Genomic DNA, 56,591 nt, shown 5'->3' on the forward strand with positions numbered 1-56,591 from the left:
CCATTTGTAAATCCTTCCTTCTGCCATATTTCCTCTTCCCTTCACCTCCACTGTTGATTTTTTTTTTTTTCCTGAGTACTGTGCAGATGAGATCCTTTTCCAGTTTTTCCTTGTAACTCTGTCTTCAAGCAAATACTCAGAGACACTTTTCAGTTTAACTACTGACTTGTATCTCAATTGGAGGCAATGGTCTCACTTATTTTGTTACCCACATAGCTAGATTTCTTATTCCTGTGGAATTGTGGTTTCACTATCATATTTATTCCAGAGCTGAATGCTTGGACATTGGATAATTTTATCCGATATACTACCACCAGCAGTGCTGAGCTCTGCTCTGTATGACAGTGACAGGGCCTGAGGGAACGGCATGGATCTGTGCCAGGGGAGAGGCAGCTGGGGGTAAAGGAAAGGGTCTGCACCAGAGGGAGGTGGGTATGGAATGGGACCCAAGTGCAGATGTTCAACAAGTGTTTAAACAGCACTCGCAGACACAGAGTTTGGATTTTGGGCTGTCCTGTTGTGGGGCCAGGAGTTGGATTCAAGATCTCTGTGAATGCCTTCCAACTCAGGATAGTCTATAGTTCCATGAATATCAGCTAGGTGGAAGAACTAAGCATAGATGGAGCTACTACAAGCCATTGTAGTTACCATTAATAATTTCACCTTCTCTGTAACTCTCTGTAATACTGGTCTGTGTGAGGAGCCTGTGTCACAAGCCCCATCATGTGGTGTTGGACTAGTTACAGACTGTGCCTAGACTCTGATGCTCACTGACATAGGCAGCTGTGACCAAAATGTCTTTTCCCCATCCTGTGACCAAAAGAAAGTGCTGGCCGCCCACTGAGGTCCTCACCCCTGCTGCGAGGGCTGTATTGTGACTTGGCATAGCCCCAGAGCAGCTTTGCTTATTCAACTGTAGGGACAGCTGAAGCTGGAGGGAAGGTCCGCAAAGGGTGGATCTGCTGAAGGATCCCAGAGGCTTGTGATGATCTGACTTGAGCAGAAACAACAGCTCCACCTCAATCCCTGTGACACCTCCCTGTCCATGAGCTGGTAGGATGGATAGCCCCTTTCCTCCCCAGCACCCCTCTTCTCCTCCCACTGAGAGGTCACCTTCAGCCTAGGGCAGTGTGCCCCTGGACCAGAGGCTGAAGAAGGGGCGGAGCGTCACGCTCAGCCCTGTAATGCCTGGCAGCCCCTCCGGCTGCTCCACACAGCCTGGTCCCAGCCCAGAGGCAGCGGAGGGGGAGGCAAGGCTGCCCACGGTTGTCTGCCCTGCACTGCTGGAGAAGGTGAGAGGCCTGGGGGAAATGGAGAGGGTGTGTGAGAAGACAGGCTGCAGTCATAGTAGGATGAAGGGGACTGGGCAGGCAGATAAAGGGGCACAGCTGGGCAGCCCTCACAGACCAGTCTCTGGCTTCGTGCGCTGCCATAACATGGAGCGCACTCATTTCCAACATTTGGCACTCAAGGTGGTCTGGTTGGTGGTGTAAGCTTCTTGGGGCAGCTGTGCCCCAAAATGTTTCTGTATTTATGGGAGATTGCTCAGCGGTCGTGTCCGGTGCGACAGTGCTGCGGTACCGGAGTGTTGGTTGGGAAGTGAAGTGGGATGTGGCGTGGTCCCAGCGAGATCACTGGTGATTTCTGACCAAGGTGGTTGTGGTTTAGGGCATCCCAGAGCTGTCTGTGGGGAGGCTGGTGGGGGTCTGTGCCTGGGGAGAGCATTGCACAGTGCTGAGAAGGAGGCAGACAGCAGTTCTCCTTAGTGAGATTAATCACCAGCTTGCTGACCTGTTTTAGAAAGCAGCTCGTAAATCTATCAATAAAAAGGCCAGAAACAACCACTGCGATAATATCTTCTGGTATCTTGCCTGTATGCATGGTTTGCACTTCAGGGTAGCTTTTAGGGGAAATAATAATAATAATAATAAAAAAATAAATAAAAGGAAATATTCTTGAGTTAGAAGTCCTGAACGTATAGGGATATTCTTGCACAATGCTTGATGAGGTTTTTAGGGTTAAATGACCTTCTTCATAAAATGTGCATCACACCTGAGGTCTAAAACAACCTCATTTCAGCTTCAGCTATTGGTTCTTATTGTAATGCCTTGAATTAGTGGGAGAGACTCTCCAGTGAATTTCTAGTACCGATGAAGGTACGTGCAGAAGACAAAGTCGCTTTCTTGCTATCTATTTAATAAGTCAAAAAAAACCAAAAACTACTGCTCTGGAAATTTCCCCTGCAACTGTCAGCATTTTCAGAATTCTTATGGTTCTTCCCACGATTCTTCTCTGATCCTTTTTCCATCAAACTGTGGTCAACAGTGGTAGTTTGCTGAATTGTGGTCTCATTAATAGCATTGAAAAGATAGCATCCAATCACTAATGCTGTTGTCCTTTAGACATCATCCATCCTCCAGAATTGTTTGGGAAATTTATCCTAGGGAAACCAGGCTTTCACATTACTGGATTTTTGACATTCCAAAGAACACCATAAAAAAAAAGGAGATGAATATTAATGCAAAGCAGAGCGAACTGGAGGAATGCATTTCTAATGAAAACACAAGTCTGGTGGTGCACAATATTCTCAATTTCAGCGCAGAAGTCACTAGCAGGTGGCCAGCTCTTTAGAAATACAGCTTTCCTAACTCAGCTTATTTTCAGAGATTAAATTTCAGACTGTCTCAAGCAGTATACACGAGGAAACCTTGTGAAAACAGAGTTCAGAGTAAGAGGCGTATTATCTCACAACAGATATCTTCTTTTATTAGAAGCAATACAAGTAAAGTTGAGTGGCAATATCTGGTTTTGGTTGGATTTTGTTTATTTGGTTGATCGGTTGGTTGGTTTTGCTTTTTGTTGTCATGTAGAGTGAAGCTTAATTTTTAAATTAGCATCTGGCAAATTCTAGTTTATCACTCACTGCTGACATTTTATGCTTCTGATGCTCTCTGGACATTCGCTTCAGCAAATTGAATGCAAAGACTCAATCTGTAACATCAGTAGCTCTCTTAAGCTTGTCCCTGTATCATTCAGGTGTATATCTCTAGCACTGCAGCCTACTTTTAAGGCAGTTCTGTATCTTCCAACACATTAAGGCTTACAAAGGAAGATGAGGGCATACCAGGACTATACTTCTAAGTTAACACAACATTCACTTTTTTGAAAAAGTGGCACAGAGAGCTTAGATTAATCTGACTACCATGACATTTAACTTTTTCTTTGTCCCTCAATATCAGACTGAACTTCTGTCTTCTCTGGTAATTTGTAACACTTTTTGTATGTGCGTGCACGTGCTTTTTATCAAGCAACACATTATTTATCTAGTTTCATTTTTGTGTTATTAGCAAACATCTGATGATCATTTCAATGCTTTTTCAAGATCACTGACAAAGGTGACATTAACATAATGAAGTCAAAATTTAATGAAATGTGTAACGTGAGGACAACAATAAAACATGACAGTTTCTACTATACTGACTCTTGCAAGTTTGCTTGTTCTTAAATCCATTGAAAACTGTGTGGCTTGTTGATTTTGGTCAATACCAGAATGAATTTGTATGGATATATTTTAGAGAACAGTCACTAGGTGGGATATTCATAGCAGGTGCCATACAAAAAAGCCACAAGGCTGAGAATGGCTCAGGACATCCACCAAGGAATTAGTGGTTAATGGAAAAATCCTTGAAGGTCAGTTCCTCACACAACCCTGAAACAGAAATTAATGTGATGGTTTGATACTAGAGACAACAAGTGATACGAATTACTTGATAACTGAGTTCAGTTAGGCAAAACGTGCTTCACTGTGGGCAGGGGAGGGTGCTCAGGTAGAAACAAAGAAGGCAATGCTCTGAAAGGGATGTGAAGAGGAAGCGGAGCTATTCCCCTGAAAGAGAGTAATGTGGAAAAGCACTGGAGTCATAACAGATGTATAAGATAGTGCAACTCTGAGTGCATTATTCCTGCTGAAATATGTCCAGGGGTCACAAAAAAAGGCAGAAGGTAATTATGGCTCAGAGTCTCACAGGAAGCATTCCCACAGAAGCAGTCTGTGTTATAAGATGGGGCAGCAAATCTGGTGACGTTTCAGAAAAGAGTTGTAAAATGGATCTGGGAGCTGGAGAAAAGGTCTCATTTTGAGAGCTGGACAGAAGGTTGCTGGAAGATGGTAAACGAATAAAAAGACTTAAAAGTGTCTTGATCTAATCTGCTTACTCAAAGATCAGTGCGACTACGAGTTCAGGAAACATTCTCCCTGTTTTTAAAGTAACTGTCGTAGACATTGCAGAAGCACAGTGTGCCAGAAGGTTTGTAAGCCTGTGTAAGGTGTTGGTTAAATACACAGGCTGAATTTCAGGCTGTGCCCTGCTGCTTTCACTCAACCTATGTAGATTAAATATATGTAATATAATATATAAATAAATATATCTCTGAGTACAATGTCTCTAAACCCTGCAACGGACAGAAGGAAGGATGCTAGAAAACTTTTCTCTAGATAGCAGCATCGGGCGAGTAAATATCATATAAGTAAGTAAATATCATATAAGTATCATATAAGTACATAACTTGACAGTTTGCCTTTGGATCAAGCATGCACAGTGGAGGTGCCCCAAGTGCTGTTGTTTATTTGGTTTGGATTGATGCTCTGTAGAAGGTTGGACTAGAAAATGATCCCAACATGCCAGATGCTCAGGTAAATTTATAATGAAGGATTTTTTATATGAGGATAAACTGAGAAAGCTGTGACTCTTCTGATCAGAGAAGTCTTAGAGTTATACAAATACCTAATGGGAAACAGTAATGAAGATGGGTCCAGGATCTTCTCATCAGCCCATTTACAGGACAAGAGATGATACGCACAAATTAAAACAAGGAATTCCACCTGAACACAGTAAAACAGATTTGATGTATGGGAAGGATAGTGGAGGAAAGAACAGTTTTGAAAAGGGCTCTGCCTGCTGCCTTCAACATACCCCAGCCAAATGGTGAGTGTATCTTGGCTAGTGCCCTGAAGGCCTCCTGTTCAAATCTGATCACTCAGCAAAGGGCAAACAGCACTTTAGAAGGTAACAGCGGTATATGCAAAGCATCCAGGCACACTGTACTCATTGGTGGCCCAAATGTAGCCCACACTTAACTTTCTAGTGAAATGTCAAACACACATCAGCAGTACCTCAAGGATAGCAATGGCCAAATCCTGCAAACTGTTCTGTAATGACTGCAGTTGGTGCTTCCTTTATAAGGAATCCTGATCAGAGATATAGGTTTGTCATTGTCCTTAATTCAGTTTTAGGCATGTTGTGTATCTGATCTGCTTTTCCATGCTGGCTACTTCACTGATTCTTTGCTTTGCATCTGAAGAGTTTACAAACTGAAATATGTTGACTTTGACAGCTGGAGTGAGAACGAAGAATATACAGAGAAGCATATCCTCTCACTCACAAGAGCAAGATATAGCATGGGGAATATGAGAAAAATACATAATTAATAGAATAGATGAATCATACATTAAATAATTTGACGCTAATAAAAGCTGATTAATTAATATATAGATGCTTGAAAATTATATCACTATTGAATGATTCATTAAGTGGATGCAACGATAAGATTCCAGCCTTTGGATTAGATAGTGCTAACAGGTGGCCAGCCTACAGGGGAAGAAATTTTATCTAAGTCAAGTTTGAGAAATTAAGTTATCTGAGAAGATTGTGAACCATTTGCTGACAAGAAGTTGTATAAGACCATGAATTTGATATAGGAGAAATACTATCATCAGAAGAAATCTTGTTATGCTTTATCAGAAATATAAATCTAACAAGGTAAGCTGATATCTTTCCTGTGTCTCCATTCCCCAGTTAGTGTGACATTAGCTTATCTAATATCACAGGGAGGGCTATATGCTTTAAAGGTTTATTACATTTTAATTTCTTTTTTCTATGTATTCCAACATAGGACTCTTTAAAAAGGCTTTCTCAGATATTCCTTTTAATGCCTAAATATGACAACACCAGTTTGAAAGTGTCAGCATCAAGGTGGATACATGGACAGGTTCTGCAATGCCTTTTCTGTATGCAGTTTTGCAGGCTATGGTGACTGAACAGCAAACAGGAGGACATCAAAGCAAAATCTCTAAAATACTTTCCAGAATGACTTTCACTGTGTATCCCCAAGCTTCATTTATCCCCTCCCATGCACACACTTGTGCAATGTTGAATTCCCTACGGACTGTGCTAACTTTGGTTGCTGCTGGCTCTCTCACCAAGTCAAAGCCTTTTCAGAAATGTGGGGCCCATTACTTGGTACTTATAAGTTGCATTTAACAATACAATCTAGGTGAGAAGGGAAGGGAAATGAAGGGGAACTCTCCCACAGGCAGTCCTATGCTCCTGTAAAAATCTGGCCTTTTTGCTTAAAAAGTTCTGTTGCTACATAGCTGGACTCTACAGATGAACAGATTTAGCAGCACTGGGGGCTGGAAGTTGAAGGGACTCTAATAAGCTCTGGTTGCAGGTAGAGCAATGTATAACCTAAGAGAAAATGCTGCATTCTTCCTACTCCCATTCATACTTCCAGGATGCCATCAGCTTGTGTAACAACTTGAGATCCTACACCCTTCCTTAAAGATTTCATGTCAGACAGAATATTGCATGGAAAGAGATTTTGTGTTTATGGTTTTTACACCACATTTTTGTCCTGCTGCACAGTAAGAGGTCCAAAAATGCTGCAACCTTGAGGCTCTGTGTTGCAGTCTGGGCTGCAGTAGGCAGAGTGTTACCTGCAGCTCCAGAGGGGTGATCCTTCGCAGGGGATGTTGAGGTTGGATATCATGAAAAATTTCTTTACAGAAATGCTGGTCAAGCACTGGAATAGACTCCCCAGGGAGGTGGTTGAGTCACCATCCCTGGATGTGTTTAAATACGATTTGGATATGGTGCTCAGGGACATGATTTAGTGGAGGGTTGTTAGGGTTAGGGTAGTATGATTAGGTTGTGGTTGGACTTGATGCCTTTTAAGCTCTTTTCCAACCTGAGCAATTCTATGATTCTGATTCCCCTCAGTGCAGCACTGATGAGGCCACATCAGCAGGTTAGGTCCAATTCTGGGCTCCCCTTCAAAAAAAGGGGCATGGATGTACTGGAGAAAATCTGTCCAAGGGCCACAAAGATTATTAAGGAACTGGAGCATCTTTCATACAAAGAGATACTCGGGGAGTTGGAATGGTTTATCTTTGAAGGGATCTTCTAATCTGACAGACGGGTATGAAAAGATACATCTGGAGTCTTATCAGTGGTACTGCGTGACAGGACAAGACGAAGTGGGCACTAACAAACTCAGAATTCCTATTTAAGCATAAGGAGAAACTTTTTAACCATAAAAGTGACTGAACACTGGAACACATTGCCCACATCAGTTGGGAGATCTCCACCTTTGTAGAGATTCAAAACCCACCTGAACACAGCCCAGATGAACCTGCTCTTATTGACCTTGATCTACGCAGAAGGTTGCACTCAATGATCTCCAGAGGTCCCTTCTGACATCAGACATCCTGTGGTTCTGTGGACCTTCTGTATGATGACAGCCTTTGCCTAGAAATGCACTCTAAAAAAACACCAACTCAACCCTAGCGCAGCCAAGAGAGCACTAAGAATCCATGTAGTAGAAATATTCTTTCCCAGTTTGTGGTATGTCTGATCCATTTTTGCACTGTGCATGTTGCTCTGTTTCTGACTCAGGCTTTGATGTTTCTGCAGGGCTCAGCAATGGCTGAGAACTCAGCTGTGGCAGTGGCACCAACAACAGCACCAACCATGCTAGAGGAGCTCCTGGAGATCACGGCTCAGAGCCTGGTGCGCACTGAGGTGGCTGAGCACTATGAGGTTATTCGGGAGCTGGGCAGGGGCAAGTATGGCCATGTGATGCTAGTGACCCACAGGCAGAGAGGTAAGGACCTGGCTGCACCCTGTGAGCTATTGTGCTTGGTGTGGGCTGATGGGGATTGCGTGTTTGGTGCTAGGAGTGTCAGGAGATTCCCAAGGGAACCAGCAGGAGAAGGGCATTCCAGCCAGGGACCTTCTCATTGCACCCAGCCAGGAGGGAGGTAACAATGCAGGGACAGCCCAGAGCAACAGGCAAGACTGTGATGATGAAGTAGGTCCAAGGTCAAGCTGTGAAGTCAGTCCACCAGTCACGACCAGCAGGACTTATGACCATGCATAGGCATGGATATCATACAGCTGGAAACCAGCATCCCAGCAACACAGTGTAGGCAAGGAGTGAAGTCCTGGGCTTGAGCTTAAGTCAGTCTTCTGGGCCCATGGACTGCCATGGTGTGGGCGGATGTCTAAGACTGGCCAAGGCCATTAAGACCTATGAGAGCACTGCTCTCCAGGAGTCTCAGGTCAAACACATGTAGCCTGAATTTCTCTTCCCCTACCCAGTGCTACCCAGTGTTCCTATGGAATGAACTGAATAGCTCAAAACTCACATGAGCAGCAGTTTATGTTTTCATTTCTGATCCCAGTATGACATACCTCCATATAAAACTTTTGGCCAGAGACTCCTGTGGCCCCCATGAGTTTCCAGACCCATTTCTGTCCAGCGATCTCTCTGTCTGGTTTTGGTGTGAGTGACTTTCAGGAGGAATCTAACTCATTCTTCCCATCCCAGGTACTCCTATGGCCCTCAAGCTGCTGCCCAAAGCCAGTACTAAGCTGCACACCTTCCTGTATGAGTACTGTGTGGCACTCTCCCTTGCCACCCACCCTGCTATCATTGGCATGTTTGGAATTGCAATTGAATCCAGTCAATACTATGGTTTTCTCTATGAAGCAGCAATGCACAAAGACCTCATATCTATCATCAAACCCAAGGTGAGTGCTGCTACAAAGGCATGAGAATTGGGACTGAAGTGTTTGGCTTCTACAGACTGGCTGGGGCAGAGGAAGAAAGTCAATGGGATGTGGGTCTTCCACTTCTGAGATCTACAGCTTTGAACAAGATTAGAGCTTGCAATAATAGCAACTCAAAGATATTCCCTGCTCGAGAGCAAAAATAAAAGCCCACCGTGTTGGTAGGACTGACTTGGTGCCATACAAATGCAACGTTGTTTATCTTTCTCCCTCTGCAGGATGGGATCCCTGAACCAGCTGCCAAGCATTGTGCCAAGCAGCTCGTGAGTGCTCTGGAGTTCATCCACAGCCGGGGGCTTGTGTACCGTGATGTCAAGCCTGAGAATGTGCTGCTTTTTGACCCTGAGTGCCGGCGCATCAAACTGACTGATTTCGGGCTTACACGGCCCAAGGGTACTAAGCTCAAACTGGTGGCTGGGGTAATCCCCTACACTGCCCCTGAACTAAGCAACACCACTAATGCCCAGGGGGTGCCCATAGATGCTAGCATGGATGCCTGGGCCTTTGGTGTGCTGTTGTTCTGCTTGCTGACTGGATATTTCCCTTGGGAGCAAAGCCTGCCCAATGACCCTTTCTTTGAGGATTTCATGCTGTGGCAGGAAACGGGCCTGGAAGAGAACCTGCCTCGCCACTGGAAGCGCTTGACAGCTGAGGCTGCTCTCATGTTGCGGAGCCTGCTGGCGCTGGATCCTGCCAAGCGTGGTCCTGTTGGTGGGGCTCTACGCTATGTCAATTGCCCTTGGCGACAAGATGAGGGGCACAGTGAGGAGGCTGCTGTGAAACCTTAGAGCCTGCTCCCCACTGGGGAGGGAAGTTGGTTCTTACCCTGCAAGGAGCTTTGGGGCTAAGGGCATCATAATGGGCCTCCAGCAGTGTGGCTGTGATATGCCATGGTAACACAGAGATCAGCTTCTTCACAGCACTATCCCTACCATCATGGAACTAAGCTCCTTCCCCGAGATGGTCCTCACTCTAGGCTAAGCATTGCTCATTGCCACTTCCTTGTGCTTCCTTGGGATTTGAAAATACCTCCTTTTTCTCACAGATGACAGTTCATGTATGAAGCAACAACTTGTGTCCTGGCCACTGGCCACTCCAAGGGAGTTTCTAGGGATGCAACACCTGCCTTACCCTTGAAATAGAGCAGATATCTACTTCTTTGTTTCCACGGGTGGCTCTTCTTCCCTTGTGATAAAATGTCTGCAGGGGGTATGCTGTGGGAGAGCATAGGTACGACAATGCCAGTGGCCAATTAAGGACAGCCTGCCAGAGGCATGGGCCATCTGATTCCACCAGAGCTCTAGAGGGGTGGCTTCATGTAAGCAAGGTGGAGGTGGTGGGAGCTCTTAGCATATCACTGCGGATGATATCTAAGGACTGATGATGATGCTGAGAACATGGTGGGAGCCACTGCAGTGGGGTGTTGGGAGGACTGGCTGAAGGACTGCTAGTAGTGAGTAGACATAGAAAGATGTTCACAAGGTGCTTCATGGAAATGAGCAGATGAAAAGGATGGATAGAATCTCGGCATGATTGAGGACTGTAAGACTACAGATCTGTGCCTTGCCACTATCATGTATTCTTGTAATAACTGTTTGGGGATTTTCCTGTCAAAAGAGTAGGACATACATTTTATCTCTACTGTGTTTCTTTGCTGCCTACTCTTTTCCCTGTTTCTGAAGACGCTTGTTCTGTTAATTCTACAGTGTTTGCAACTGCTTGTAAATCTCTTTTCTACTTTATTTTCTTCTTGTAAGGTTTCTTAATACCAAACACATAGGTTGCTCTGTAGGATTTTCACTCTGAAAGACCTCCCTTATGAACAAGAGAGAGATACAGGAACCACAAGCCACATCTTTATGTATTTCTTCCCATTTCCTTCTGCTGAGGAACAGGTGACAGTGGGTTGTTAACAGCTGAAGTCACAGTTTTAGTTCATGAGTCTCTTCCTCTAGTTTCTTTTATTCAGGAAAACATCCTTTTTCAAACACTGTCACCCTTGATGAAGAATGATTCACTCTCTCCTTCCATGACTGGCCTAAGTGCAATTGGAAAGGGAAGCTCACTGCCATGAACATCCTGATTTGTGATTCAGCTGAGAAAACAGTAGTGCTATGAGGATGGTTGGTCTGGGTTTCGCTGGGAAAGGATAACAGAGGAGCTTATCAGGGTACATTATCCATAAGAACAATCCTGAAGATACCTCCCAACTCTTTTCACTGCTGCCTTGCTCTCAATCCCAGCCCTCCTTCACTTGGATCACTCCTTCCTCACAAAGCCAGACTCCCTCTGTACCAGCATCTTCTACCGCTTCATCCTTCCTCCTGTCCTAAGTCCTTCAGACCCAAGGAACAACTTCCAATGTTATCCCAAAAGTTCCTCCCTTTTTTGGCTTTCAGGTCGTAAGACAACATTGTCTATGATCTTCTGATGCTTGCCTTTCCTTCCAGAAGACCATTCTTTTCCCATTTCTTACAGTCTCTTCAACCACCCCCTATCCCCATCAACACCCCTCTCCCAGTCTGCAAATGTATTTGTAGGTATGCATTTTAATCTTGGAAAAAGATAGCAAGAAGAGAATTAGGAGTTAGCAGCTCTTCTTAGTTTCCTACCTCTTTCCTCAGGCAATTGTTGATGGTAATCCTTTCCAGCTCAAATCACAATGTTGTTGTTGGAAATGTCTTCACCTCAGTTTTCATTTTCAATGATTATTTAAGTTTTAAAGATGAATTACCTAGCATCCCACCCTTTCTAAGACCGAGGGATCTACAGGCCAGGCAGCTGATGTCTATCCAGTGAAAAAAACAATGCAAAATCTAGAAGAGGTGCTTACTGACAGGGAATTAAAGATCAGGAACATCATTTTGTGGACTGCAACCCTCAGTGTTCTATCTGAAAATCGTGTTTGATAAAGTCATGATTGATGAAGTAAATCCATAACCTTATGGTACAAAATTTTGTGAGGCGTGACTTATTGATAGAACTAAAATTATAGTACATTGTATTTGTTAAAACAATACACTATGCAAAGTCAATAAAGTATATTAAAAGAATTGAGAACTTGCAATTTAGAGAAGAAATAGTTAGGAAAGATCTTTGATTATTTTGGTTGGTTTCTGCAGGGATCAGTAGTAGAATGAAAAGTATCAATACTTCCACCAGTGATTTGAAGTTATATACACAACCACTTCAAATAAAAACCTACAAATAACACAAAACTGAATAGGCTGACAAACAATGACAGAAAGAGGCCACTTGAAGAGTTCTGTATAAATTTGTGAGATGAGTATATTCAAACAAAGTGCATTATTTTGCAGATAGAAGAAATATATTCAGGTAGAAGTACATAGGGATAAAAATCACTCTTGTACAAGGATTTCTGAAAAGCATAAAAACTTTGCAATACATAGAGGAAACATAAGATTGGGTGAGTTCTCATAGTGGTACTCTGACAAAAACACTGATGGATCCCTTGCAGGGCTGAGTGGGGTGCAGACACACAAGGTGGTCAAATCTCCAGCAAAGATTCGTGTTCAAACACAATGTTGTAGTGGTGAGGAGTCTTACCTATTGGAAAAAATTGCCATGAAAGGACACACCAAGAGAACTGGGAATGTTCAGCTTGGAGAAGGGAAGGTCCAGATCCAGTATAGATTTTATCAGTATGTAGAGATGTCCAATAAGAGGGTGTAGGAAAGACATTGTCAGAATCTTTCTGGAGGTACTGTGTGACAAGATATGAAGTAATGTGCAAAAATTGAGATATGGGAAAATCTATTTAAACAGAAACAAAAATGGCTTGATAGTGAGAGTAGTCAAGCTGGAACAGACATTCAGAAGCAGATTGGACAATGTTCTGGTCAGCCTAGCTGGTCCTATTTGAACAGGAGGCAATCTCCAGAGGTTCTGTCCAGTGTCATTCACTCTGTGACTCTGCAACATTTTTCATGACAAGAACGGTCAGTGTTGTGTCTGTACATATGTGGGGCTTCCAATGTCTCTGCTTTGGATTTGCATGGCATTTTAGGCAGAAGTCTCAGCAGAGCTGGGTGCAAGTTGAAAAACTGCCTTGGTGTAAAATGATGAGCAAAAAGAGTGAGTATATTGCACAGAGGTGTAAAGTTCATTGCAAGTTAAAGAAAACTTGAACTGATGAAACACTGACATCTTTGGGCAACAGGTCAAGCTGCCAAGTTCCATCAGCACCAAGGCTGTTTGTTGCAGGAGCCCATTATGTTGATGAGGATCAAAGTCTTGGATCTGCCTGACGGACAGTCTGACAAATGCTGTTGGCAGTGACCAGTGGCAGTGACCAGGACTGTATGCCTGTCTCCTTTGTTACAGTGGAAGGTGTTTCTGCTGCCAGAAAATTGTGTGATATACAACTTAGTGATGAAATCAGTGTGGCAGCTGCACCAAGCTCTTGATGGTGGTGCAGACAGAGTTACAATGAAGCAAGAGAAGCAGCCAGCACTGTGGCCAAAGACATGCCTGAATCCAAGTGCCCAACCCAGGTGTTTTTGTCAGTGGCTCACCCATAATTGCAGCTGGATTTCTTAAATCAATGAACAAGCAGACCTGTTAAGGCCTATCCACAGGGGGTCTGAAAAAAGATCTGCTTGTCCCCATCACCCCCCATGGCAGCTGCTGGGAAAGGCCGAATGGAACGGAGCTGCGTGCAAACATGCTGGCCCTTTGCACGCTCTGCTGCTTGCTGCAAGCAGGCTGGCTGAATGCCTGGTGCAGTAAAAGGGCAAGACTTCAGTTAATGTAGGCACAGGGTATGGGGAGGATCTGGTGTCGTCCCCAAGGAGGCATCAGGTGACTGCTAAGGGGAGGGAAAGACCTGGTACTTCACTGCTTTCCGAGATGGAATGAAGAGGTAAACTGGTCAGTTGCAGAGCTCATTGCACTGTGTGAATTCTGGATGCAGCAACTACAGAACAGGAACTGTGAACACAGCTCTAATGCCCTAGCACATGCATCCCATGATTTTCTGAAGAACATGTGGTCTGTACAGTTGGATGTTGTGGTCAGTGCCATCTCTCCCTTCTACAGGAAGACTGAGGAAAGTCATGCTGTTAGACTGGCTGACCCTATGATAATTTCAGGATCTCTCCAGTTAAGCTTCTGTGCTCATTCCTAGAAGCTTGCAGCGCATAATCTTCCTTCTACCATCTGCCATGACAAGTCTGAAGCTCTGTTACTTCCATCTCTTCCCACTTGAATCATTGAAAGGGCTTTGCTTGAAGTTTCTTAGGAGAGTTAGGGAAAGACTAATCCTCTGTATTCCTCAGACTTCTCTTGTAGCGTTGTCTTCTGAACAAGGCTCATACTTGACCCTCCTGTGATATCAGGTGTTGAGAGTGTCAAAGAACTGAGCAACAGAGCCCAAAAATGAGTGCAGGAAAGCATAGCGAGCCAGGAAATATAACAGGGCAGATATGAGACTACATATTGCCCATTGCTGCCTCTCTCATTGCTTTTTCTTGACTTCTGACATTCACCTCAAAGGCAAAATGAGCCAGAGCTTTGATAAACAGAATCAATCAAACAAACAAAACAAAAAATAAGACTGTTCTGAACAAGAGCCCTTCTGAGCACAGGAGTGGGAAGAGACAATAACTGCAGGATAGAGACAGTGAAGATTTGTTACCTTTCATCCTTACTGACACAGGGGCAGGCTGGCCACAACTGCAGCACAGTTGCTTTCTTCTAAAGTTTCTAGAGCTGTTCCCTGACTGGAAAATATGAGATGGTTCATGGAGTGTCAGCCATAAATCTTTTATTAATTTTTTTTTATTACTGGATCTTATACCCTTGAGCAGAGATGTGTGAACAAGAGAAAAATAGCTTAGGCAGAGAGATCAAACAAGCAGGTTCCATATTTCCCTCATCTCATCCCATACCTTGGGTTGCATTGTACCTTGCTGCCCATAGTATAACATTAAGTCTCCTTATGCTCTGATGGGCTGTCAGCCTCAGTGCTGACCACAAGATGAGAACTGACTACTACTAAATCCCATAACTGTTCTCAGAGTCCTAGATTTTCCTGCTCACAGCCCAGCCAAACTCTGCCAGCCAATAGTCTGGGCCTGCCCTTATAGAGGCCTGCCCATATACAGGCCTGTCCGTTGCTGTGGCTGTGTTTCTGTTTTTCCCTGGTCATGTGTGTAAGCTCTATCCCTTGGCTCAGCATTGTGCAAGAGAGGGAGGAAGGAGGATTTGGCTGAGCCTAGGGTGGTGACAGAAGGGGGTCACAGTTGTCACACAGACTAATTGCACTTCTAACCCCTCTTTGCTGTTTACAAGCTGCCCCCCACCAAGGAGTTGTGTCTCTGGCTGACCCCTGTGCTCCAGGATGGAATAGCACAATATTCCTGCTCTCACTTGGGGCCCTGATAGTACCTTTTGGGTGTTAAATCTGACCAGGGTCATCCTATGCTAGAGCTTTCATGATAAGATTTACTGTAAGGATTAATACAGTCTGTTTTTTAGTTTATCCCCTGATGTGCAGCTCCTGGTTACTGGTCACTGGTTACAGGCTGCAAACAGTCCTTGAACAGGCAGCTCTCAGCCCCCTGTCCTTGTCCCCAGCCATGCTCCTTGCCTGCCTCAGCTCATTGTCTTCCCTTCCACTGATGGAGTGGCAGAGAGAGGCACAGCAAGGACAGCCATGTGCTGACATTGCTTGGCTCTGCTGAATCTGCTCTCTTCAAAGCCAAGTAGGAAACAGTGACAGCTTTCACATCCCCTTGTCCTTCTGTTGACAGTTGCTGCTGTTGACACTCACTCTTGGGAAATTTTTTCATCTTATTAAGGGCAGTAAATTTTGAAGAGATGGCTGAACACAGGGCTAACATAATCAGCATTCCCAGGAGCGTGCTGGGCAGGCTTAACTCCTGGCAGTTCCTCCTGCAGAGCCTCTTCTCTTGCACCCCTCTCAGAATCTACTGAAAAATTCATGTCTGCTTAGCCTTATTGATAGGAATATATTTGGTGGCCTGTGCTGTTATGATGGGATTCTACAGGTCAATGCTCTGAAGCTCATGGCTGTGGACAAGAGATGCAGGGACAGGGCTGAAGAGATAGACAGGTGGAGCAGAGACCAAGAAAGGAAAAGACAAGAAACAGTAGTACACAAAGAAGCTCCTCAGGATGTGAAGGTGGGAAGTAATTGGTAAGTGTCTTTCTTCAGTGTAAGGAATGTTAGTCCACAGCACCATGAGTGCTGCAATGCCATCCAGGCCCTATGCATGGAGCTCCATGCATGGAGCTATTCTCACCACCCAGATGGTCCCTTGAGCACGGTTCAGCTGCAGCTTCCATGCCTCCATGATCTGTGTGGATCATTGCATAGCAGTGCAGTGCTACTATGAGCCTTGGGCTAGGATGTTCTTGTGTCATCTGTGGTTGGATCTATTGCATAAATCAGCTGTACAGTGCAAAACTGCTGCATTTAGACCATATTGACTAGCCATGTTGCTCAGTCCTTGGACTTTGGAAACTCAAGTCCTCAGGCTTGCCCTCCTTCATGCTCACGCCGCTCATAGCACATCGAAGAAGACTGCAGCGCCTTTATCCCACTAGGACTGCTCATCATTCAGCTGGAAACATATGAGCACATTTGCCTGAGGAGCAGCTGCTGTTTGGGTAGGATGGGCACCTTCTATTCCCAGTGCTGGAAGAGTTTAGGGCAAGGGGATGCTGGGGTTCCTGGCAACTTTCTACATGGCTTTGAAGGTAGCCATTTCCAATCTCTGTTTGAGTTTACTGTTGCTGAGCTACCTCCAGGAACTGCTGAACTGGTTGGCATCCTCTGGACTGCTTCATAATGGAAATCTGGGATTAAGGCGAGCTGTGATAGGCAGGATTTCTGACCAGCCCCTGAGTAGCTTGCAGTCCTCCCACTAGTCCTTGGCTGAACAACGGCATGTCAGGAACTGGATAGGGCTGGCAGAGACTGGGCTGTAACAGGATGCCCCTGTCCTTTTCTTTCCTTCCATCACTGGGTTTATGGCACGTGGTATGTGGGGGCTGCCAGGAGGTCATAGGAATGTTCAGACATCAAAAGGGAAAGTATTGTTGCTGCAGCGGGGTAAAGGGATGTCATTGTCAAATTCTACAGTCTTGGCATAACTGGCCACCCACCACCAAAACTGGTTTGGTTCAGTGGGTGAAATCTCATTGATTAGAAGTTTGGACACTGAGCTGTAATTTAGGTCATCCAGAAGATGGGACCAGGGAACAATATTCAGTGATTCTGACTTTAGAGCTCCTTAACTGGCAGATATGTGACTGCATTCCCAGAGCTGGGCAAAGAACCAGAAGTCCTAACCTTGAGTCTCAGCTTTACTTTCCACCACTTCCTTTCTGTTGCCATTAACTCCCACCCACTGGACTTCATCTTGGGATTGTGTTCTTTGAAAGGAGAGTTTGACACATTAACAGCATAAATTGAGCTGAGCTACGGAAGTAGCAATGCCTAGGATTGGGGCTAAGCAGATCAGTGACAGGAATATGTTTTCCAATAGGAAAGTCACCAGATGTGTCCACAGAATTATGTATAAATATATTTAGAAATGAATTGTCAGAATGATTCAAGATCTTGAAGCTTTGCTGAAGGAAACAAGAAAAGAGGATAAATTTTATTTAATAGCATGGATTTGATCTTGCTTGCATAGGACAGTTGATTGCTGTCATAATGGAGATTGGAGCCGCTCCAAGGATCTTCACAGTGGAGTCTCCAGATGAATTAGGTGAGACTTCATGAACTGTTGTTTTGCTAAATTCTTATATCCAGCTGGACAACAGTCCTAAGTATCTTCACCAACATATACATAATCTATTGCTATTACTTTTCTTAAACAATATATAAGAAATCTCCACAACCTCTCTGGGCAACCTGTTCCAATGCTCTGTCACCCTCAAAGTAAATAAATTTTTCTTCGTGTTTGGATAGAACTTCCTTTCTTCCAGTTTCTGTCCATTGCCCCTTATTCTAATGCTGGGCATCACAGAAAAGATCCTAGCCCCATCTTCTCAGTATCCTCTCTTAGGGTTTTGATAAGCACTGATGAGATCCCCTGTCAGTCTTCTCTTCTCCACACTGAACAGTCCCACCTCTCTCTGACTTTCCTCATGTGCTTCAGGCCCCTCATCATCCTTGTGGACCTCTGCTTGCCTCTATCTTGAAGTTCCTTGTCTTGAAGTGGGGAGCCCAGAACTCGACATAGTAGTTCAGATGTGGCCAAAGGAGGACAGAGTAGAGGGAGCAGATCACCTCCCTCAACCTGCTGGCCACACTTTTTAAATGTACCAGGTCTACCATTGGCCTTCTTGGCCATAGGGGCTCACAAGTTGACATTATGTCTCACTGTCTCATTTCAGTCCATTGCCTCATCTGTGGAGATGGACAGCCTAGGAGTTCCTTGTCTGTCAAGGGAATTAATGTCCTGTGTGTGCTAAATGCAGATGAAGGCAGAGGCCTGCCACCCAGCTACACAGTAGGCTTAACCTTTGGACGAACTCAAGTCTGACTCTTGTAACTTAAATTGCACAGCTCTCCCCACATGCCAATTAAGTAGAAATAATGACATGGAAGTCTGACATGGTGTCATTCAAAAACAATACCATTTTGCTGTAGCTGAAGAATGAGGGGCTGATTGGCACAGTATATCTATCTACACAATCACACAGGGAATTCCTACAGAAGTAAAACGTTTGAGGCACTTTTATTGCTGGAGTTGTGTTGAGGCAAAAGGCTCTGTAAGCAGCATCTCTCTGTATAGTCAAACAAATTTCCTCTGACCAGCCTTGCTAGTTCCTTTCCAGGCCATTCTCACATAGATAATCAGAGACGGTAAAGAAAGAGTAATGGTAACTCTTTGCTGGAGGTCAGGGACCTTTGCTTACCAAGCAGAAAAGCAGACATAGTTTCCAAGACTGGCTCACTTTAGGAAGGATAGTGTTCAGAGCCCTTTTCCAGCTCTTCCCTTTATCCCAGGATCTTTCAGGTTGTTGATAGAAATGTTCACACTGATTTACAGAGCCATTGCCTTGCAGATCTCCCTCATTAGCCTTACTTAGCTTCACTTCCTTTGTATGTCTTTGTGATCTGGACAAATCACATGTAACACATGTGCAACCTGTGTGCGTGCTGCTGCCTATCACTCACCTTCTGCCTTGTACAGAAATTCTGACACACAGACCATGAACTATCAGTACCAGGGCTCCAGTCTGGGCAACTGAGACACCAGAGCTGCTACATTTCTTTCTGAGTGGGCTTGAAAAGGCATCTGTTATCATCTCGTCAGTGCCCCTACTTAAACCCTTACAGGAGCTAGCCCATCTTGAAACCTCGCAGGAACTGTTCTGTCCCATCCTACCCCATCAACAGAGCAATTCTCCCTCCCTGCTTAGCTCCTAAGTGGTATCCTGTTTTTCGCAGGTACCTCCAGGGAATGTTTCACTGCAGGAATTCTCAGGGCCACTTCTCAGTCCCTTGGATGCTCACACTGCTGTGTTTCAGCAGCTAAGCCTCCACCATTGCTGGCAGTGAGTCAAGGACCTGGATGCCCATACCCACTAGCTCCTGTCTCAGCAATCCAGATTGGCTCAGGGTTTAGTAACACAACCTGCTTTCCACTGCTGTGAGCTGCTCCCTCTAGAACAGAGTTCCACCTCCTCCCATGCTCAGTTTCAGATGGAAATTGAAGCTAACGCTTCAAATCAAGCTAACGCTGCTAAGCATCTGTTGAACTGTGTTAGCCCTGTTAGCTTCTGCGCTTCTACTAAAAATAATGCTCAGTGAGAACTGAGAACTGTATGGCTCCATTTAGGATCTCTGCTCTTCTGCTGCTGCAACTTGCCACTCTCAAGGAAGATGGGACTTAGGCAGCTCAGATCTGCCCCTCTCCCATACACTTGCATGGTTCCAAAATGACGGGAACAAGAGAAAGATCCTGTCAGAGATCCCAAGGAGTCAGAAATGGAGCTCCCATGAGATTTGTAGCAGTAGCTTTTCTTAGAGACTGAGTCACCATAGCTGAAAAGCAAGGCAGCACAACCAGCATTAAGATGATGTTCCAGTGCAAGCCTGTGCCAAATCTATGCAGCGGAGGATCTTTCCTAAGCTGGTTTTCGGACATGTCTGCTTTGCCAGCCCTCTCCAAGCATCGCTTTCCATCTCTCTGGGCTACCTTGCCAGTCTCTACCTCTTGTAATCACTTAACTTTTGGCACTGTCCTTAATTCAAAAGCAGTGCCGGAGACTTGCCTTTCTTGGCCTTTGGCCTTTTTCCACTTGCTTGAGACGTGTTAATGAGACGACCTCATATCTAATCACCTAGTCAAGGCACTAGCAAAATGCCAGCCAACACAGTAGCTGGATGTGAAAAATAAGAAACCAGCTAATGTCAGCTTAGACTGCTGCTTGAAGGGTCCTTAGAGGAGGGTTAGGTTCACTGGAAAACCCGGCTGAGGGCCATCAGCTCCTGCCCTTGGTTGGAGGGACAGACCTGGCAGTGAGAAGCAGAGAAGGCTGTGATGTATGTGTGGGAGAAAGGTCAGGAGATTGCAGAGGGCTTTGCACCTGCGGCCTGGGTGATGGGAATGGCCAGTGAGTGATGAATAGGAGCAGCTGTCAGAGAGGCTCACCACCAGACAGTCCAGTTAGATAGTGGGAACTCAGCAATTTTCATGTTGGATGGGTTTTTTACGATACACTGAGAACTAGGTGACATAAGGCACATAAATCAAGGCAGCTTCTTGAAACTGAGACAATCTGTGGCCCTGATGCCCTCAGGCTGGAGCAGCTGAAATGACACTGGATAGTCCCTGTGTACATGGGCCCTGTTTGTGCCAGCAGGGGAACCACCCTCCAGCTCCGGAGGAAGAAACAAATGTTTTTTGAGGATCCAACTTGGTTATGTATGAATTACACAGAAACCAACAGTTTTCTTTGCATGGTGTAAAAAGGCACTGTGCCGTATCAGAGATCTAAATCCCAGTCAAACATTTAAATATTTCATATGCATTTATTATTTTGGTTTACGATACTATTAAACCACATAAATGAATTTTATTATACATGCTCATTCATCTCCGTCTGCTTTGGTTCTCATGGAATCACTGAGGTTGGAAAAGACCTCTAAGAAAGATCAACCAGTCCAACCATCAGCTCATTCCCACTGTACCCACTAACCCACATCCCTCAGTACCACATCCACCTTGGTTCCTGAGCACCTGCAGGGATGGTGACTCCACCATCTCCATGAGCAGCCTGTTTGTTCTATTTCTTGTCTCCTCCTTAGTTTCTCCCTTTGGGCCCCTCAATTGCCCACCTCAGAAAAACAGCATACAAATGTCTGACAGGTAAAAGTTGGGTCAAGGACTGAGGGTGACAACAGGGCAGGTGGGGACAGCTCATAGGCAAGGGGGACAAGCAGGAAAAGCAAGGCCTCTAGTGTCAATGGCCAGGGTCAGCCAAGAGCCCAGATCACCAGGCAAGCTCATCACAGCAGGGCAAGAGCAAGTCACTAAGTCAAAGCAGCACTGGGGTCAAGGCACAGACAGATAAAAGGTAACTTAGGTGAGGAGCAAGGGACAGGGCCTGAGCTTAAATACATCTACTGAGGGAAAGGGAGAGGCATCTCCCACTCCATGATTTTGATAGCAGTCTAATTGCAGATGACACAGCCGTGCCACCTACACAAGTATCCGAACTCCTGGGAGGGGAGGCAAGGAGAGTGCTGTCAGAGTCCTGGCTGTGGTGTTCCGTACTAAGGGAGCAGTCAGATGCCAGGTTACTGCCAGGGACCTGATCCTTTCAGTGCTTGTGCTGCTGCTGTTCAGTACTGAACACCAGGAACCTCACTGTAGCACAGAAACTGATCCTAAATAGCCTGGGGAGAAATACCATAAAGATGCAGATTCTAGCACATGTACAACAGGTTCAGTGACTTGCAGAGAACATGCTAAAGCGTTACCCTCCCATCATCTGAGTTTAGCAGACTGTCTCTGTTGTATCACAGCGAGGACTTGTTTACAAAGCAAACGCTGTCAGTCCATTTAATTGGCTCTTTAACATGGTGAGAAATGTTCCCTGGCAGAGAGCTCCTGGGAAGCCCTCCAAGATGTGAAATGGAGAGGTACTTCTACGCAGAGAGGACAAACGGGGCTAGTTCCTCCCTACTGAATCATCCCTCATGGGATGATGGTATGAGTTCAGGAGCTGTAACAGCCACAGCCCACATAATAGCAATTTTTAATGCTGTTTGGCATGGTTACGATGGAAGATGGAAGTTCTCCCAGCTCGTTCTCTACGGTAAAATGGCTCAGGGTAGGTTGTTCTCTGTCCATCTGAACTGTGGAAGGGACTTGCTGCTGCTGATGCAACAAGTGGCAAGTATCTTCCTCCTGGAAAAACCCACCCAGACCCAACACCGCTGAGAAACCACTGCGCACCCAAAGCCAGGATCCCAGCCCTGCACAAACTGCACCCAGCAGCTGCTGGCTGCCATAAGCTGGGTGTGACCAAAGGGATGGGGAGGAATCTGCACGCTGTTCTCTAGGAACCTCCCCCAAGCACCCGCAAAGATGAGCATCGTGTCAGTGCAGAGACAGGAGAGGGAAGGAGGAAAGGAACTAGGCCCAGGAACACAGCAAGAGAGGCTTAGAATTGGGTCTGAGTTCTGATGCCAAATGGCTTTTCCATGAGTTTAGCTGCACAGTGAATCGTCAGGGTGCGGGTTCTAAGATGACATCAAACACTGGATTTAAGAGGGAATATTTATGCAATCAGTTCAAGGTACCAAGCTTCTGAAAAGATTCAGATTGCGATGGTGATAAATGTGCGCAATGCTGATGGTGCTGAAGAAAGCTGCCTGGCTTCAGCTTACCGTTCAGTCCAGCTGCAGTCCCCTTCTGGCACTAATATTCTTACATTGCCCTCCAGTGGCGAGCCCTGCATTTTGCCAGGTTGATGGAAGAATTTGAAGGCCAGTGAAACACTCCATTTCAGTATCAGTGTTCATCTCTCACAGTTCAGATTCAGCCCCAAATCATAACAGTGGTTTTGCGGTTAAACAAAACAGAAGGCACAATTATTCCAGTCTTGAAAGCATACAACCTTGAACTGCACTGGCTTCAATAATATGGTTTAATGCTCTTCAGTTGCACATCGCTGTCCTCCAATTACCTATGCAAAACCTAAACATCAACTAAACGTACGCATTAAATAACTCAGGTGATAATGCTACATCTTATTTTGAAAACCATTAGTAAAAGCCTCAGGAAAAACCCTCATTTTCAGAGTTTTGCCAGTGTTCCACTACCAGTCTTCTAATATTCCACATGAAGGTCTCATTTGAGATTAGATAATATTTACATACATACATAGACTTTCATTTCCTTAAGGCAGATGAATGAGCAAAGGGATCACCTTTTCCCTGTTCCAGAGGCTTCTGGACTGCAGTAGAACTCCCCCACCCCAAAACCAAACCTCCAAATCTGATCAAGTTTCAACTTTCACACCCCCAGAGCCTCCCAGCCTGCTGGGCTGCAAGTCTTCCTGGAATTGGGAATAACCTGGTCTACGTTACTGCCTGCAAGCTGCAAGTTACCGTGAACCAATGCAACATACATAGAGCAGAGCACCGTCACAGCCTTCTCCATTCCAGTGGCAGTGCTGCTGCACAGAGCCCTCTGTTCTTCACATCTATCAAGGAGCCAGAATGTTCAATTACAAATTGAGCTGGGTGTCCAACTTTGCTCTTCCTCCTGGACATCCTACGTTTAAAACTAACCATGTCTTCTAAACCATGCTGAAAAACAAACATGTAACTGAAACAGCTAATAGGTGAAGCTTTTATTGTGTTAATATGCCAAAGAAACTACTCAGATAAGCTGTTCAAAGATTCTGCAAGGATCAAGGGAGATTATCGTCTTCCTAAACCCTTCCAGAATGGCACTGTAATGCCCTGTGGCATGTTATTTCATATATAGTATAGAGCTGTTCATTTAGCTCATATTTCATAATGCGGTGTTCATTCATGCCACAGTTCAAATGGCTCTAACACTGAATAAACCCAAGGCTGTCAAGATCTGGGAATGCTTCGCGGCTGTTTGCTGAATGCCTCAAGCCTGTTCACTGGAACAGGCTGCCCAGGGAGGTGGTGGAGTCTCCTTCTCTGGAGATATTTAAGACCCGCCTGGACGCCTACCTGTGTGACATGGTGTAGGGAGCCTGCTTTGGCAGCGGGGTTGGACTCGATGATTTCTAGAGGTCCCTTCCAACCCCTACAATTCTGTGATTCTGTTTAAGCAGCTTCTATTCAGCATCACAAGTCAAAGATTTGTGCAACTTTCAAGCAACTTGAAACATGTTGTATGGTACCTTAAATCTCCAAATGTAAACTACACAATCAACGTGTTCAGCATGTAAGAACTCTTGGGGGCTACAACTATTTTCAGTTTCATGCACTAAAGAGTGACACACTTAAAATGGAAAACTGTGGGCTTTGCTCACAAGCAGTTAAAATAAATTAGCTGCAGGAACAATGGATGTGTGAGATACTATTAATGCACAGAATCACAAGGTTGGAAAGGACCTACAAGACCATCTAGTCCAACCATTCTCCTATCCCCATTACTATGAAACCATTAGCATTATCCATTACTCTCCCCCCGCTACACATTCAGAATGTTTTTCCTAAGACTATTTACAACTGTCCATGACAAGACACAATGACAATTCTGAAACGAGGCTTGAAACCATCGGTGCTAAATTGCATTTTATTTCCAACCATTAGCCATTACAGTATCTGAAACAGTGTCCAAAATAAATAGCTGAAGATGAAGCATCAGAATACTACCGTCTTCGCTACTGTTGTGGCCCCGTTAACTTTCCATGTTTTTCAACCTTTAGTCTTCAGATTCTCCAGGCCTACGGATATCATCGATCTTCAGAATCATTCTAACGACCTGAGTTGCCAGAGAAATCTGTTGTTTCTTACCAATCAAGGTTTCTATAACATGTTGCTGTTTCATATCTGTTAAAAAAGAAGATACGAAAGCATTAGAGACCTTCCTCAAACCCAAATGTACTATTTACCTGAGACAGTTATTTTCTACGTTAATTTTGAACGTAATAGAATTATTTCTATTCACAATCATCATTAATTAGTATAAACTATAGCTTTTAGCCTGGGCTCTTAACAAAGATCTCAGAACCTTAACACCAAACTCTCTTCTCACAACTAAGTCTTCCTCAGTTGTTACTTCACCTTCCTGCATTTCTGTGTACAGATATCAGAAGCATCCTAAGAGTAGAGCATTCAGCTCAAAGTTGAAGATCCATGATACAGAAATATCAATGAACTGTTATGTATTTATGTAAGCACAACACCTGATGTTTCAAGATTTCTTTTTTTCATTCATTTCAAATAAATGGCAGAATAAGAATTTGAATCCAGCAGTTACAGATCTTCTTCCTGTTGTACATCATTTATCTCTCTACCCCCACTCCAATTTACAAGGTAAGGTAAAAGACTTTGTAATTCTGACAGACATATTGAAAAATAAAAATAAGACTGCTGATAAAATGAAAGCTTTCAGGTTTCTAAGGAAGGAAACCCTGTTATGTTCCCTATTCTTCACAGTATACTTCTTACCATTTGTTCCTTTCTGCAAACAGTCGATGCCAAGAGCAGGATTGTTTTCCTTCACTTGCCTAGCCCGTACTTCAGTCATTGTCTGAATTGGATTCATTCCACTGTTCTCCGAAAGGGCCATAGGGATTACCTCCAGGGCATCTGCAAACGCCCTCATAGCATACTGTTCCAAAGATGGGCACTAGGAAATAAAAAGTGATACAGCTTTTATTTCTGCAGTGAGCAAAAGTGCACTTTTGCACTAAAATACTCATGCAGTTTTCTTGGCAATATTCACCCTAGTAACTGACAGAGTATTCTGCCTAACTGCCTGCAAATAAAAACCATTTTATATTGCTCTTATCCAAAAAGGACCTGCAATACCTCTACAAAGGCTCCTTCCCTACCTTATCTGCTGCTTCACTGACTGCCAAGGCACATGAAATTTCAGCTGCACCACCACCGTACACAATGCGGTTATCGCGAACCAGATTCCGGATCACACACAGAGCATCGTGAAGAGACCGCTTTGCTTCTTCAATAATCTGAAACGATACAATAGCACATACTTCATACTGCACACAACTGGAGAATATGGAGATGCATTTCCTAATGCGGGAAAATAAAAGAATGCAAGTAAATGATTGACCTTCCATTACTTGAAGTGTACATATAAACAGGAGGAGGAATGGCTGTTAACAGGGATGGACAGTGATAGGACAAAGGGGAATGGTCTTAAACTGAGACAGGGGAGGTTTACTTTAGATATTAGGAGGAAGTTTTTCCACACAGAGGGTGCTGACACACTGGAACAGGTTGCTCAAGGAGGCTGTGGATGCCCCATCCCTGGAGGCATTCAAGGCCAGGCTGGATGTGGCTCTGGGCAGCCTGGTCTGGTGGTTGGTGACCCTGCACATAGCAGGGGGTTGAAACTGGATGATCTTTGTGGTCCTTTTCAACCCAGGCCATTCTGTGATTCTATGACAGGATCTCTTTATAGCTCTACTAATGCTACATTATACTATTTCAAAAAGTGAAATGCTACAATACCTAGTGGCAGAGAAAGAATGCAAAATATACTCATTTCAGTGCTATTTGTTGTACCTATAAATTCAAACTATGAAAACTTACACCACTTTTTTCAGTCTTATACACGTTTCCAAGACAAAAGCCACAAATTTAAACACCAACATTTTTTTCTCCTTGCATTTAGTGTCAACTGCCCAGAGTACAACAGATGTTAAAGGATTTAACAAGTTAATATTAGCCTTTAAAGAAGCATTGTTTTCTTTAAAAACCTCTTCCAGCAGTTTATTTCTTCCCAACTTTTTGACTCAAAACAGGACATAACCTATAATAATATACAATATAAATCATTTCACACTAACAATTCAGCCAAGAACCAAATTAAGCAGAGAAGCATAAAAAATAGGCACAACTCAGACCATTTTTAAATGTTTTGAACCAGAACAAGTGACATAAGTATATATTAAAATATAGTCTTGCAAAAATACATATTCACCCATGAAAGTGACTCTCCCATAAAGGAAATGAGAGACCAAAAATTATTTCTCTGTCTATTAACTATACGGTCCAATAAGAAAACAAAATTTTCACCCAAAAACATGGATGTGACTCAACAAGTGACTTGAACACAAACACCGTTGCCTACAAAACCCCTAAATTACTCCACACTGAAGATAAAGCTTAGATAAAATTAATGGAAGAGTTAATAGGCTTCTAAAATGAAAGAGACTACATATTCAACAATGTACGTATAAAACATTACTAACTACGAGCTGTGACTTTATCCAGCAGGGCACCCAACTATCAAGTTCTTCAGTGTGTAAATGGCTACGTTTAGTAAGGAAAGAAAGAAGGGGAAACAATAAAAAGCAAGAATAACAAAAAGAGTAAACAGAAGTAGTTCACAAAGTAACTGCTCCCTACACACTGACCAAAGCCCAGCCAGTCCCTGATCCTCCCCAGTTTTCAGTTCCACACGATGCCATTCAGTAGACGACATCCCTTTAGACAGTTTGGGTCAGCTGTCCTGGTTCTGTCACTTCCCAGCTCCTTGTGCTGCTTCAGCCCCTCGCTGGCAGGGCAGTGTGAAAAGCAGGGAAGTCCTTGGTTCTGTTCAGAACCACCCAGCAACAAGGAGAACATTGGTGTGTTATACAAATTATTTCCCAACATCCAAAAACTATCACCATACCAGCTACTAGGAGGAAAATTCACCATCCCAGCCAAAACCAGGACAGAAAACAAAGGTCTTACCATTTTATTTCCTCCTCTGATGAAAATGGTCACAGCTCTGGAATTCTGGCACTGTTCAATGACAAGCATTCTGTCCTTTGTTGTGCCAAAGGAGATCTCTCTGACAACACCAGCAAAACCCAGTTTCTCAGGTGTGAGTTCACAGAAACGAGGAACGATGCGTCCTCCGGTTGCAATGGCGATTAACTAGAATTAAGAAACTCCATTATTTTGAGAAGACTTTTCTATAATTATTTTAATAAAGTAAAGCTATAGTCAAATATCTCCAACAAAGTTACCTTCCCATCAGGCAATGCCTTGATTCTAAAACAAGACACAAAGTAAAATCGCTCCTACCCGCATACAACCTGTAAGGAGCAATACGCATGGACTGCAATACACACCACAATCCCATTAACTCCAGCTTCTTTCCACAGACAGATCCCCAGTGATTTTGCTTCAGTACGTGCCAATACTACATAATAATAATGTAATTCTACTCAGAAAGCACAAACTTTTAATTTGTGCAGCAGATCACTCAACAAAGATTTGAGATCTGGTAAAAATCCCAGTTTGGGAAGATTGTACTTACTTCTATTTCGGGTCCACCAACCCAACGAACAGCAGGCAGCTCATTCTGAAGCAGCAAGTGATTTGCTTCATCATCAAAGCCCCACTGGCAAATAGCAAGGTTTGCACCAGTGTCTTTAATCTGAAAGCAGCACGCAGTGATAACCATCAGCACTAACACAGAAACGAGGAATTTCACAAACACATTCCTTTGTTGTTTTAGTTCTACTCTTTTCAAAGCAGAAGTCTGCAGAAGAAAAGTATATCTGTACATGAAGGCATAGAAAGAAATGAAAGCAAATTTCAATGCACTGCCCAGGGAGGTGGTGGAGTCACCGACCATGGGAGTGTTCAAGAAACATTTGGATGTTGTGTTGAGGAATATGATTTAGCTGGGAAGTATTGGTAATGGTTGGACTAGATGATCTTCTAGGTCTTTTCCAACCTTGATAATTCTGTGATTCTGTTTAGTGTAAAGGCTATGTAAAAAATACAAATAGAAACATAATTCTGAAGACTCTACCTGCTTCACCATCTCTTCAAACTTCTCTTTTTCATATTTCTGCAGTGCCTTGTAATCGTCTACAGACGTGACATCAAGCTTATGCTTGGTTTTAGGCTTCGGTGGTTCGAACGGGCAAGTCAGGATTGCAATTTTGGCATCTTTAAGTTCCTGTACAATAATAAAAAGTTGCAGTTTGGTGACAGTCACACCTCCTATTTGTATTTGCACAATGCACAAATGTTATCTTTAAATAAGTAGGGGCTGTAGGATCCTTGATGATCATTTAAGTGATTCTAAAGTGAAGCCGGTTATACTCAGTTTCATCTGAAGTTTCACATAAGAGAAATTCCATAGCTTCAGGACACAAACGTTTAAGCACCCATCAGCCTTCAGTCATTTATTTTAAATATTAGATGTTTAAAAAGAAGAAAGCTTCCTATCCACAGTGGAGATTACAAATACAACCCACTCACTTCCACTGACACTTCTAAATGTGTATGATACTTTCCTCTAACCTTCCTTTTCACAGTGTAACCTATATACTACTTGTTAAATGTTATTTAAACTGTTACAGATGAGATGCAGAGAGGGGATTCACTCACCTTAGGCATCTGGGGATGACTGAAATCTTTATCCACGATCACTCCCTTTACCAGCTGCGTATCTTCCAGTCTGCCTCCCACTTTGCCTTGTACTTTGATCAGCTCAAAATCAACATCTTTACGCTCCATATCAGCTACTGTCAGTACAGCATTCACAGCAATTTCTGCCATTTGTCTGTGACAACGGTTGACTCTAAATTTAAAGAAAATACAGTTGTATTATATTTGCACATTCAGAAGAAACAGGTTCTATCAATTTTGAACAGAGAAAGGATATGTATTACTATAGCAAATGTGTTTTGTTTGCTGCATGAAGAAAAGGCATCCAGCTCATTGATGCACAGGAATATGAACATGCTAACTATGACAGAAAAAAAATATCAGTTTGTCTATGTATCCTTTGTGAACATAGTCTCAAGGCATCAATATGAAACAAGCGGGAAGAACTGATACTGCACTTCATAAAATCTACTGTCCAGGAGTGATTAAAAATGGCAGACAGCTCCCTCTGTATTTTGCTGTCTTCTCAAGTCTTTCCTATACTTTTACATACAGATCCCACAATGGTATCTTAAAAATTTAGTCCCTAAAGAGTCACAGACAACTGAGAAATGAGACTGCGTAGAAAGAATATTGTATAAAGCAAAAGCATCTCCATCCTTAACATCTGTATATATATAAATCTATAGAACCAGTAATGAAAACTGCAATTGTGAATCCAGAACTTTCCTATGAGTCTGTTCAGAAAAAAAAAAAACCACAAAAAAACCCTTTCTAAAAATAACTGAATGTTAGAACTCAAAGTTTCTAAGTGCCAAGATACAGTAATACAAAACAGAATGGGTAGAATGAAAATGATTTTGTAGCTGTTTGATTTCACAAAACTGCCCCTTTGAGAATAAGGGCTTCACAATTTCTTATCCTGAAATATGAATTTTTTGAGAAATAAGCCAGTCAAATATAATAAAGCCTTCAGCAGCTTCTCCAATAACAAAAAACAATGTAATCATCCATCAAAACACTTCTTTTTTTCAACCAAAGAGTACGCATGGAAAATATACACACTTTCATTAAGCTTTTATAAACTTACACTTTAGAGCCAAGCGTGGTCTTTGCTGTTTGGATCAGAGGTTCAATGTTCTGTGGATCAACTGGAAAGCTGTCGCTGATTTTGTCTAGATGCTCAACAGCAATGCGGGCTGCCTGCTCATAACCATCAGCTATTCTGATAGGGTGAATACCACGATCTAGCAATTGTTCAGCCTGTTCCAATAATGCTCCAGCCAGAACTGTAAAGAATTCACAAACAAACACACATTTACTCTTGCAGAGATGGGGGCATGATATCTCATACACCATCAAGAGTTTAATAAGTATGCCTTCAGATTTTTCTATTGTATTTTAACTGTTTGAGATTTATCAGGCAATAAGAATGGTACCATCAACCCCATATTCACTAAGAAAACTGCATTATTTAGACCAGAGAAACACAGAAGCCAATAGCGATCACTATGGTAAAAAGTAACAAAAATAAGTTTAGACAAATGCTTTCAATGCTAACTTCAAACACAACCACAGTAAAAAATTACAAAAACATATTTCTAATTAAAATGCTCCAAATAAGAAACGAAGAATACCAAACCAGTAAATACACTACGGGAAAACTACTTTTCCTCTTAAAATACATTTGAAAGTATGATTTTATAACTGGAAAGCCCACATTAAGGGAAGATTTAGGTTGGCTATCAGGGGGGAAGCTCTCTACTATGAGAGTGCTGGAACAGGCTGCCCAGAGACACTGTGGATGACCCATCCCTGGAGGTTTTCAAGGCCAGGTTGGATGGGGCCCTGGGCAGCCTGGTCTTGAATGAGATTTGTAGGCTGGCAGACCTGCCCACTGCATGGGGACTGGAGCTTCATGACCCTTAAGGTCCCTTCCAACCCAAGCCATTCTGTGGTTCTTTGATTAAGCACAATCTGCTCTTACCCACGACTCCAGTGGTTCCATCCCCAATCTCATCATCCTGAGATTTGGCCAGTTCCACCATAAGCTTGGCTATCTGGTGATCCACATCCATCATGTTCAGGATGGTGGCTCCATCATTTGTCACTGTCACCTCACCATCTTTGTCCACCATCATCTTATCCAAGCCTGACAAAAAAGAAAAAAATAAAAAAATAAAAAAAAAAATCAAGAAAGTGAGTGAAAAAGCTAAAAACCCACAGAAAACAAGGTGCAGGAAAAAAAAGAGTACAGTAATTTCATTGTTACCGTTGGGCCCAAGGGATGTTCTCAGAGTACTCGCCACAGCCTTTGCTGCCAGGATGTGAGACTGCAAAACAACGGAGATAAAAGGTAAATCGCACTCCTGAACTATAGCACTAATGTAACTTACAGGCTGTAAGCTCACTAGGGAGAGCAGCGTGTGGCTGTAGACCAAGCAAGCAATCGGCCATACACGGCCTAGCGGCCCCCCCCCCTAACGGCGGCATGGCAGCATGGCCCAGCAAGGCCCCCCCTCTACAGGCAGATCCCGTGCCCGTCCTCCCGCTCGCTCACTCGCTCACCTTGAGAGCCTCGAGTCCCATAAGGCGCGTCTTGCGCTCCTGGTCCTTGAGGATGAGGAAGGGCCGCCCATACTCATCAAACGCCAGCGTCCCCATGGCCGACATGGCTGCAGCAGCGCCCACCCCGAGCACTAAACGGATCCCGCCGCGCCCGCCGCGCCGTGATGTCAGCGCGCTCCCAGCGCATGCGCAGAGAACTAGGAGGAGTAATATGGCGTGTGGGTCACGGCGTTCTGGAAGCGTCTGAGGCTGTGGGAACGGGGCCCTGTCCACCAGCGCGGGGGGGGGGAGAGGCGGAAAGGGGATATCCTTTAACACAGTACGGGAGCTAAGCGGCCTGCACCGCAGTGGACTGAAGCGAAGGAGTGAGAGCAGACACAGCGCGGATTCACAAAGGTGCTTTCTCTCTTCTCGCCGCTTTCTGGAGCGTAGTCAGAAGGGTGGCCCTGCGCTCTCTCCCCCCCGCCATGTTGGGATGGTATCGTCCTCTTGCATAAGTACTACTGCGGGGGGGGGGTGCCCTGATCAGTGTAGCGTAGGGGGGTCCTAGGGGCTTCTTGGGGTTCCTTCTCTGGCGATATTTAAGACCCGCCTGGACGCCTACCTGTGTGACGTGGTGTAGGGAACCTGCTTTGGCAGGGGGGTTGGACTTGATGATCTCTAGAGGTCCCTTCCAACCCCTACAGTTCTGTGATTCTGGCTTTTCAGGCTTTAGTCGGCTGTGTAGTCCAGCCCCCTGCTAAAGCAGACCCTCTTCCGTGGATCGCCTGGTACAGCATCTCAGGCTGGTATTGACTACCTCCAGAGAAGGAGGCTCTGCAGTCTTCTTATGCTTAAGCACCACCCGCTTCCCTCTCTTCACAGAAAGATAACCTAGCACCTCAGTTGATTGAAAAAAAAACAATTTTTTGCCTAGGAATCAACTAAAAGAAGAGTGAGGGGAGTAAACTCTTCAAAAGGGCTGACAATGGGGGACATGGTTTGAAATGGTTTGAAGTTAAAAGAGGGAAGATTTAGGTTGGATGTTAGGGGGAAGTTCTTCACTAGGAGAGTGGTTAGGCCCTGGAACAGGCTGCCCAGGGAGGTTGTGGATGCCCTGTCCTTGGAGGTGTTCAAGGCCAGGTTGGACGGGGCCCTGGGCAACCTGATCTAGTAAAGGTGTATGTTTGGTGGCCCTGCCAGGCAGGGGGGTTGGAACTACATGATCCTTGAGGTCCCTTCCAACCCGGGTCATTCTGTGATTCTGTGAAAAGTTAAAAGATGTATTGTGCCCCTAGTGTCTCGCATCTAATGTCTCATATCTTTTTGGTTCAATGATATGTTGCTTTTTCTGTTCTTCAGGAAGCAGTCAGTAAATCTTGCTATGTTGTTATGTCTGCCTTCAGGTGTGATGCCCAGTGCCCCAATGGTACAAAGCCCCTTGCCAGCAGGCTCTGAGGATGGTTCCAGAAGAAGGCGCTGGGGGCTGTGGATGGTGGGTGGTGTTGGTGGGACCCTGGTGGCACTGTATGCGGTTGTCACCCCCTTTGTGGCTCCAGCTCTGAGGAGAGTGTGTCTGCCATTTGTTCCTGCAACTTCAGCTCAGATCGAGAATGTCCTGAAGATGTTACAAGGCAGAAGAGGCACGGTAGTTGACATCGGTAGCGGGGATGGCCGTATTGTAAGTCACAGACATCTTCCTTCTCTGTTCCTTCTCAAATATGTGGTAAATACTCCAGCTGCTACCTGTTTTCTCCTATTTTATGAGTATTTTCTCCCTGGCATCCGCTGTTTTTGAGTCCCATGCAGAGCTGCAAACCCAAGAATGGTTTACGTTCGGGTTGGGCAAGCAATCGATAGTTCTGTTCCTTTCTTACCCTCAGCTTGACAAAGCAGTGTTTAGAATTATAACCTTATCTTGTTCCTTGGAAAGAATTACGCTATTCACATAAAAAGATATAATTAAAGTATTGGCAATGTGTTTCCCTAGGAGTTGTATTCTGTGTCGGTTTATAGCTGTAGTACAAGAGGCTGCGAGCTTAAACAGCCCTCCCCTTTTGGAACTGCAGCTATGTCCTTACTGTATAAAAGTGATAGCACAACAAAAGAGAATGAGAAATGAATGGCGGGTTGGAAAAAATAAATGTCATGGTGTCATTAAAGCTATAGGCTTCACATCTTTGTGTAGTGCTGGCTGCCCCTTTTCAAAGTGGTGAAAAAAGAGAACAGATAGTTCTTGAATGCTGCCTTTGTCAGTGTTTCATGTGAACGGTTCAACTATTTGTCCGTACTGAAAAGTTTGATTTGGAAGTCAGAATCCGTGAAGGATTTGGGCCTGTGTGGCAAACAGAGAAAAGAACTTAGGTATGAGAGGACTGCAATTCCTGATGTCCTTTCTAGTCAGTGTTCTGGCTCTTAACCCTCATCTGACACACATAATTTGAGCATGTATCTGTGTATGTATAAAGTACCTGAGCATCTGAGGCATCTGATTTGTGTGTGTATGTATATATATATTAAAATGTGTGTGTACACACATCACTGGAAACTGAAGACTACTTGGAAGGCCAGGTGCCTAAAACTAGATGCTGGGTGTTGCCTTAGTGCTTAGTATGTTGAAGAAAGTTGAGCTGCTGTTCCTATGGTCTTAGGTATATCAAATGCCTGCCTATCCTTGCTTCTCAACAAAGTTAAATGCTCTGAGCACACCTGCCTGTGTGTTACACTGTCTTCATGGTCAGTTTTAGTACTCTTTAAATCAAAGGTGGTATCATAAATATGTTAAGTTTAACTTTGGTGTAAATTGTAGACATAGTACGAGCTCACAGCTTCATCCTGTGCCTGTTTAAGTGATTTAGTTTGTTTGTATCAATATCGGTTTCAATGGGATTTGTCACAATAGTAAAATATGGTTTGAATTTTTGTTTGCTATACTACTAATCTCTTAGGAAATAAAATCTGATTACATACTGAAGTGCATTCCTTTGATTTGCATTATAACTAAGTCTCCTTTCTCTTATTTATTGAGGTGAATGTACTTTCTAGATCTTTCTCTGATTGTAAGTAAAGGTTCCTTTTCTTCCTTGTAGGTAATAGCAGCTGCAAAAAGGGGATTCGAAGCTGTTGGTTATGAGTTAAATCCCTGGTTGGTCTGGTACTCCAGATACCGTGCTTGGAGGGACGGGGTACACCACAATGCCAAGTTTTATATTTCAGATTTATGGAAGGTAAGTGGTGAAGAACCTAAGGATGAATCTGGGACGTCTGAGAGATTTACTTGATTTGGAGGTTACGTTCTTGAACAAACTGAGATGCTGTCTGATCATGGGTTGCTCTACTGGTCTTTGGGAAGAGTGCTTAGACTGTAGAGGCAAAAGCCACCACATAACACAGTGCTTTGCTGCTTTTGTGCTTCAGTGTCTTGCTGCACTTGCGCAGGCTCCTTGAGCTTACTGTGTTTTATTCTGTGTATTGAGTGATGGAGTCTGCTGTAATGTCAAGCTTCCATGAGACCCTTTTCTATTGACTTAGTAACACACAAGTCTATTTTGTTTTTTCCTTAGATGTGTGTTCTTCTGTTCAACATGTTACGTGATTTCATAGAATCACCAAGGCTGGAAAAGACCTAAAAGATCAACCAGTCCATTACTAATAGCTTCTACTAAATCATGTCCCTCAACACAACATCCAGTCTTTCCTTGAACACCCCCAGGTGACTCCACCACCTCCCAGGGCAGTCCATTCCAGTGCCTCACCACCCTTTCTGAGAAGTAATATTTCCTAAGGTCCAGCCTGAATCTCCCCTGCTGTAGCTTGAAACCATTCCCTCTTGTCCTATCACTAATGACATGAGAGAAGAGGCCAACCCCCAGCTCACTACAACCTCCCTTCAGGAAGTTATAAAGAGCTATAAGGTCTCCCCTGAGCCTCCTCTTCTCCAGGTTGAGCATTCCCAGCTCCTTCAGCCTCTCCTCACATGGCCTGTGCTCCAGACCCCTCACCAGCTTTGTTGCCCTAAGCTAAGCGGCACTTGAGATTTTTTTGCAGTGTTCAGTCATTCAAGTCAAAATTGCTTCTTCAGTTAGGCTTTGTTGTTGTATTTGTCTGTCTCTCTCCAGCTATCCCTATCAATCTTGAAGTGGTATTTCATAATTGATAAAGCGAATGCAAGGAATTTGGTGAACAAGTGTGAATGTATGATTTTTATCTCTCTTCAGGAGAGGAGTGTTGGAAAACTGGGTGCTGGTGAGAAGAACCCAGGCACTGGAATGGGAAACTTCAATTTCTAGCTCACATTTAACAAAATGGGATAAGTTACCTCAGTACATACGGGAGTTCTGGCAAAACTTAACAATGAGTGAAATCCCACAAGGATTTTCTTGTCGTCCTGGAACTGATGCCATAGAATCACAGAATTATCAAGTTTGGAAAAGACCTAGAAGATCATCTAGTCCAACCATTACCAGTACTTCCCAGCTAAATCATATTCATCAATACAACATCCAAAACAGAATCACAGAATTAATATTCTTGACCAGGCTGTAGTTTTCTAGTACGCAGCATTATAAAGCTGTCTGTTTGTGGAAATTCATCTCATGTGAAGTTGATGCAGAATCTCAGTTCTTGATATTTTTTGGACTAAGTTCCAGTTAAACTAAGTTCCAGTTAAAAGGCCTGTAGTTAGAGGGTTTGCAGTAAAAAAAGAATAAATGAGAACTTTTGGAAGTATAAATTCTGGGGTTTATGTTTGTATTTCATATTGATTTTTAACATTTGTTATATATTTTCTAGGTTTCTTTTTCACGTTATACGAATGTTGTTGTTTTTGGAGTACCTCAAATGGTAAGCTTACCAATTTTGCGTTGTTTTAAATACTTTATAACCAATTTATCTGCAAAGCAAATTAACCTACAAAATGTCAAAGGTAGCACTAATATCTAGGTATTTTGATTACGTCCATGATAAAACCTGTAGCACTATACATACTGGAGCTGTTTTTGCTGTCTTTACTATCCATTACAGAATCACAGAGTCACAGAATGACCCGGGTTGGAAGGGACCTCAAGGATCATGTAGTTCCAACCCCCCTGCCTAGCAGGGCCACTAAACATTAGTGAAGGTCAGAAGTAAAATGAAAACTGCTGTGCTGAAGTTGCTTTGAGAAGGAGATAGATCGGTTCCTCAAATTTTCAGTGTTTTATGCTGGAAAGAAGTGGGATGTTTGCAGGGAGATAGAGCAGGGGACTGTTTACAGCTTCTTCCTGTGGACTTGTTACTGTGCAGTGTTGAACTTCCATTGTGTTATCCAAAAATGCTATTGCCTTAAATCAGGCTAGCAGATAATGTACTGAAATAATCCCCTGCCCGTGTTAGTCTGTGAAGGTTTAGGAAGGGAGGCAGATACTTCAAGTGTAGCATGTATAAAGGCACATATTCTTTCTAGGAGAGCTTTGTAGCTTGTGTTGATCCCATCTCTGGTGAAAATGGGTTGTTCAAGATTGCTGAGATATTGTTGCATAGATGCTGTTTATTTGGTATATTAGATCAGTCTGGGTTTTCTTTTACCTTGGCTTTCAGCTTTATTTAGTTCTTTTTATCTTTTTAGTAGAAAAGGGGAAAAAATAATGTTAAGATTTGCTATTTTGATACATATATATATATATATTTATTATTGCTTTCTATGTAGGTAGAATGCCTACACAGAAATGAAATGAAAATATCCCACAGGTGCTTCTCTATTGTTCATTTTTCTGCTGGGGCAGATGTGGAATTAAAAGGCTGCCAGGCTCTATGTGATGCCACACTGTGCAACATACACTGATAGTATTTGTGAGCTAGCAATAGGAAGGTGTGTGTGCTGAGAAGTATAGGGATGTTTCCCTGCTGTTTGCTTTTTGTTTCTCAGTAAAGAAATTGAGACAGGAGAGAATCATAGAAACATAGGGGTTGGAAGGGACCTCCAGAGATCATCGAGTCCAACCTCCCTGCCAAAGCAGGTTCCCTACATCAGGTCACACAGGTAGGCGTCCAGGTGGGTCTTAAATATCTCCAGAGAAGGAGACTCCACCACCTCCCTGGGCAGCCTGTTCCAGTGCTCTGTCACCCTCACCATAAAGAAGTTCTTGTGCACATTTGTGCAGAACTTCCCATGCTCCAGTTTCTGGCTGTTGCCCCTTGCCCTGTCTTCACACACTGCTGAAAAGAGTCTGGCCTCGTCACTTTGCCCCTCACACCTCAGGTATTTATAGACCTGGATCAGGTCCCCTCTCAGTCTTCTTTTCTCAAGGCTAAACAGACCCAGTTCACTTAGCCTTTCTTCATAGGGGATTTGTGGCCCTCCGCTGGACTCTTTCCAAGAGATCCCTGTCTTTTTTGTACTGGAGAGCCCAGAACTGCACACAGTATTCCAGATGAGGCCTCAACCAGGGAAGAGTAAAGGGGGAGGATCACCTCCCTCGACCTGCTGGCAATGCTCCTTTTAATGCACTCCAGAATGCCATTGTGTGAGACTGCACACAACGTCACAGAGGCCACTCTATGACAGTATTGGAATTAAATGCCTACTGAACATTCACACCTAAACTCATGTTGTAAACTGAAGTGAAAATGTGCTGTGTTTTATTTCTTTACAACTTGCTTTCTCTCTGGTGACATTGTAGTCAGAACTAGTACCGTGTTTGTGCTGCATGTTTCCAGGTTTGAATATTGTGTGTTCTCTAGCTTGAGTTCCAGGAGGGGGCAGTGTGAAGATGGGAATCTGAAGTCAGACATTCTGCATTTGCACCAAGGGCAGAAGTGCAGGTGAAGAAAGCTATTTCCATAAACTAGAAATAAACAGGTACCCTGGAAATACTGGCTGAATTTTTAAAAGTAATAGTATAAAACGGAGATAAGTTAGCAACAGGTATGAACTAAGGAGTAGCTCAGTAGTAACTTCAGTAAATACCAGGCTGAATTCTTCCAACAAAAATCCCGCCAGAAATGTAACAGACCCAAACATACAAACCGCTGCATTTCCTGAGAATCAATTTGCTTGTTCTGTCTTCTAAATTTACTTTTCAAGTTGTGAATGCCAAGCCTTGTGTATGCCTAAATTGATTTTGTAGAAACTAATGCATATTTTTAGTTTTTTTTTTTTAAACTGAAGGCAGTAGATGTTTTTAGTTTTTATAGTAATAGCGGTCTGATTTGATGCTGTCACACTGTGCTTTTATTTCACATCCAAGATTAGCTAACAGAGCTGGGATGTATTGATCTTTAGGGAAGACTGTGAGACCTCTCTGTTCTTGCAAGCATTTAGGGGAAGTTGTTTTTCTGTGAGTGCTTGCAAAGAGACTTATTTGTTTGGGATGGGATGACAGAATTTTTACCAGGTGTTCATGTTCACAACTTCTGTTGAATTTTAGCTGCATATTTACTAAACAAAAGGTTTTACTGAACCAATGGAGGAAAGCTGTACTTAGCAGGTCTTCAGCCAAAGTATGTGCTGTTCCACACAGTACTGCAGAAGGTAGTCATGTCAACATGTTAATAGACAGGGGGAAACAAAGCTCAATTTCATTGTACTTTACTGCATAGTGCCAGCAGGATGCTTGCTTTGGATAGCTGACCAAACATGATATTTTGAGTGTCCTGAGGGCTGATTTAAGGTTAGACAGGGAATCATGAGAAGTGTTGGCTTTTGTGTATCACACAACAGACAGTTTATGCAGCTTGGGTGTTAGTATAGTAGTATAAAGTTAGTAAGTAGTATAAAGTCAGGGTGCTAAACTCTCATGCTCTGCAGAGAAAAACCCCACTGAAGAAAAGCATGAGTTAGAATCTGCTAAGTATTTTCTTAACTTCTTGTTTGTGGTTCTGTTTTTTTTCCTAATGCGTGGGTTTGTTGTTTTTTTTTTTTCTCCATATCTCCTCAATCGTTGGGCTTGTCTTAGATACTTGAATTAGAGAATGCTTCTGTCTTATACTGTTTCTTAAAAGTTTTTTGTTGCTGCTCCTCAGATGCCAGAATTGCAGAAGAAGCTCAAAGAAGAACTTGAATGTAATGCCAGAATTATTGCTTGTCGTTTTCCATTCCCGTGCTGGATCCCAGATCATACAACTGGAGAGGGAATAGATACTGTGTGGGCCTATGATTTGAAACATTCTGGAGGACATGAAGCAAGAAACTTGGAAATTACACCAGAAAGAGAATCTTGAACATCCAGTGTGTTTATATACTGAAATTTTCAGCTTTGACTTCATTTGTTAGATCGTAAACGTAATGCAACATATACCTCAGGGTACGGAGAGATATATTCTCTGAAATGATGGGGAGCACACTGATTATTTGAAAACACAGAAAGGTGTAGTTAAAAGATGTAACGTGATTGATAAAAGAATGAGAAATCGTTACAGAAATCAGTAACTGTGATATGGAAAATGGAGTAAAACAAGCTACATTAGTGTTAAGAGAGATGTCTAAGTTCAAGTACTTGAATTGGCTAACCTAAAATCTGTGTTCTTTTTGATCCTATGTAGCATTTGCTACTGTTTTGGGGAGTCGTGTGCCATTGGCTTCTCAAATGGGCCGTGGTTCCCAAATGTCTTCATTAGGTAAGCTAAACAAGCATAATCAACATATGTAGTACATCTAACTGATTCAAACAAAGTGTGAAGATACTGGTATTTTGTACTTCATCCATAAATGTGTGTTTTTAAATGGGATATGATACAACAAATGTAATGACTATATTCATTAACAAAATTGCATCCCTTCATTATAATTGTGCGTCTTTATTTCTATGGAGACAGAACTGCAGGAATGAGCTCTTGTTGGCATAGGTCTTTGCAGATGACCCTGATTTTTTTTGTCCTAAGGTCTCTGATTTGGGAAAGATTTCATGTGTTATCTGCTTGGCCATGAACTGTCACCCCTTTAATGGCCCAAACCTTGGATAAGATATGTGTGAGACTTACTTAGTTGGATGCGTCAGGAAGACAATCTCTGATTCCAGAGGCAGATGGTCCGACTGTATCCAACTTGAAAAGAAATGGTACAGTAGAATCTCATGTACACAAAAAGAAGAAAGGAGCAAATGCATACGCTGGAGCCTGCACTGGAAAGGATGGTTGCCGTCTTGCATATGGTCAAATGCAGCTGTGAACATCAGGACTATCCCTTGAAGAACGCTTATTACTGATGAACCATCTTTTACAGCATTTCACTGTAATGTCACGTAGTTGATCTTGTTGGAAAGAATTTAGCATAGTTTAACATTATTTAAGAGATACAAGTATTACAGTGATGGGACTGGACTACAGCAGCTTGTCTAAAATATCTATGTTTACTTTAACATCCATTTAATAGCTGTAAAACTAGAATATCTAAGGACGTCTGAAACTATTTTTACTATAAAAGACCATGCAGGAGGGGTGTTAGCTAACTGAGCCAAGAGTCCTTCCCTGAATATTTGTAAAGGGGAAGAAGCAAAAGATTTTGATAAAGTAAGTTGCAACTCATCTGTCATGCTTTGCTTTGACCCATCTTTCTGCTACTTGCTTTCACTGACAATCGCTCACGTTAGATTGCCTGAAATGAAGCAGATATGTTTTCCCTTGTGTTTGGTGATGTATTTGTCTGTTGTATTATCATTTACTTGCCTGTTAAAACATAAATCTGATTTTCTCAGTTCTGCCTTAAAAGACTGTGGTGTGGTCTTAGTTATCAACTACTGCTCCAGAAATACCTGTTGAAGAGATTGAGGTAGAATTAATGACGTGATGGCTGGAGCTTTAAGAACATTAAGTGCTGTTCTCAAGGCAAGAAGGAATTTATGTTTGCTTTTAAAGCAATGCAGAAGCCTATTTCTTACTCTTACCTTTTGTTAAGGGTCTACACTGACACATGCAGTGGTCTACAGGGTTTTTATTCCTTATTACATAAAGGAATGCAGTGCATTTCTTGTTTTCATGGCTGAAGTGCAAATCAGAAAGCAAATTGCTCTGATTTATACAGGGAACTGAGAAAGCATTTTCTTTTCATGTCATTTTCAGTTTTCCCAATCACTTGTTAGTATTTAATCTGGTAAGATATCAAACGAGCATAACCGTGGCTTCAGTTTTCCCTGTATGGATTATTACGTTACTACACTTCCAATTGCTCAGGTAATTATGATTTCATTGATGTGCTGCTTCAAAGTACCAATTTGTTACTTTTGAAAACTAAAAAAGCCTTAGAGAACTGACTTAATCAAATTATAGCGCCAGTCTGAAGCCGCAAGAAGGAAACCTCCAAGCTATGCATGCTGCTGTTCAAAATTAAGGTAATTCAGATGCACAGGAAAAAAAACCCAGTAGTTTATCTTCAATTCTTTTCTAGAAGGATCACCTGAGTTTTGGGAGCTACTTGTCCCGATGTATCTTAGCAGAAAAGAAATGTTGCTTCATTGCCAGATGAGTAATGCTTGACTGAAATTCAGTAGAACTTGATCAGTGTGAAAATAAATCATAGTTTTTTGGGCAGTGGTTTGATTACAAGAGAGCCATGTGATAATGCAAGTTGCTTGGTGTATGCCACACAGTCAGTATGGCTACTCCAGTGTCAACCAAGCTTGTCCAGATGTGTTTTTGTTTTATGAGCTTTAGGCATTTCTGTGTTACTAGGTGTTTTCAAGTTCTTGACTTACCCTCTGGAGTGTGATAATATGCTGTCACTTAATCTAATACTGCTCCGAGGAAGCTCATCCTCCGTCTCTGCATTGCTGTTTATTTGTGACTCATGAATTGCAGCCAGGTAAGGAGATGCAGAATCAAATTCAGAATAAAGCGCTGCATTTCACAAGGGTAGGTGAATGAGTGTTATTTGTGGGGAAAACACTTCCAGGGTCCAGGCTTAGAGAATGTCTTCTACCTTTAATAAGGTATGTGTCTCATGAGGCACCAGAGATCTCCTACCTTCTGCAGTAATTTTGTTTTTAAGGCATTTCTCATGTGAACATCAAAAAAATGTTACCACCATCACAATACTGTTCTGAGATCCAAAGAGGAAGTAGGCAGAAGTGACATCTTGTTTGTCTTCTATGTTTTGTCCTGTGGGGGGGAAGAGAGGAAGGGTAGCTATAGCTGGAGTACAGCACTTCGAGCCTTTCCAAAAGCAGTCTGACAGACTTGCATCATATCTGTACATATTACTCATTGGATTTGCGCGTTCATATTAAGAATGAGCTGTGGGGAAATGAGAGTCAAGAAATGAGTCTGATGCCATTATGCTTGAATGAACAGGAATTCCTCATAGATTACCTCAGACTTCTGTAGTTTATTTGTATGATGGTTTGCAAATACTGAGGTGTTATTCAAGGGAACATGATTCTTTCAAACACATGATTCAAGAGGGCACTCTAACACTAGATTTAATGGCAATAAATTCTGATTTAGACGATTTTTCTTTTCCTGAGTTCACATGTCTAGATTTATATTGTAGCGACAACCTGTTTCTTTAGAAATAGCTCATTTCTGTCAGAAGAGTTCTGGAATTCTTGATTAAAAATGTGGCTTCTATATTTAATTGTTAAAAATCACTCCCTTGTGTGAAAGCTGTAAGAATTCATCTTGGTATTTTATTTTTCGTTGGTTAATCCAGATTCATCCTCATATCCTTTACTTAAGAAGACTTTGTTAGTTGTCAGTTCTTTCATTTTATTTTCTGATTTCTTCTTTCTATTTCAGCATTTTGCTTTTATTTTTCACACAGTCTTCTTACAGTTTTAACTACGTGCTCTCGTAAATTCTTTTCCTGTAAACTGGTAGCTTTTTTTTTATCAGCAAACCTTATAGGAAGACCAAGTATTTTGCAGGAATTCCTTTTTCTCTGCAGATTTTTTTTTTTTCACATGTATGTAACTAACCCCTTGTTTTATTTAGCCGTCTGTATGCTGATGTAGCATGATTTTCATTTCCAGTAAATGAAAGAAAAACACATCCACCCATATGGTATTTAGACTGAAAAACAGCTTTGGTCTACAACAATCCTGACTGTTTAGTAGCTTTAAGTACTTAATTTAGCATTTTTATTGTATTTCATCACTTGGGAAATGAACACAGGCCTTTTATCCATTCAGTAGTTCTTCTTGTTTGGGTTATTTGTTCAGGTGGGATTTTTGCTGATTTCTTTTTCTTAGTATAACGCTGGGTTTTCTATTACAGACTTCGGTTGGAATGTGGAACTGATGTTTTTGCTGTGAATTGCTGAGTAGTCCCTGAAAAATCACTGAAATACAACTGAGGGAAGCTGCTATGATTGGTTAAAAAAGAAAAATTAAGTAGAAATTGCTTTTCCAGTAAATGTGAAGGGATGGTTCTCAGTTTACTGTGTGTGCTGTGCTCTTTGGAAATAAAGTAGGTTTTGCAAGACCCTTGTAAATCTTGTGGAATAAAGTTCTGAGGTGATCAGAGGTCTTTGCAATGTCAGGAATAGAAAATTATTGGCTTTCTACCTGAGGTCTGTGGGCTGCTTCAGAAGAATACAGAAGTAATTTAATGGACTGTTCCACAGGTTTGCTGCCTGTGGTCTTGTCTTTCCATTGGAAAATTTCAGTGTATTTGTAGTGAACATCTGAGGGTCACTGAACTAAAGATAAGGATTTAGTTATGATGTTATGGACCACTGAAAATGAGTTTATCAAATTGCTGGGGTTTCTACCTTCTTTCTGTTGTTCCTTGCTTTGGGTTGTTGAGCCTCGAATCTCTGCTCTATCCAAGTGTTTGTACCTCTGTGCCTCTTCTGGTAAGCACTTCATATCTGTGTGAGAGCAGAGGCTTTATTTCTGCATGTTCCCATTGCTTTCTGATCAATTCTAGCTTTGAAAAAGAAAGCGTGAGGAGGGAACACAGAACGAACAGTGGAAGTTCTGGGAGAGAAATGAGTGGTGTGGTGTATAGCCCAAAATCCAAGGGGTCTTCACTGTCACCATCACTCTAGCAACCTCAGTGCTGATGCTGTCTTTTTTCCTAGCCCTTTGTAGCCCTGAGCTACATAGTACATATGTAAGTATGTAGCTCAGAGTACATGCAGAAATGAAAGTATTTTGTATGTCCAAATATGCCATTCTTCAAATTCTCCACAGGGGTCCTCATCATTTGTATCCCTGTATGCTTCATTGTTTCTTCCTTTCCTTCTGCATGTGTGGAAGCCAAGTTTATACTCCAGCTACCTTTGTGCTTAATTTGTATGTAAGTTTTGTGAGTATAATCAACACCAAGTTTATTTGCAGACACGAATCTCACCCTGCATCAGTTCTGTAAAGATTCTGAGCAAGAAAAGAACAGATAATGGTCATGATGTGTGAATACGAATGTTATTTAGTGACAAGGATTGTCAGGTCTGGTGGTAAGAAACCAGATCGTGCTGCTTCAATGCTTTAATTTCAGTTGTCAGTCTGATTTGTCAAGCAAAGTCCACAGAATGCAAGGCTAATAGTAGCAAAGCAGCACTGTTGTGTGGTATTTTAAAATGTTTGTTCTGTAATACTTTATAAAAACAAAACAACCCAAAACAGCAATATTGAAAACAACAGGAAACCAACGCAACAACAAAAAATCTCCAGCCCCCTCTGAGTGACAGTGTCACTGATTTAAAAGGAAACTGCATTTATCACCCTAAAAAGATACAGAAACAGCTTTCGCTATGAAAACAATTTCTGGCTTCAGAAGCTTGCTGGTTTTTACCAAAGTGAGTTAAGTATAACATAGGTCAGATCCACACTGATTTAACAAATGCTTAAGTTTCCTAGAACTGCTACCTTATTCTTGTAAGCCTCGTAGACATGCTGTCTAAATCAGGTTGTTTGCTTATTCTAATAAAAATCCTGATCAAGTAGAACTCTTCTGAGGATTATTTGTCTACCGAGTGGAAAATTAGGTAGTCTAAGCACACTTCCAGGAAACAGGAGACTTGGATGCTGTCCTATTTGTCTGATTTTGGCTGTTCTTCCAAATGCTCTATAGTGAATCTCATGCTTCCTCTGCATCCCACGATGAGTGATATTCCTGTTGCAACTCATGGTGTTCTTAATTTGGGCTTCCCCCTGCCTTTGTGCCCCTGCGCTCATCTGGGCCCTGGTAAGGGGAGGGTGATGGCTCCTTGGGCAGGCCTGGGAGAAAGCAGGGATTATTTAGGCTTTCTCCATTGCTTTTGCCTTTTTGTGCTCCTGTGAGGGTGTGCAGAGGAGTTTTATCAGTTAGCTGAAGAAGATTTCCTCCTTACAGCGGCATAATCTATGGAGTAGTAAAAATATTCTATGGTGGAGTCCTCTCAGTTGGCAGCTGCATGTCCGCATCTACTGCTGGAAGAGTGTATTTTCAGATGGCTGCTGCTGAGGGTGGCAGTACCTGTGCCATTACACAATGAATGGAGCTAGAGATAGGGCAGATGCTCACGTGACATTCAGTGCTGCATTTGTACATAGCACCCGTGGTGTTTCATGACCTTTTTTCTTTCTTTCTTCAGTCTTATGTTTCTCTTAGCTATTTCTACATCAGATAGCTCTTACTGTTTGATGTCTCTTGGTTACATCTTTTTAACTGTATTTGGATCCTGCTTTTTATACGTGAGTTACTCTGGTTCTTCTCTATATTTCAGTTTATTTTTGTAGGACAGAAGTTCAAACTATCACTGTTAAATATAGATCAGCTACAATCCAGCTCAGGTCTTGTGTTCTTCTTACTGTGTTAAGGGACAGGGGCAGGGGGTAATTTTTCAAGAGTCAGGGTTGAAAATGTGATATTTATCCTCTCTAACTGTGAACAACATCAAGACAAAATACTGCTTTCTCTATCATATATGGGGAAAATGCATGTTGAATGATGAGTGAACAAATAGATTGCCTTCATCATAGCAACAGAAGCTCTTTATGTACCAATTAAGCAAATATAATAAAAGGTTATTAGTTCAGCAACAAAGAAGTTAAACAACAGTACTGCTTTCTGCCTCTTATCTCCAAATAGTGAAATACAATTGTGAAATCGGACCAATCTCGTGAAGTTAAAAAGCAGTTCAGAATGGATGTACAGAAAAGGCTGCTTGGGGCAATTCTACAAAAGATGCCTAAATTGATTGTTGGAAGATTAGTGACAGCCCTTCCTTAGCACAACCTCCCCCTCAGCTGAAAATCTTCTCTCTGCATCACCTTACACAGAATGCTACTTCTGCTGCAGTACGTTAATGCATTTAATGTGGACCACTAGAATTAAAAAGCTGCATGGTGAGTTTGAGAAGCAACACTACCATGCTCCTATCTTGGTAACATTAATCAGCCACAGCGAGGCCTGGATGTTCAAGATGTGCTTCTGTCATGCCACATCGATAGTACAGCAGGAACCAGAAGATCAAGTAAAAGTCAATATGGTTCTTCAGCTGGGGCTGAGAAGAGTATGAACAACACAGAAGAGCCAGCTGAACTGAAAAGCGTTACGTCTGCTTCTAAGAAGCAAGAAGCCTGTGCCTCCTGCTTTCTAAATGTTTATCGGAAAGTGTATGGGAACTGCTGAGTCATGACCTGAACCACTGATTAATCACTCAGGGAAAGGACTGGGTCAGCCCTGGGAGCACAGGTGAAGGCAATTCAACTGTGTGACTGGAAGGGGTGGAGCCTGTCTGCACCTCTCCTGGACCCCATTTTAAAGGCTGGTTGCCACCAGGGAAGGATCTTTTCCTGGAGATTCTTCCATGGTGGAGCTTTTCCCTGCAAACTTAGAATCTTCTGGTACAGCTGAGCAATCTTTTTCCCTTCTTTTATAGCACCTTCCTATTGTCTTGGTCCCTCTGTCGTCACAGCTTTGTTGTAATGCCTTCTCCTTTGTATTATCTGTCCAATTGCTACAGAAAGCAATAGAGAAGAAATATGCAGCCCACTATTTGAATTGTTTTCTTTATTATAGAACTGTTAAATCACCTATTCCCATACGTATTAGGGAAGATCTGTTCTATAGACAGAGTTAACAGATTATGCTGATGAAAATAATCTGAGAAATCATTTTTCTGTCCCCCCCCCCCCCCCCAAACCCTATGGCCTACTTTCAGTGCAGTTTTGTTCTAAAGAATGCTGTTGTTTTTGAGTGATTGTACATCAGAGCTTTAATTTTCAATAATAGATGCATTGCAAATATCATTTTTTAAACATTTTTTTGTATGGATAATTGGCTAGAATAGGTTACAAACAGTATTTGGGTTTATTTATCCTACAGAGTACTGAGAATTCATACCAGTGTCTTTAAAACTTTTTTTACCCAGTGATTTAGGCCAGGTATGTTACTGGTGCATGATGCCATTAAACACCAAAGATTTCATAAACAGCTTTTAGCTCATATATTTTGTAATGCAAAAGGAACTAAGGTAAATGAAACTATTGTTCTGATAGACTTACTCTTTAAGCAAAACTTGATACCATTTGATTTTGAAATAAAATGTTTCATAATATTTGCAGGTTTTGTGACTGATCTGTTTATGGTTGGTTGACATATTTACAGGGAACTGGTAAGTTGCACAACCTGCAAAGGCTGTTATCATTTTACTTTCAATTTGTTCCTGCTGTTTTCAGTTGCCTTCCACTTCCTCAATCAAATTCTATTATTTATTCTCCAGATAGAGATGTAACTTTTGTCTGTGTATCAGCAGTGGCCTTTTGCTGCTTAAACCTGCCCTAACCTCCACCACTCAAACATTTATTTTCCCCTTTTCTAGCTGCTAGGCTTTTGAAGTTTTAGCTAAATTAGGACAGTCTCTACTTCTATGTTAGATATGTTTGCTGAAGTCATAGTGTGGAAGATAGCAGTAGGAAAATTAATTCAGCACCTTCAACAAATAGATTAACTTGTACTTAAAAGAAGCCTTATTCTTAGATTGTAAAGCTCCTTGTAGGAAATTATCTTCAAGATGCGAGACTGAAGAAAACAAACAGAAACCCAAAAAAGTAGATGATATCTTCCAAGGGATCAATTTTATAAAGACCTCTCTTAATGTGTTCTGAAATGTATCTGAAGATACAGTCCAGACTACAGTTTCTGGTTGCCTCAAAGAGCTGGAGGGAAAGCAGACACTGGAGACTCAGAGGATGCATGTCCTGAATATTACTAAACTAGATGTCTATTGGAAATATGGGAAGAAGTGAATGTTCTGTATGTAAACTTCAGTTAATCCTATTCATAGTAACAGTGCTTTTTTCTTAAGTGGTTTTACTCTCCTGAGTATATGTACTGAATTTGAGGCCATCTGCAGGATTTTTGACAAGGTGGAGTTTGTCCCTTTGTGAGAGGTTTGAGAGATATCTCTGTGTTGGCAAAGCTCCTGCTGGAGTAGTCAAGTGCCCCTGTTCAGTGTGCTCCTGGCAAGTGGGGAGAACTTAGAGGCTCACCCTGGGGATTTTTCGCATGGGTTTCTGCCTTGTTGGAAGGATCAGGTTCTTTTAATTGCTGTTTCTTGGTGTTTTCTGGAACAAACTGAGTGAAAGCAGGCCTACAGACTTGAGTCCCAATGTGAGAACTAGTTACAAGGTTGAAAATGCTTCTAGGCACAAAGAGAAGGCATATCCTTTGAAGTAGATGCTGCAGGGCTTGCTAACAATGGCACATTAAAGAAAAGTGAGAAATTCTTTTTTTTTTTTTTTTTTGCTGTTGGCAAGATGTGTAGTGGAAATGCTAAGTCAGGGCTTGAAGCAGTGATTGAGCATCTGGTGGGAAGGCAGGGCCAACCTGGGGGAGCTCAGTTGCATGCAATGCACCTGAGTGACAGGAAGGGATGCACCCAGGATCCACCACTTCCCAGACCTCATTTAAGGGTTGGCAGTGAAGGTAAGAGTATCTTGCTGACGATCCCTGTGTACCCGAGGCCTTCTGAAAATAAGCAGCTTCTTTCTTTTGTTTCTGTGCCTATGGCTGTTGCATTTGAGTAAGCCCTTGCTTTCTGCAGCCTTGGACCTTTCTACTCTGCTATCATTGCTGTGCTTTCTGTCATGTTACAATATGTTAACAGCTGGTAGAACTCTTGTGACTTGCGAAGTAGAATTAACTTTCTATCTCCTAAAAGAATTATAGATAGAGTGAGTAAAGATATTAATTAACCTTTCCTAGTGATAAATCTCAGTGAAGTATAATTGGTTTGGATCTACTGTGCTTTATATTTGCTGGTTCTTGGCTGACTGAACAGTCCTTTGGCCTTTGACCTATGGAAAATGAGGCTGATCTCAGTGCAAGGTTGTGCATGGCTCCTGCATCTGCAGGTGGATATTTATGACCATACGCAATTGTCCTACTGCATTACTCTGAGTTTCCCTAATTGCTCTTGTGTAATTTAACAAAGCTAACAAAACCTAAAATAGTCTTTTTCAAAAAAGTTTAGTCAGTATTCTGTCTACTTTTTACATAAATATATGTAATGTAGAAGCCTCATTTTGTTCTGCTTATGTGGTTTCTCAGTGAGGTGGTGTTCGTGAACTCAACTTCATTAGTATTCAGTCAGTACGGATGATATAAAAATATAGGAGTAAATCCCCTTCTAACAGGTGGCAGACTTCATTTTGTACATGAACCTTAGTGGAAATCATGAAGAAATGGTACTATTTGGACCAGTTGGAAAGAAAACTGAAACAATAATTGAGATACAGGCTTAATAGTAAACCTTCTGCATAGAAAACTTTGTTTTCACTGATGCTCTATTAAACTGCAGCAGAGCAGTCTTTAGCCATCTATTGTTTGATGTTATATGTTGCAGGATTTGTAGTACAATGTATGTTTGAAGTATGTCATAATACTTCTAGGTTTTGGTCCGTGTAATGCTTCTGAGTCTTTCTAGATGTAGCTCAATCTCTGTTCCTGGGTGAATTGTTAATGGTAAGGTGGCCAACCATTATGTTGTAGTACAGAGTTCTGCCTGCTTAAATAGAGGAGCTACTCAGTTTCTTTCTGTCATTATGCTCAATATGCCTGACGCCCAAACTGTAATGATAGCATAAAGGGCACGATAGTGGAAAATGGCTAAAAAATAAATACTCGTCCATAATCAACCCCCATGACCTGAACACTGAGGGGAAATTGCTGCATTTATTGCCTGATGAGCTAATCTTTCATTCTTCAGAGAAAGCTTTTATGATGAGATCAGAGGACGATATCACATGGTAGGTTTTATTTAAGAGAGGCAAACTTAACATTCACTCCTGTTTGCTCACCTCCTGACACTAAGTAAATAGGCAAATATTTCTTCTTTGAAAAAGAGCATTGGAGATATTGAGACAAATGAAATGCCAGGCAGATATAACTCCTTTATTCTATTACAGATTTCTCTAGATGAACCCCTATTCCTAAGCAACTTTATTGACTATAATTTGTATCTCAGGAATAGTTAACAGCCTGAATTGTGACTGAAACCTGTTGTACTCTTTAATCATTGCCCCAAATCATGTGTGAAAGGACTTTGTCAGCATCATTAAGTTGGGAGCCTTTGTTTGCCAGCTGTAGCAACTCAGTGTGCTTTGGATACTTACCTTCATTGAAAAGTGATGATTTTGGTTAGTGCATTTCCCTGCGTGGACAAGATATACTTCACCTTTTAACAAATAGCAGACTTGTAATTGTGTTTATAAATGCTTAAAGGAACCTTCAGGGTTCTTGTAACCAACCAGTGCTGACCAGGGGGCAGGGACTGAACAGGTGCAAGCTGATCAGCTGTTTCCCATCCTAACCTGCATGTGAAGGCCCAGGTGTAACAGGCAGGCCTGCTTCTATTTTGTCCATTCTGTAATTGAGAACCTTCTGTTTCCTGATGGCCCCTGCACTTGGTTGTGGCTGAACACCATGGGTATTCCCAAACTTCTGATATTACCTAATGTATGACCTGGTTCTCAGCCACAGTACTTACTTACTCTCAGTCTGCATGAGTTTACTTCTCTCTATGGTGCTGCACATCTGTTTACTCCAGAAACTCTTGGCAAGGCTGCACTGCCAGCACTGTTGGTTAATAAGCAGTCAGAAGTTCATTCTGTTTACTGGTGTTTGGTGTTTCAGCCTTCTTTGTTTTTACAAACCATCAGTTTCTCCAATGTAACAAGCTTTAATGATAAGGCACAGCCCTGCTTTGCTCTGAGGATTTAGTTTGGGCCGTTTAAGGCATTGTTCTGTTTAGGAAGAAAAGAAATAAGGATACAATTTTAGTGTATTCTGCAGAAGATGTTAATTCTGTAACTCTTGCTTGTTTAGATTCTTCTGTGAGTTTGTTTGTCAATGTTATCATAAATTTGGTTGCATTTTCTACTCTTTTCCTTGCAGTAGTCAGGCAGGCAGAGATTTCTTTTGTGCCTGAAGCACAGACAGTAATTTGACAGTTTAATGTCACAGAATAACAGCAGTGTGTTAACATATGTAACTCTGAAGCCATTATTACAATACAATTATTTCAACAAACTCTTGTTAAATTCTTTATATTTTAGATCGGATGCTATATTCATTGTGCTTTTGTGATAATTTTTTTTCCTTATTCAGTGCACAGCCTCGGTGTTTTCTTTTATTGTTTTTGCTACCCTGAACTCACTGGGAAGTAACGTAAGAGTTTTCATCCTACTTTTTTATCACCTTAATTGAGATTAAGCAATGGGGCTGTCAAGGCTTACTATAACACTGCTCCTACCTGAGTTCAGTGACTGTCTCCCTGACACCTGCACACAACTTCTGTTCCCTCTATCTTTTGTTCCTGGTAGATACGCTATTGGAACTGGTACTTGTTTTACATAGGCTTCAACTATTTCCTTTTGATTATTTAATAATTTGTTGGTCACCTTCTTTGTGGGAATGGTAGCAAGTCTGTGAAAAATAGAATTGTTCATGATACCAGTGTTCTCAAGCTGTGTTTAACTTGTGCCTAATCTTGCACATATTTAGTTTTGTTCATAGTGCATGGAGACTAACGCAGATGATCTGATCTGGAAGAAGTGGTAGAATAAATGCTTTATTTTGGCAAATGTCTGTTCTATGACTTTTAATACTATCAAGACAACGAGCCTCTGAAATTTCTCTTATTTGATGAAGACATTTTAAAAGGTGAATTTAGGACACAAGCATTTATTTTCCTTTTTCAGGATGTATGTAATGGAGAGGAGTAACACTGATGCAGTGAGAGCCAAATCTTGAAGGCAATGAAAATGGCCATCTGAAAAAAGAACATATAAAACAATATGAACAAAACATAGCTATTCAAAGAATAGCCTGGAACACTTTGCTTGTCTGTAATCAAAATGTTATTGGATTTTAACTTGAAGGAAAACATTCTGATTTGTGTAATTTTTCTTTTCTTGGTTAAAGTTATTTACTGGATTGTGACCTGATGGACAAACAACTTTGTCTATTAATCTATATTTTCTAAGATTTATATATTTTCTTGTAAAACATTGCACAGGTTTCTATGCAACGTACCATAGCACTCTGTACATAGATAATTTTGCTCTAGCTCCCATCTTTTCATTACCAAGTATACGAGTGACACTCTTAACAGAAACTGAGGGGAACTCATGTACAGTGTAGCCATTTTCCCCAGTGATCTCCCACGTGTTGGTTGGGGTAAATTGCTATTTGATTTAATAATTGGAATAAAAATGTCTCATTTATGTAAATATTGGATCTCTATTATATTGCTGTTTTCTGAATTTTTAGCCTAGACGTTATTTGTTTTTATATTGCTATACTCTAATCAAACTGAATTGGAATATTTTTCACTGCTGAAATTAAATATACAGGAGTGTGTTGTTTTCCTGTGGAAAATACTCTGTTTGTATGCATTGTAATTCTCTCTCTGCCTGAGGGAATTTAACTCTTGTTCCTATAGTACCTGGGCACTGAGCTCTTTTATTCTATATGTATAATTAAAGCAACCACTGCTACAGGGGTTGCCAGAGTTCTTCCTCTGTCACCGGAGGAAGAGACCAAGCAGTGACTTCTAAACCTCTCTTACCTCTCATGTTCATGGCGTTTCCCTCATTTTCAGTGAATCAACTCTATCTGTGTGATATTAGTATGCTGTGCAGGTGACATGGAAACCAGCCTCTCCTAGGGAGGCTTTGCCCTATGTTTCCCCACGAAGGAACTGCTGTTGGCTCTGCCTCTTCCTCCTTCACTCAGATGAAGTGATGAGGTGTGGGGAAACGTGATGTCACCTCTGGGTGGATTTTGGCCTTTACTGCCATGTTTTTGTGATGCCACTTATGTGGAGGACAAACATACCCATTTTCTATCTGTAAATATTTCAGGCAGTGCTGGTACCTCTCTCTTAATCTTACAGCCCTTTCTTTTCCGTCATATATTTTGGACTTAAATGACAGACAAGAGACAGATACCTGTCTTACTGTTCAGTTAAGTGCCCCAAGTTCTCAGCTCTTATCACCAATTACATTCTAAGTTTCAACTAGAAAGGCTGTTTTGATCTCCCAGTCTTATGGCTAACGTGCATTGATGTGAAAATGCACGCATTTAGTACAGCTAACACCTACTTAATGTGCAGTTCTTCATAATATGCTTTATTTTGTTGTCTCTTGCAATCCATAATTTGGTGTAACTTTGGGACAGGCTGCCCAGGGAGGTGGTGGAGTCACTGTCCCTGGAGGTATTCAAGAACCATATACATGTGGCACTGAGGAACATGGGAAGTTAGAAACCAAAAACTTGAATAAAGGTTTTTATTAGTGTTGCAACAGAAAATGTGATAATGTGTGATAATTAACAGAAAAGCTTTCATTTATTGAATTCTGGAATACTAAGTCAATTCCTTCAGAACAAGAGTAGATGTATTTTACTTGAGAACTTTCGGTCAGTAGATGGAACTAGGGTACCTGTTTTGTTGTTTACGCTATTTAGCACATTACATTCATACCGAGAAGGTAAATAAAGGTATTTCATAGTTAATATTTATTACTTGAAAAGTTTCAACAGTCTGTCAAGAGCTCCTTTCCACAAACTGACTTCCAAGTACAGAAAGAACTACATATATTTTATATTCAGTTTTTGTAGCAGATTTGAGTGGTAAATTGCTGGCGAGCAGGGAAGGGTTTTTGTGTGTATGATTGTTTTTGTTCTGTTGTTCTGACTTAAATGTTGACAATTTATCTTTGCTGAATGACATCGCAATGTTAGATACTTACGGCTAGTATGAATCTATTTAGACAAGAAAACAGCTATCATGATAGGTTTTCATTTTAATAAACACATGACAGTAGAAGTAATTTCTGAAGAAAACATACTACCTGTTCTTATTGGTAATATACATACAGTTTTTTTTTGTGCAAAAAATGATGCTGTATTTTCTGAGCATGTTCAAAGTGTCTACATCCAGTTCAAAAATGGTAATGTTCTGCCTTGTGTTGGCAATCTATGAATAAAACTCAAAACTGTAATATTACTGTGTGGAGATGAATGTTGTTTTGTAATATATAAAGGCAGATAGTAAAGATTGTTGTAATATAATTGTTGTAATAACCAAAAGAAGATTAGCTGTGGAAAATATGTGAGGATTTTGAGTTGAAGTTCTTGTAGCTATGAAGTAATTTTGTAAAACAAACTGGATTTCAGAGCACAGATAGTTTGCTAATCACAACAAGCAAAATGGTGAAATGGAAATGGAATAATGAGACTGTACCATTTGAAACTGAATCTTACAGCTCAGTATCCACATGTTGTAGTGCTTGCTTTTTTTATTGTGAAGGGATTGTGCATAAATTTATTTGCACTGCATCTATTCTTTTTTGTCACTGACTCATCCTCATAAAAGTTTATCTCGCTGAAGAGTTTCACATCATGAAAAGAGAAATGGATTGTTCATAGAGTTGTAGTTTTCCTGCTAAGACGTTAGTTGGAAGGTCTTCAAACAGTTAATTTTCTTGGATTGCTTTTCTTTAAATATGGGACCAATAATTGTGAAGGTGTTTGAAAAATCAGAGGTTTAGATGTATTGTCTCAACTCTTGCTTTATTCTTAATGGTCAACAGCTTATTGAAAAAACGCGCTGCTTAGGAATCCTTTGTCAGAACAATGACCTGAGGTCATGCATATATATACTTAGAAAAAAAAATCTATTTGAAGCCTTTTCTAACTTCTTGCTTACTTAACTATATTTTTAGCATGAAAAAGTGGAACTGTGTTGACATTGAACAAAACCATAATTTACCAGCTGTGTTTAAATCCACTGCATAACAAAAAGTCTCTGTTTTGCTGTTGGTGCTGTGAAACAGATACCTTCTTTTATTTTTGCTGGAAAATGATTTCAGCAAGGTGATTTTGCTAGATACAGTTAAGTGATCATGTAAACCCAATTGGAAGAATATTGCTGAGTCTCTTGCTGCAGAAAAATCAATGAATATATCTTTAGACTTATTAAAGTGTAAATGGCAGCTCCCACAGTAGGTTTCTATGAATTTTATCAAGTTAAATTTCATAAACTTCCAAAACTATGTCTAGCCTTCAAAAAATTTAGGGGATGGTTTTTGTACAAAATATGGGATCACATTATTGTGAGGGGAGGGGGAAAAAAAACCACCCCATTA

At 41.9% G+C, this 56,591-nt stretch overlaps 3 protein-coding genes across 34 annotated transcripts; 2 read left to right on the forward strand and 1 right to left on the reverse strand.

Moving 5' to 3' along the window:
• The first annotated feature begins 1,069 nt into the window (after positions 1-1,069).
• LOC107309548 (serine/threonine-protein kinase SBK2-like) lies at positions 1,070-21,404 on the forward strand. The gene is made up of 4 exons (XM_015854454.3): positions 1,070-1,292; positions 7,752-7,941; positions 8,668-8,870; positions 9,128-21,404. Exons 1-4 carry the CDS (start codon positions 1,185-1,187, stop codon positions 9,695-9,697), a joined length of 1,071 nt encoding a protein of 356 aa, XP_015709940.3. The 5' UTR covers positions 1,070-1,184; the 3' UTR covers positions 9,698-21,404.
• A 3,272-nt stretch (positions 21,405-24,676) lies between these two features.
• On the reverse strand, positions 24,677-32,197 carry CCT5 (chaperonin containing TCP1 subunit 5). 3 transcript variants are annotated; one of them, XM_015854403.2, is made up of 11 exons: positions 32,065-32,197; positions 31,769-31,829; positions 31,484-31,648; positions 30,587-30,785; positions 29,497-29,689; positions 28,913-29,062; positions 28,412-28,531; positions 27,841-28,026; positions 25,968-26,105; positions 25,582-25,762; positions 24,677-24,960 (listed from the first exon to the last, which is right to left on the reverse strand). In XM_015854403.2, exons 1-11 carry the CDS (start codon positions 32,167-32,169, stop codon positions 24,833-24,835), a joined length of 1,626 nt encoding a protein of 541 aa, XP_015709889.1. In that variant the 5' UTR covers positions 32,170-32,197; the 3' UTR covers positions 24,677-24,832. The 3 variants fall into 3 exon arrangements, with proteins under 3 accessions (XP_015709889.1, XP_085394009.1, XP_085394010.1); XM_085537883.1 differs by having other exon boundaries at positions 28,412-28,636; XM_085537884.1 differs by lacking the exons at positions 24,677-24,960; positions 25,582-25,762 and having other exon boundaries at positions 26,023-27,696; positions 28,412-28,636.
• A 58-nt stretch (positions 32,198-32,255) lies between these two features.
• Positions 32,256-55,445, forward strand: ATPSCKMT (ATP synthase c subunit lysine N-methyltransferase). 30 transcript variants are annotated; one of them, XR_014942834.1, is made up of 7 exons: positions 32,592-33,186; positions 33,450-33,724; positions 35,133-35,270; positions 36,835-36,885; positions 40,045-40,638; positions 48,504-48,553; positions 53,142-55,445. XR_014942834.1 is itself a non-coding variant. In XM_085537903.1 (6 exons), exons 3-6 carry the CDS (start codon positions 33,668-33,670, stop codon positions 40,240-40,242), a joined length of 444 nt encoding a protein of 147 aa, XP_085394029.1. In that variant the 5' UTR covers positions 32,256-32,460; positions 33,450-33,538; positions 33,645-33,667; the 3' UTR covers positions 40,243-41,727. The 30 variants fall into 30 exon arrangements, 17 of the variants coding, with proteins under 17 accessions (XP_085394029.1, XP_085394020.1, XP_015709891.1 ...); XR_014942837.1 differs by having other exon boundaries at positions 40,045-40,325; positions 40,564-40,638; positions 48,504-55,445; XR_014942836.1 differs by lacking the exons at positions 48,504-48,553; positions 53,142-55,445 and adding an exon at positions 40,903-41,727 and having other exon boundaries at positions 40,045-40,325; positions 40,564-40,638.
• Positions 55,446-56,591: the final 1,146 nt, after the last annotated feature.

This window comes from Coturnix japonica, chromosome 2, assembly GCF_054131305.1.
Source record: "Coturnix japonica strain WE chromosome 2, WE-NBRP24, whole genome shotgun sequence".
Taxonomy (NCBI): domain Eukaryota; kingdom Metazoa; phylum Chordata; class Aves; order Galliformes; family Phasianidae; genus Coturnix; species Coturnix japonica.

Bases quoted from the DNA above. Each gene is read 5' to 3' on its own strand.
- LOC107309548 (XM_015854454.3), top strand. From the start codon at position 1,185: ATGCCTGGCAGCCCCTCCGGCTGCTCCACACAGCCTGGTCCCAGCCCA. The intron at 1,293-7,751 runs GTGAGAGGCCTG...ATGTTTCTGCAG, and splicing joins GCCCTGCACTGCTGGAGAAG to GGCTCAGCAATGGCTGAGAA. The intron at 8,871-9,127 runs GTGAGTGCTGCT...CTCCCTCTGCAG, and splicing joins TATCTATCATCAAACCCAAG to GATGGGATCCCTGAACCAGC.
- CCT5 (XM_085537883.1), bottom strand. From the start codon at position 32,169: ATGTCGGCCATGGGGACGCTGGCGTTTGATGAGTATGGGCGGCCCTTC. The intron at 31,830-32,064 runs GTGAGCGAGTGA...GTTGTTTTGCAG, and splicing joins TGGGACTCGAGGCTCTCAAG to TCTCACATCCTGGCAGCAAA. The intron at 26,106-27,840 runs GTAAGACCTTTG...GTATCGTTTCAG, and splicing joins TCAGAGGAGGAAATAAAATG to ATTATTGAAGAAGCAAAGCG.
- ATPSCKMT (XM_015854404.2), top strand. From the start codon at position 33,087: ATGTTAGGGGGAAGTTCTTCACTAGGAGAGTGGTTAGGCCCTGGAACA. The intron at 33,725-35,132 runs GTAAGTCACAGA...TCTTCCTTGTAG, and splicing joins GTAGCGGGGATGGCCGTATT to GTAATAGCAGCTGCAAAAAG. The intron at 36,886-40,044 runs GTAAGCTTACCA...GCTGCTCCTCAG, and splicing joins TTTTTGGAGTACCTCAAATG to ATGCCAGAATTGCAGAAGAA.